The following is a 72089-nucleotide window of genomic DNA, read 5'->3' as shown; positions in this document are numbered from 1 at the left end:
ATTAACAGGTTAAGGTGGAAAATCAATAAAAGGAATGGATATTTTACATTACAAACTGCTCTGCAGAGCTAATCAAAACATTTACAAGTTGTTCTCAGTACAAAGTGGTCACTACTGTTTCAAATTTACAATCCCGCCGACCTAAGCGATAAAAATAGGGTAAGCCCCCTAGTTCCTCTGAGAACGCCTTGGCCGTGGTGGTCAAGCGGCCGCATATGTACACATCACCACCTAAGCTCTCCACTCAAGGCTGGGTGAGTTTTTCTTTCCCTTTACCTGCACCACATAGCACCCATGAGCCAAGGCCCAGCAAGAAAACACATTATAGCATGATATAATATCAACAATGATCATAATAATCATTCAGGACTATCAGTCCAAAACAGATAGGTGATAGTCGCAAAAGTCACAAAAGTGGGTACACTCTTTAGCCATGTGACGATAGGGTCACTCGGGCTTAAATGAAAAGTGAACCTTTCATAAGCTTGACCAGGATAGGTGTATGGTGAATAGTCACCAACATAACCTTCCTCATGACCATAGAGTCATAACCCTGGAACATCGTTCCCTAGCCATGTGACAACAGTCACCGGGGCCTTATGCCCTGGCTTTGAATAACTAGTCTTAGACTAGCCAAGCGCTTATAAGTTCATCGACCTTAGGGTAGGTCTAGCATTAATGCCATAGAGACATTCAATGTTGATATCGATTAGATCTAATCTTCATTCGGCCTTGCGATCAGGACGCTATTGCCGTTTCTGACTCTTAGGTCAGTGTCCCTGACTAGTCAGTACATAAACAAGTATTCAACATTCGCTAGCATTTAATAGGCAATCCATGTCCACATTTATCAATCAACATGCCTCAATAATAATCATGCATGTCATATATACACAGGGTGCAATTTTCTTACCTCAAATTCGAGCTAGAAAGATTAAAAGAACGACCCTTGAGAACGATCAACCTTTAGTCCTTTAGCAGTCACCAAATCATAACCAAACACGGGACATCATTAATAATAATGATCAACATAGGTTCCCAAACCAATATCTAGCCTCCGAAAGATCAATCCAAACTAATCCAAGTAGTAGGAATACTCCCGAGGCCTATAACTAAGTTCCCGGGGTCAAAACATGCAAATGGGGTGAAAACAGGGCAAGGACTGCAGCCCTGGCACCTTGGGCCGCGGCCCCCAGAATTTCTTGAAGCAAGGGCCGCGGCGCCCAGCAGGTACAGAGAGCCCACCTGCTTCTTCAAAGCAGGGCCACAACACCCCAAGAACAGGGTCGCGGCCCCCAACTCTGGGCCATTCCCAAACGTGTTTTTAACACTCCAAAGCCTCCAAAATCATACCCAAACATTCCCCAACCATCAAAACAAAGTTCCCAAGCTTCTCAAAGCTCCAAAACCCTCAAAACCCAAGGTTCAAACCAACCAAAAACTCAACAATTTACAAAATCTAATTCAAAGCTTAGAAACTCGAAAAACTCAAAACTTAAACTTCGATTACCTTTGATTGGGTTGTTTTCCGTCAAATCCTTCGATTAAGAAGCTTCTAATCTTTCCAAGGATCGCTATGCCTCGATCCTCGCTTGATTCCGACTCCTAGAACTCGAGATTTCTTCGAAATGGCTCAAACGGTAAAACGAACTAACGAAAGGAAGAACGAGAGGTTTTCTAATGTACGTTCTATCTGATAACCTACTTCAAGCTTAAGTAACCTCAAATAAAACCTAGTGCTTGGGGTCCCGAAAATACCCCCGGGGTCATTATAGTCAAAACCTCTGAAATTTCCTCCTGATCTTAAATATTCCAAACTTATCATCAAATAAACATTCCTATTACCCCAAAATTGACCTCGTTATGACAAAACCGCTAATCCATTATATATGACCATCTCATGCCGAATAGCTCGAATATATCTCCATAATAATGGAATCTCATTCACAAATCACAATATGCACCCAAATTCACATATTCACCCTCAATGGGCCAAATTATCAAAACAGCATAATATTCAAATGTGGACCCACATGCATGCATATAACATCATGTCATAATATAATTCACATATACATGCATATTATCAATTAATGGCATAATTAAACAAGTATGGCCCTCCCGGACCACTAATCGGAGAATTCGGGGCATTACACCCAAGCTATTAAAATACCATTAACCATTAATTAAAAGTCCCCAACTAAATTTATAATATTCCCGAAATACCTCTAGGCTCCTTCCGAGCAGGGTATTAAATCCCATTGTGACTTTAAGCGGAATAGCTCTCTAGGACCGTCTCAGAACGTGCATCACAAATATATCACCATTATGTCGAAAATATCACATATATTACATTTATGCCCTCAACGGGCTAAAATTACAAATTTGCCCCTAACTACCAAATTGGGCCCACATGTATATTTATTTCACCTAACCATGCATTTCTAATCACATAATCATATAATGCACATATATTATCATAATAAACCATTTATTTCCCTCCAGGCACGCTGATCAAGACCCAAAGTCTTATTAGCAAATTTGGGTCGCTACACGGGTGGATCTGCGCGAGGGGCTGAATGCTCGGAAAGAGCGGGCCCATAAGGAAAAGATCCGCCCCTGAGGTGGCGACCTTAGGAACAACATCAATGATAGGAGGAATGAGAGTTCCCCTGGAGGGTGGCGTGGCCAAGCAGCTGGCTGCCTTGAAAAAATTCACGGACCGCTTGGTCCGCAAATAGGAAAGAGCGGACACTGACTCAGATGAGGAGGACAAAGAGCCCTATGCGAGGCACATCCTAGACGCTATGCTCCCCAAGGGGTTCAAGATGCCGAGCCTCACTGCCTATACCGGGAACACCGACCCCATGGATCATCTATCCCGGTACAATCGACTTATGACCGTGGCCCACGTTAGTGATGACGAAAAGTGCCTCTGTTTTTCGATCACTCTAAACGGTCCCGCCGAGGAATGGTGGAAGAGACTCAAGCTAGGATCCATCCAATCCTAGTCAGGGCTACAGTCGGCGTTTCGCAAGCGGTTCGTGGTCGCCATGAGAATGGACATGCAAATCAATGCCCTCGCCAACCTTAAATAGCTCCCCGCGGAGACACTGAGGGCCTACATCCAACGTTTCACCGAAGAGGCCTCCAAGACCAAGGTGGACGATTGGCAACGCCTGGTGGCATTGCAATCCAGGATTCGGGCCAGGTCCCCCCTCTGGGATGACATGCAACGTAGCAAGGCGGCTACCTTAGAGGAATTCATAAGGAGGGCCAAGGGTTCATGAACTGGGAGGAGGCTCAGATCCAGGCGTTCAGGTGGCCACCGGCGCCTCAGCCTAATGCCCAGGAGTTCCCGGGGTACGGGGTACGGGGTACAGTTCCCGGCAAAGGCCTACGTCACTCCCTCGATTTCCCCAGGTTCGACATCCACACCTGGGGTTACCTACACCACGCCTACAGTGTACGGTCCTGCCTCTTCCGGATACGCCCCGGTCTAGTCCGCCCCTTTTTCCGGGTATGGAGCCACGCCAGTCAGGTACAGCGCCGCCCCCGTCAGGGCCTAGCAGTTCCAGGCAGGGGGAACTGAGGCAAGTGCAACCCCCTCCCGGGGTAAGAGGTCCGGCAAGGGCCAAAATCGGTCTGAGCCGATTAAGAAAGGCAAGAGGGGCTACAAGCCCCAATATTCGGAATACACCAATTTGGTGGACACCAGGGAGAACATCTTCCTGCCCACAGAAAGGGCGGTTCACTACCAGAAGCCTGCCCCCATGTTCAAAGGAGGGAGGAATCCGAGAGATACCAACAAACGGTGCGCCTACCATAAGGATGCGGGCCACATGACTAAAGAGTGTCGGCAGCTCAAGGATGAGATCGAGAATCTGATCAAGCTGGGGCATCTCCACCAGTGGGTCAGGATGCCCGTGGGAGTCCCGGACCTGTCAGCAGTTCCCGGACAACCCGCGGTCCCAGGTGCGCCCGGAGCATATCCGCCTTAGGGAGGATATGCATAGGGCCCGACGGCACAGACCTCTCAGGGGGTCCCCGTTGCGCAATCACCTGGACCTGGAATGCCTTATCCATCCACGACGGTACCCCCCCGCGTAGACGGCCATGTGGCCACCATTTCGGGCGGGCCTCACTTGGGAGGGTCGTCCAGGAATGATAAAATATTCTACCTTAGCAAGCTCGACCACGATCAGGAGGTGTGCGCTCTGGTCCAGGCCCCGGCTCAGCACCCGAAGTTGATGAACCTCCCTATCACCTTCACGGAGGACGACGCCCGTAACATCCATTTCCCGCACCATGACCCTCTGGTCATAGACGCCCAGATCGCCAATAAGCTGGTGTCCCGGGTGCTGGTGGACGATGGAAGCTCCGTCAACATCTTGTTCAAGCCCGCCTTTGCCGCGATTGGCTTGACCGAAGCAGACCTGACATCATGCCCAACCCAGATCTACGGCTTCAACGGGGATGCGATACTCCCCATGGGAAAAATCCAGTTTCCGGTAACATTGGGGAGCGAGTTGCAGTGCTCGTTCAAATTTTGCACGTTCGTAGTAGTGGATTGCCCCACTGCTTACAATGTCATTTTCGACCGGCCCGCACTAGTCGAGTTTGGAGCCATCACATCCATCCGTCATCTTTGCATGAAATTCCCTTGCAACAACGGAGGAGTGGGAACAGTCTGGGGAGATTAGAAGAGCGCCCAAAAATGTTACCTCATGTCCACCCGACCAATCTACATGATCCGGGAGGAACCCTTCGAGGAAGTCATCGGCCCGGTTCCTCCTCTCCCAGCTGGAAGAGTGGTTTGGGAGGAGGACGAGTTGGACCCGAGGATAGGAGACGACCGTGTCCTGGAGCCCATGGACGAGATTGAGGAGGTGTGCATCAGTGACACTAATCCGACCAGGATAATCCATGTCGGGAAAAACCTGCCGGCAGAGGTCCGAGCCGCCATAATTGCCCAAGTAAAGGAGAACCAGGATATTCTAGCCTGGTCTCATTTAGATATGATGGGGATCGACTGTAACATCATCTTCCATGCATTGAATATCGACCTAGACGCTACCCTAGTCCGGCAGAAACGAAGGCATTTGGGAACCGAGAGGGTCGAGGCCCTCAAGCTAGAAGTACAGAAGATGTCGTCGATCAACTTCATCCGCGAAGCTCTATACCTCGTGTGGCTGGTGTAATGACCCCAAATTCGCTAATGAGGCTTAAGGGCCTTGATTAGTGTGTCGGGAGGGCATTATTGGGTTAAATGTGATTTGAATGATTTTATTGATTTCAATGCATAATTGTATGATTAGAATGCTTGTATGATTATATTTGTATTAATGTGAATGTATATATGGTATTTGTGAGAACCACATTATTATGTGGGTAGGCTTGCAGAGCGCGACTCGAGGCGATCCTAAGGCTAGATAGCGGGGAAAAGTCACAACGGGGCTTAACAGTTGACTTTGGATAAGTCAAGGGTATTTTAGGTATCGGGTAGTTATTTAGACTATCGGGTTATGAAAATAAATATATGGAGATATATTTGAGGTTAGGAAGTCTAGGCGGGAATATTGGGGAATTTTACCGTTTTGCCCTCGGGGACGTTTCCGGCACCCCGAGCCTCGGGATTGACTCAATGGGATAAGATTAGACTGAAGCTTTAGGAAAACAGTAGACAGAAAATTAAATCGACCTTTACTTTCAGCCCTCCCTCTCTATTCTCTCTCAAGGAAAACACAAGGGAAAAAAACACTGAAATCGTAGGGGAATTCAGCTGGGAACTCAGAGGAATTCAGGAGTGATTTAGAGGCTTAGCTCAAGAATCAATCGGAAACATAATCAAGACTAAGGTAAGCATTGAATTTCCTTTTCTGTGGTTAGAAATTCTGAGTTTTGGCTGGGTATTGAGGTAAATGTGATTTTGATGTATAAACGCAAAATTAAGGAGGAAAGCTTGGGAATTAGCTTGGATTTGGCTTGGAGAAATGGTTCAGCAGAAGAGGTAAGTCTCAATTCGTGATTTAGAGGTTTCAATTTGAGTTTGAATGGTTGGTTTGAGTGTTTGAAGTGCTTGAGTTTCAGGAATTGGAAATGGGATTCTAGTGGGCCTTTGGGTTGTATCTCTGTTGGGATGTGTTGTTAGAATCATGATAAAAGTGTTGTGATTAAAGGGTTTTGAATTGGGGGGCTTTGGGATGGCTTTGGATGAGATTTTGATGTTGGAAATGGTGGGTTTTTTGGGCACGAAGGGAAGGGTCGCGGCTCTGTTCTAGAGCGCTGCGGCCCTAGGATGAAGATGAGTCAGGAGGGCTCGACCAAGGGTGAGCGCCGCGGCACCCAAGGCAAGGGCCGCGGCGCGTGTCTTCTTTCAGGTTGCCCTTGGTTCTGTTTTGAGGGCAGGGCCGCAGCCCTTGGGTGCACTTGAACATTTGGGGATCTTAGGCATGGGAATGTGGTCTAGAATGCTCGGGATCGATTTCACCACCGTGCTTGGTGGAATTCGGATTCCCAGAAGTTAGTTTTGTATCCGAAAACCTTTATTTGAATATTAATGGAACCCTATTCCTTGGTTGTGACTAGGTGATAAAAGCTTAAGCTCGGGAATGGATCGTGCTTGAGGAGCGTTGCTCGTAATCAGTAACCGCAAAGATTAAAGGTAAGAAAACTACACCTGATTGAATATATGTAATGGGACTAAGGGTTCCCTATCGTGTATTCTTGAAAATATGGTATTATGCCATGCAAGCTATTTAGTGATCCAACGGCCTAAGGGTGCCAAGGGTTACTGTACGCCCTGGTTTTCCCACGGGCTGATTAGCAGGCCGAGCTACGGACTAATCACGATTAGCCCATTAACATCCCCAAGACCGGAGCTCCCGTTTTGAGGTCGTATCTTATTAGCTCGAGCTATCCCTGAGGACTCACCAAGGTTGCCCAGGACTGGGTGAGGGAATCCGAAGGTCGAAGGTCGGGTCAAGGGAGCAGATCGTGGCACGAGCTATGTATGGAGCTCTGACCCTCTGTAAAGTCAACACACGCAAGATAAACGTGCATATATCTGACATCACGTGTCCGATATCTCCCTGACATCTCGGACACGCAGCAGGAACGTGCGTGTTCAGATATCCAAGGCTGGGTTGGGCCGTGCGGCCCATTATCTCCTTACCTATCGATTTGACCATACTTATGTGTCAGGTTTAGGAATTAATCATGAATGTCACAGAGTTGATATGACAAATAATAAGGTCACGGGATGACCTCCTTACCAACTTCCAGGTGCCGTCTCCTATAAATATGGAGAACCTGGGAATTGATAGGGGTTGGGAAAAATAGTATCTGAAGAGATATAGGCTTTGTAACCAAATACCCAGAATATATCAATAATATTGACTAGTGGAGTAGAGGGATTTTAACCTTCGAACCACTTAAAAACGTGTCTGGAGTCACCTAGTTCATTCTCTAAGATTATGTATCTGCGACGGTTCTATATTCAACACTAATCCCCCTCTCTTCTTCTCTTAATTACCTGGTTCCGAAGAACCGCGTCAACAGTTTGGTGCTTTCATTGAGAGCAAGTTCGATTAGTGCTGCTGCAAACATCCAACTATGGTGACCACTCGGTCCAAGCATGGCAACGAAACAGAGCAGCATGATGGGCAGGAGGCTCATCATATTGCCATCCCTGACGAACAAATTCCTGAAGTCCAACAGAGGCCAGGAAAGCAGCCGGCGGGCCAGGACGATACAGGTAGTTCGGCGCCCCGGCCACCTAATCCGAACCCATGTTATTATACTGCGGTGGAGATGGATAATGCTCAACTGAGGAGCCAGTTAGCAGCAGCCGGTCAGCAAATCCAGGATATTCTGGCCCGACTACCCCCTCTCACAACCAACGTTAACGTTGGAGAGAGGCAAGGTGAGGCTCCAAAGTCTCGCCGGGGTAACCGGTCCAGGCATAGCCGTTCGGATAGACTTCCGGCAGCCAACTCCACCCCTTCATCACACCATCGAGAGGCCAACTTCAGGGAAATGCATGGGACCGGACAACAGCAATACAGTCGTTCGGTTAGGACGTCAACTCCTAGCTCTCAACCATCCTCGAGGACGCCCAGAAGAGCTCGAGGAAGTTCCCGGAGGAGATCCGGGGAGGACCCACGACGTCAGCCCGTCCCCGAAGACCATCCTGCGCCTCGTCCAGATCGCCCGGCGCGGGACCAGCAAGTTGGCAGGGCCGAAAGGCCCCCACCAAATTTGATCCGTCCAGACGGAACCAGGATCGCTTCTCCAGTCAGGCATCCTCCATCTCCGATCAGATATCCGTCTCCTCCTCGGCCCGTCCGAGACATCCCAGCTTACGGAAGTAGTAGGAGAAACCCACCATCAGCGGGACCTTCCCGGCGTAGCAGGGCGCCCGAAGAAAGCTCAGGTCCTCACCACCAAAGGCGGACTCCAAGCCTATCCGGCAGGAGTCATTGGACCGACAGTCGCCGGAGTGATCTCTTGGAGGAGACCTACGCCAGCGGCTAAGTTCGGCACAAAGCCACCGGACCGCCCAGGGAGACGACCTTCGAGATCACCTCAACTCTCACAGAGAGGACCGAGCTAGAGATGGTAGCCAGGCTCGCTCGGGGGGGGGGGGGGGGGGTCCGATCCGAGGTACATAACGGAGAGAATGTCCCAAATAACCTATCTCAAGATAGGAGGGGAAATAACCCACCTAATGTGTACGATGGGTCCGGAGCTGTTGAGCAGCCCCGGAATGACCCAGGATCTCAAGACCAAACCCTCGAGCGCCTAACTCAGATGGAGGAACTGATGAGGAAGCTCCTATCAGAAAAAGAAAGAGACGAATATGATTCGGGAGATGAGATGGAACTCTTCGCCCCCAACATAGCAGCGACGGCATACCCATCTGGTTTTCGTATGCCTCACTTGTCAAAGTTCAACGGGGACGGAGATCCGTCGGACCATTTAGGGATGTTCAACACCCTAATGATGGCCCATAACATTGGCCCGGAGCTGCGTTGCTTGATCTTCCCTTCCACACTGACCGGACCTGCCAGGCAGTGGTTCAAGCAGAGTAAAAGACAATCAATCAGCTCCTGGAAGACCTTCTCAGCTGACTTCAAAAGGGCGTTCTACGCCTCTCAGGCCGCCCGTGTTCAGGCCGACTCCCTAGCCAACGTAAGGCAGCAGCCCGGTGAGACGCTGAAAGCCTACTTGAGCAGATTCGCAAATGTCGCTGCTCGAGCCAGGGACGCAGATGATAGCTCCAAGCTCATGGCCATGAGAACCGGAATCCTGGTCGGGGGAGACCTGTGGAAAGACATTCAGAGGAAGGGAGTCAGCTCAGTTAACGAATTCCTTAACAGAGCCCAAGAGTGGATAAACTTGGAAGAAGCTGAAGCTTCAGCTGTGGGGACCAGCCAGGTTCCCGAGAAGCCCGCTGGAACGGGGACGGAGATCGTGATGGCGACCCCCGACGTCGCGCAGAACAACCAGCCCGGTGGTGGCAAAAGAAAGGGGAATGGTGAAAACAGTCAGCACGGTCAAAAGAAGAATAAGTCCGTGGATAAGTTCAAGCCCGTGTTCACAACATATACCGAGCTCACCCAGTCCAGGGAAAGTATCTTCCTGGCCAACTCTACTCGGGTCCCCTGGAAGAGGCCAGAACCATTGAAACACCACAAGGGAAAGAGAGACACTTCCAAATTGTGTCGTTTTCATAATGACGTCGGCCACAATACCGACGATTGCAGGCATCTAAAAGATGAGATCGAGACTCTCATCCGAGCAGGTCCCTTGGCGCAATACTCACGAAACAGGGTCCCAGCGAGTCGACCCGCTCCAGAAGTCTCAACCAGTCAGCCCGGGCCTCGTGCGGATCAGGACGTCCCTCCTCCTGTGGTCGAAGGAGAGATATCCACCATCTCTGGAGGACCGCATATGGCTGGAACGAGCAGAGGCACCCAGAAGAGATATGTGAATGAATTAAAGGCCCACAACGGAGCGGGGTTCGTCCCGGAGCAGCGTCAGTCGAAACAGCAGCGGTTAGAAAAGCAACCGATCACTTTTACGGAGGAAGACGCAGGCCATGTCCAATTCCCTCATAATGATCCCTTGGTCGTAGCAGTCCAGCTCGCCAACCGGAGAGTAAGGAGAGTTTTGGTGGACAACGGAAGCTCGGTAAATCTCTTATTCCGATCCACCTTAGAAAATATGGGATTGACTGTCACCGAGCTAAAGGCGACCTCCATGATGCTGTATGGCTTTTCGGGAGAAGGGTCGGCAGCGATAGGGACGATCGAGCTGGTGATCACCCTAGGAGAAGAATCTCGAACAGTCTCCAAGCTACTTGAGTTCGTGGTCATAGACTGCTCCGCTGCCTACAACGCCATTTTAGGCCGGCCTACCCTCATAGCTTTCGAGGCTATCACTTCCATTCGACACCTCGCCATGAAGTTCCCTACTTCGACCGGAATCTGTACTATCAAGGGCGATCAGCTCGCTGCCAGGGAATGCTACAGCATTTCCATGAAGGGAAAATCTAAAGCCGGGCAGCTGGCAATGGCCATTCAGGGCGAAGAGGAATCTCAGGGACCCTTGGTGGATCCTGAGATTGAAAAACCTCAGAGCGCCGAAGAGGAAAAGGTCACCTTGAGTGAGGACATTGACCCCCGAGTAGGCAAAGACAGATCCGGGCTCCAGGCCATTGAGGAGCTCGAGGAGGTGAACCTCGATCCGCAAATTCCGTCACAGATGGTCAAGCTCGGGAAAAACCTCTGTAGCAAGAGGAAGACGGAGCTGGTTACGTTTCTCCGGGCTAATTTAGATGTATTTGCCTGGTCCCACGAGAATATGGTAGGAATTAGCCCGAGTGTCATCATGCACATGCTCCATCTGGATAAAAGCGTTCCTGCCAAGTCTCAAAAGCAAAGGCGTTTAGGGACAACCCGAGCTGAAGCCCTAGAAGAAGAGGTAGCCCGACTCAAAAAATGTGGCTTTATCCGGGAAGCCAAATTTCCAATTCGGGTCGCCAATCCCATGCTAGTTCCGAAGCCCAACGGGAAATGGCGGACTTGCATTGATTTCTCCGATCTGAATAAGGCCTGCCCCAAGGATTGTTTTCCATTGCCAAGGATCGACCAGTTGGTTGACGCCACGGCGGGGCACGAGCTCATGTCCTTTATGGACGCGTACTCAGGCTACAACCAGATTGCGATGAATCCGGCGGATCAGGAACACACTAGCTTCATGACCCCGACTAATGTCTATTGCTACAAGGTCATGCCGTTCGGTCTAAAGAACGCCGAAGCTACTTACCAAAGGCTAGTGAACCGAATGTTCGCAGACCAGATCGGAAAGAACATGGAAGTATATGTTGATGACATGCTCGTCAAGTCAAAGACTGCCGACAACCATGTTTCTGACCTGGAAGAATGTTTTAAAATACTACAGAAATATGACATGAGGCTCAATCCCCAGAAGTGCACTTTTGGTGTCGCATCAGGGAAATTCCTGGGGTTCATAGTTAATACCCGAGGAATCGAGGCAAACCCCGACAAGATTAGGTCATTGCTCGAGCTTCCTTCCCCCAGGTCGCGGAAAGATGTCCAAGGCCTCACAGGAAGGGTAGCAGCACTCAACCGGTTCATTTCAAAGTCAACCGATAAATGTTTGCCCTTCTACAACCTGCTCCGGGGAAACAAGAAGTTTGAATGGACAGTAGAATGCGAAAGCGCATTCCTCGACCTGAAGGCACATCTGGGCGAACCACCTGTGCTATCCAAGCCCAAGGCAGGAGAGTCTCTCTTCCTCTACCTGGCCGTCACTAAGGACGCGGCCAGCGCCGTACTAGTACGAGAGGAAGACCAAGTTCAGAAGCCAGTTTATTACATCAGCAAGAGACTCCTCGGAGCAGAATCACGATACCCACTGATGGAAAAATTGGCGTTCTGCCTAATCACGGCCTCGAGAAAGCTCAGACCGTACTTCCAGTCCCACTCGGTACACGTCATGAACGATCAGCCTCTAAGGCAGGTTTTGCAAAAACCTGAAGCATCGGGACGTTTGTTAAAGTGGGCGGTCGAACTCAGTCAGTTCGAGATTTTCTATACTCCACGAACTTCCATAAAAAGTCAGGCCTTGGCCGACTTCGTGGCAGAGTGCACAGGATTCCAGGAGGATCCATCAGAAGGCTCATCTAAGCTCACCTCGCCTGAATCGTTGTGGAAGATCTTTGTGGATGGTTCATCCAACGAGAACGGTTCCGGGGCCGGAATCATTCTGATCTCCCCCGAGGGACATAGGTTCCACTCGGCGCTAAGGTTCGGGTTCAAGGCCTCCAACAATGAGGCGGAATACGAATCTTTGTTAGCCGGGTTGAGGATAGCCAATGAGATAAAGGCGAGCTCCGTCCGGTGCTTTAGTGACTCCCAGCTCGTGGTAAACCAGGTTCTGGGCGAATATCAGGCGCGGGGACCCAAGATGGCTGCCTATTTGGCAAAGGTAAAAGCCGAGCTGTCCGCATTTGAGCGAGGATCGATCGAACAGATACCTCGAGAACAGAACGCCAATGCGGATGCCCTTGCCAAACTTGCCACCTCGGGAGAGACGGAGACCCTTGGGTTGGTGCCAATAGAATTCTTGGAAAAACCAAGTATAGAAGGAGATCGGGCAGAGGTCGAGATGATTAATGCTAGACCGACCTGGATGACCTCCATTCTTGAATATATCGTCGAGGGCAAGCTGCCTGAAGGACGTAACGACGCGCGGCGAATCCTATATCAAGTCCCTAGATATACAATAGTTGATGGGTTATTGTACCGACGTGGGCACTCCCTACCTCTCCTCCGATGCGTTCTTCCAGGTGAGGCGAAGGCCATCTTGCAGGAAATTCATGAAGGATTCTGCGGAGACCACACTGGGGGGCAAAGCCTGGCCTTAAAGGTTCTCAGGCAAGGTTATTACTGGCCAACTCTGTCCAAAGACGCGATCTCATACGTGAAGAAATGCGACAAATGCCAGTGATTCGCTGCAGTTGCCCGAGCTCCTCCAGTCGAGCTGAGAATGATCTCGGCCCCTTGGCCGTTTGCTGTTTGGGGAATAGACCTAGTGGGCACCTTGCCCACTGGAAAGGGCGGGGTCCGTTACACCGTGGTAGCCATAGACTACTTCACTAAGTGGGACGAGGCAGAGCCGTTGGCAACAATAACATCGAAGAAGGTACTCGACTTCGTGGTTAAAAGTATCATCTGTCGGTTCGGTATGCCGAAGAAAATCGTCTCCGACAACGGCACTCAGTTCGATAGCGACCTGTTCACCGAGTTTTGTGAAAGGCACGGGATTGTAAAAAGCTTCTCCTCCGTGGCCTATCCTCAGGCGAACGGCCAGGTCGAGGCTGTCAACAAGACTCTAAAGGCGAGTCTCAAGAAGAGATTAGATGAGGCAAAGGGGGTCTGGCCAGAACAGCTCCCCCAGGTCCTATGGGCATACCAGACCTCGCATCGGACTCCTACGGGTCATACTCCTTTCTCCCTAACCTTTGGGAGTGAAGTAGTCCTCCCCGTGGAAGTTGAGGTTCTGTCACATAGAGTACAGTCTTACGACCAAGATCGGAACCATGAGCTCCTGTGCCATTCCCTCGATCTAATTGATGAAAGGCGAGAGGATTCGCAACTCCAGGTCGCCCATTATCAACAAAAGATCACTCGCTACTTCAACTCTAAAGTCAAAAGGCGCACCTTTAACGTTGGCGACTTGGTCCTAAGGAGAGTTTTCCTGGCCGGGAAAGATCCCAAGGATGGAGTCTTGGGACCGAACTGGGAAGGACCATACCAGGTCATCGAAATCATCAAGGAAGGAACTTATAAGTTAGCCCGACTTGATGGAGGAACCATACCACGGACCTGGAACACCATCCACTTAAAGAAATATTATCAATGATCCACTTGTAAGGCCTGGAAGGCCACTTTCTATATATTAATAAAAATCAGCTTTTTACGCACATTTGCAATTGTACTCTTAAAGTAACCCCGAAAGACCCTTTCCCAGTTACTTGGGGGGCATATGGTACCTGGATATAACCAGGTCTCCTTAATGACTTAGATGTTGATTTTTATCTATGGATCGTGTTTCTTCTTAAAGAGCTCGAGACACGGATAAAGGTTAACGCCAACTAAGTCCTATCCTGGTTTTAACTAGGTCGTAAAAACTTGGAAGTTAACTTAAATTTATTGATCGTGTTTCTTCTTAAAGAACTCGAGATATGGATAAAAGTTAACACGAACTAAGTTTTCAAAATAAGTTCCTGGTTTTAACTAGGTCGTAAAAACTTGGAAGTTAACTTAAATTTATTGATCGTGTTTCTTCTTAAAGAACTCGAGATATGGATAAAAGTTAACACGAACTAAGTTTTCAAAATAAGTTCCTGGTTTTAACTAGGTCATAAAACTTGGAAGTTAATTTAAATCTATTTATTGTTGTTCTTCTTAAAGAGTTCAAGATATGGATAAAAATTAACCGAGCTAAGTTTATCAAAAAAGAGATATATATATATGAGTTAAAAGCGCAAGGCAAATTGTCTCGAGGTAAAGACACCTCATGCAAAAGTTACAAAAAATACTTCAAAATATATAAAGAAAAAAGAGAAGAGCGCCCTAAGCTCCGTCAGTCGGCCCTTTGGAGGTCGCCGTTTCATCTTGCGAGGAATGAAAGATAAATTGACTCAGAGAAAAAATTAGGCAAAGTGTAATGGTAAAAGCTTTAAAAGAATAGGGCAGCTTACCGTTAGGGTCATGCTCATGGAAGAGTCCATGACGTCAACCGGGCTCATCGTCTCAATAGTCCGGAGTTCCTTCTCGGTGAACTTGTAGATATGGTTAACGGCGTAGCTCGCCGATTCGTACACCGTTCCCCGAAAGACCTCCGGGATCTTCTCTAGGTCCTGGGGATTGACCGGGATGCGTACATCGGAGGCCACCACAGGCGGAGTCCCGAGCTCCATCCCTGCGTCCTGGGTGACGGTTGGAGTTCGCTGAGGTGGCGGAGGCATTTGGCCTGCTCCGGCAGCAAGAAGAATCGCTCCCACGTTCTGGGCTGGCGGGGCTTTCTCCTTCTCCTTTGCAGGAGATTTAGTGTGGAGACCCCGGCAGAGCTCTTGGAACCCCGGAGCCTTTTCGCTCTTGGCCCGGCTGGGGGGTTCCCCCCGAAGACTATGCCCCGCAAGCTATCCTCGGGCTGAGACATCTCTTCTGTCAAACAAAAAAATATAATACATGGTTATTACAAGTTAGCAATCATACAAAGATAAAGACAAAATGTTAAAGCTAAAAAAGCACATGAATACTGAGGGAGCCCTACCCCCCGAGCTGGAAGAACCTAAGACGATTATTTCACGAACTGGCGCAGGTTCTAGGTCCGATTCTGACTCAGGGCTAGACTCTTCTACATACTGCCTAAGCCCTGGAGCATAGTTACCTCTCTGGAGTGATGGCCATGTGCGTAGGTTGGTCCCATACTCCTCGAATAAGATCGACCTAAAAGCTAGGGTGTTATCTACTACTACGGTACCCTTAGGCCGGCTCTCTTGGTGATCCAACACGAGCCGGTCAACACAATGGAGCAGGAGTGTGTTCAGGTCCGGATCCCTTCGATGACGATGGACGATCTGCCTAGGATTGAACCTAACCAGCGGGGGGTCTGCAGTGGCCCTATCTAGACTCTTAAACAAGTAAGGGTTACCTTGGCCAGAAGGACCCGAGGCTGCTCCGGATCGGACCCTCTCCTCGCCCATCCTCTGGGCGACCTCCAAGGTCCTCTTCCTGTTCCTCACGAGCGGAACTTCGGCCGCCTCGTCCTCCTCGTCTTCCTCTACCGCGACCTCCTCCACGATGATAGGTCTGTTGTCGCGGGTTGGGGATGGCCCCCGGGGCCTCTTCAGGTTCAAGGTCTGGTTTGGGAAGATCAATTTGCATAACACCATCGTCTTATCTGTCACGAGCACGCGATAGTCCTTCTCACTGGGGGGCAAGCCCGCCAGTGTTTCATATTGGCCCCCGAGGGTCACAGACTTTTCGGTCCTCGCGTAGATGGCTGCAGGATTGGCTGGAATCAGAATGGAATATGGGAGGAGCTAAAATAAAATAACGCTTAAAAGGCGAGCTAAGATCAGGGACTACTTACGAGGACGATTGAAATAGTGGTGGTCGCAGTTCCGGAACCCAGTTGACATGAAGAACTGGTCCTTGAAGTCATTTGGGTGGCTGGGCAGCTCGATCACCGCCGCCGTATTGGGAAAACAGGTTAAATAGTAAAACCCGTCACCTCGCCCCCGCTGATCCGGGCTGGCTTTAAGGCAAAATAAATATAAAATATCGGCAGGAGTAGGGACCTCCCACTCTTGCTTCTTCAATAAATACCTCAACCCTGCCAGCAGACGGTAGGAGTTGGGGGGGAGCTGAAAAGGGGCCAACCCTACGTAGTTCAGGAAATCAGCGAAGTACTGATCCAGGGGAAGGAAGGCCCCTGCCTTGAAGTGTTCACCGCTCCAGGCCGCGAACGATTCATCGAGCGGCGTGCAGCTCCGCTCGCCATCCGCAGCAGGTCGGGCAATAACGAAGGCTTTCCCCAGTGGAATGTTGTGAGTGAGGAAGAGTTTGTTGATCTTTGCCTGGTCGGTAACCTTTGAGACAATTCTCTCCGCCTCAAAGAATGCGTCGGGGGCCACCTCGACCTCCTTCTCCACGGCCGGCCCAAAGCGGGGAATCGGGGAGCTAGGCATCACCGCCTTTCCTTTTTCCTGCTGGGAGGCCAAGCTTCCAACGTTCTTCTGAGGGAGGTTCTTTTTTGGAGCCATCTGGTCGCCTAGCGAACAAAAGAAAACACTTTAGAAAAGGCGACCCCAGCAGAAGGAAGAAGCAATTATTATTTACACGAGCTGAGGTAAGCCCATCTCGTGGAGAGTGGAACCACGCGGTTCAAGTGAACACGCGCGTATGCTCCCAACAGATCCCAGATTACTCGGAATTCGCGTGTCAGGGGATTCAGAATAGAATTTTCCTTGGGGGGAAAGTTTCAATAGGCAGAAAATTACAAAACCACTTATGAGGCGTGTTCCCTAAGCTATCCGGTTTTGCACCCAAAATTTCCCAAAACTCCTACCCAGAAATTTGTCCAGAAAAAACACCCTGAAACCCATACTCTAAAGCGATTTCTTACAACAAATGTGCCCTAACCTAAAAAGGGCTGTCACCCTCCATATCCACACAACCCAGAAAACCCTTGCATGCGGCTACAGTAAAAAAAAAAAAATTCCTAAGCTACAGTAGCATGTTTTCAAAATGAACAGGGTCGGGAAACTTACAGTGTATGGCTGGGAGGTAGACGAGGGCGTTGCGTTGGTAAGAGCTTCGTCGGTGTAGTAGCTTCCAAAGCTTCGGAGGAATCCGTGCGCCTAAGCTTCGTGATCGATGAAAATGGCAGCAAAAGGGTTGAGGGTTTCGTTCTTCTGAAATATGGAGAAGGAAGAGAAAAGGAGATTTAAAAATTTTTGAATGAAAGGGCGGCCCATGCGTAGGGTGGCCACCCCCTTTTTATATACGTGAAGGATCACGTGTAGAAGGCTCTTGGGTGGCCCTGGTGAGGGATCCGAGGCCTTCCACTCGAAATACGAAACGACGACTGGGCATAGGCTAGGCCATTAAATGCGGTTCTCGTAAGACGTACCGTCACCACCCACAACGTTTCACGTATCAGACGCCTGCGTAAAGAGTGGAATGCGAAGAGTTTATGGGGAAGTCTAAAAGCCCCTACTGTGGTCTTATATACGACGTCATGTACCACGAGCAGGAGCTTGGGGGGCAGATGTACGCCCTGGTTTTCCCAAGGGCTGATTAGCAGGCCGAGCTACGGACTAATCACGATTAGCCCATTAACATCCCCAAGACTGGAGCTCCCGTTTTGAGGTCGTATCTTATTAGCTCGAGCTATCCCTGAGGACTCACCAAGGTCGCCCAGGACTGGGTGAGGGAATCCGAAGGTCGAAGGTTGGGTCAAGGGAGCAGATCGTGGCACGAGCTATGTATGGAGCTCTGACCCTCTGTAAAGTCAACACACGCAAGATAAACGTGCATATATCTGACATCACGTGTCCGATATCTCCCTGACATCTCGGACACGCAGCAGGAACGTGCGTGTTCAGATATCCAAGGCTGGGTTGGGTCGTGCGGCCCATTATCTCCTTACCTATCGATTTGACCATACTTATGTGTCAGGTTTAGGAATTAATCATGAATGTCACAGAGTTGATATGACAAATAATAAGGTCACGGGATGACCTCCTTACCAACTTCCAGGTGCCGTCTCCTATAAATATGGAGAACCTGGGAATTGATAGGGGTTGGGAAAAATAGTATCTGAAGAGATATAGGCTTTGTAACCAAATACCCAGAATATATCAATAATATTGACTAGTGGAGTAGAGGGATTTTAACCTTCGAACCACTTAAAAACGTGTCTGGAGTCACCTAGTTCATTCTCTAAGATTCTGTATCTGCGACGGTTCTATATTCAGCACTAATCCCCCTCTCTTCTTCTCTTAATTACCTGTTGCCAAAGAACCGCGTCAACAGTTACACTAGCGCACAGGGCGCAGCTTGGCCACTGGTAGCCAAGGACAACTTAATATGCACTGAGCTCGGTTTAAGCGGGCCGGAGTCAGTGGGATAAACAGAGGGTGCGACCTAAGTTGTCGGCCATGATTATTATATGATATGAATGTTATAAGTGTTTGATTGCATCCATGATTCTGAATTTATGCTGAATGATTAATGTGGGTTAATGATGAGAGTTCATGCTTAGTGAGTTTGTTATCTGTTACTACTGTTTGTGTTGCACATGTTTTCTTGCTGGGCCTTGGCTCACGGGTGCTACGTGGTGCAGGTAAAGGCAAGGTCAAGCTTGATCAGCCTTGATTGGAGAGCTCTGCGAGCGGAATGTACATGGCCGGTTGCTCAGCCGCCACAGTTGAGGTTTAGGTAGGGATACGAGACCCAGAAATTGTTCAATTTACTTTAGTATGGCTGACAGTTGTTTGTATTATTTTGGAAGTCTGTAACCCAACTTTTTAACTCTGTTTCTTTTGGGATCCCATGTATATAACTGCTTAATTATATAAAATGAAACTTTTGAGACCAAAACCTTTTTAACCCTAGTTCATACATGTTTAGTGACACGTTTTTAAATTAATGACTTGATTAGCAAGTCATGCACCTTTATAAGTACACAGTGTATCGGTCCTGGCTATCTGGGGCGTTACAACTGGCCAATCCCGTTCTGGTGCCGAAGCCAAACGAGACATGGAGGACATGCATCAATTTCACGGATCTCAACAAGGCTTGCCCTAAGGATTGTTTCTTGCTTCCTCGGATCGATCAGATGGTGGATGCGACATCCGGGTACAAGATCTTAAGCTTCATGGACGCTTACTCCGCTACAATCAGATTTCTATGCATGTAGCAGACCAGGAGCATACCAATTTCCAAACTGACAAGGGGATACACTGCTACATTGTCATGCCCTTCGGGCTCAAAAATTCTGGGGCCACCTATCAGAGGCTCGTCAACCGGATGTTCCGAGCCCAGCTGGGGCGAAACATGGAAGTCTACATTGACGACATGCTGGTCAAATCCAAGACCTCCGGGAAACATTTGGATGACCTGGCCGAGGCCTTTGCAGTCATTCGAAAGTATGGGATGAAGCTGAATACTAAGAAATGCACTTTCGGTGTGGCCTCAGGGAAGTTCTTGGGGTTCATAGTGAGCTTCCAGGGGATAGAAGCCAATCCGGACAAGATCAAGGCACTAATTGATATGCCCTCTCCCCGGAAGCATAAAGACGTGTAAAGTCTGACCGGGCAGATAGCCACCCTAAGCTGTTTCGTCTCTAAGGCCACGGACAAGTGCATCCCGTTCTTCAATGTTCTTCGGGGAAGCCAACGTTTTGAATGGTCGGTTGAGTGCGAAGAGGCTTTTCAAAAGCTGAAAGAGCACCTGGCCCGAGCGTCGATATTGGTGAAACCGGTGGACGAAGAGCCTCTATATCTCTATTTGGCAGTGACCGAGCACGTGATTAGCGCCGCACTGATGCGAGAGGAGGAAAAAGCCCAGCTCCCGGTATACTACGTGAGTAAAATGTTGTTGGGGGCTGAGTCACGGTATCTGCTGATTGAAAAGTTGACATTTTGTCTGCTGATGGCATCCCGGAAACTCCGGCCTTACTTCCAGGCCCACACCACAAAAGTTCTAACCAACCACCACTTGCGATAAGTGTTGTAGAAGCCCGAGTCGTCAAGGAGACTCTTAAAGTGGGCCATGGAGCTAAGTCAGTTCGATATAGCCTACGTTCCTAGAGTCTCAATCAAGGAGCAAGCCCTAGCCGACTTCATCATGGAATGTTCTGGGATCTCCCCGGGGGACGATCCTGCGGACCCCACAGCGCCCGTATGGAAGGTGTTCGTGGACGGGGCCTCGAATGAGAATGGATCAGGGGCCGGGATCATCCTAGTGTCGCTGCAAGGACACCAGTTGCAAAACTCCCTGCGTTTCCATTTCAAGGCATCGAACAACGAGGCCGAGCACGAGGCCATGCTAGCCGAGTTGCTGGCCCGGGAGGTAGGGGCCATGAACCTGGAGATCTACAGCGATTCCCAGCTGGTTGTCAGGCAAGTCTCGGGAGAATATCAAACCAAAGGTGAGAGAATGGTGGCTTATGTCACTCAGATGAGAGAAATGCTGCAAGCGTTCAAGAGGCACTCCATCCGCCAGATCCCTAGAGTGCAAAATGTATTCGCAGACACACTAGCAAAATTAGCCACCGATGCCGAAGCGGAGCTGTCCGGACTGGTCCCCATTAACCATCTCCTCATGCCAAGCATTCGAGTCTCCGTGATCAACACCATTGACAACTCCACGTCCTGGATGGGACCCCTTGTCCACTATCTGACAATCAGTGAGGTACTAGCGGACAGGGCCGCAGTCAGGAAGCTTCAGTACCGAGTCCACAGATATGTCATGATGGACGGAAAACTCTACCGCAGGGGGTTGTCCATGCCATACCTCAGGTGCATGTCTGGGACCGAACTGAGCGCAATCATGCATGAAGTGCACGAAGGCTTCTGCGGAGACCACACAGCCGGACTCAGTCTATCCAAAAAGATCCTGCGCCAAGGATATTTCTGGCCAGCCATGAAGAAAGACCGTATTGACTACGTCCGCAAGTGCGAGCAGTGCCAAAGATACGCGAAGGTCCCGCGAGCCCCTCCAACAGAAATAACCCTGATGACCAGCCCCTGGCCTTTTGCGGTGGGGGGAATCGATCTGGTAGGATCACTCCAGGTTGGGAAGGGAGGGGTGAAATACGCCATCGTGGCCGTCGACTATTATACCAAGTGGGTTGAGGCGGAGCCCATGAATACAATCACCTCGAAGAAGGCCCTGGATTTCATCATCAACAATATTGTGTGTCGGTACGGACTCCCCTATAAGATTGTATCCGATAACGGGAAGCAGTTCGACAGCATCCACTTCACAGATTTCTGTGCAAGACATGGTATCGTCAAGAGCTTCTCCGCGGTCGCCAGGCCCCAAGCAAACGGGCAGGCAGAGGCCGTCAACAAAATCTTGAAAGGGACGTTAAAGAAAAAACTCCAAGCCTGCAAAAGCAAGTGGCCCAAAGAGTTGCCCCGCATGTTGTGGGCTTACCAGACCACTGAAAGGACATCTACCAGGCACACTCCTTACTCCATGGTGTACGGATGCGAAGCCGTCATCCCTGTCGAGACGACTGTCCCGTCTCACCGAAGAGACACGTACGATCCCGCCCAGAACCACGCCTTACTCCAGGAGTCCTTAGATCTCATCGAGGAGATCCGGAAGGAGTCACAAGTGCAGCTGAAGATGTACCAAGGCAAGATCGCCCGGCATTTCAACTCTAAAGTAAAAATCCGAAGGTTCGAAACCGGTGATCTGGTCCTGAGAAGAGTCTTCCTCGCTACCCAAGACCCTGGAGTAGGGGTTCTGGGCACGAATTGGGAAGGACCATATGAAGTCCAGCACGAAGTGTGCCCCAGGACGTACCGTTTAAAGCGGCTCGATGGCACGGAAGTCCCAAGAGCCTAGAACGCGGAACATCTCCGTAAATACTATCAGTAGTCAGGAGAACATGTTCCATTTTTATATTTTCGTTGTAAATAATGTATGCCTCAAGGCGATCCCTTGAATAATAAAAAGGGCGTGTACAAAGAGCCATAAAAAAAATGTTATCAGACAATGAAAATTCTACTCAAGTGACCACAGACAAGTCTCTGCTCACTTGGGGGGTGTCCCCCGTATGAACAAATACCAGGTGGGGCGCAAGGCTCAGGCCTAGTCCCGACCCAGACCGGCAAGGTCTGGGGAGTACAAACCCCGAAGGACCAAGCCTCAGGCTGGTCCCGCCCCGGACGAACGATGTTCGGCGGTACAAATAAAAGGACCAAGCCTCAGGCTGGTCCTGCCCCGGACGAACGATGTCTGGGGGTACAAATAAAAGGACCGAGCCTCAGGCTGGTCTCGGCCCGGACGAACGATGTCCGGGGGTACAAATAAAAGGACCAAGCCTCAGGCTGGTCCCGCCCCGGACGAACGATGTCCGAGGGTATAATAAAAAGGACCAAGCCTCAGGTTAGTCCTGCCCCGGACGAACGATGTCCGGGGGTACAATTAAAAGGACCGAGCCTCAGGTTGGTCCCACCCCGGACGAACGATGTCCGGGGGTACAAATAAAAGGACCAAGCCTCAGGCTGGTCCCGCCCCGGACGAACGATGTCCGAGGGTATAATAAAAAGGACCAAGCCTCAGGTTATTCCTGCCCCGGACGAACGATGTCCGGGGGTACAAATAAAAGGACCGAGCCTCAGGCTGGTCCCACCCCGGACGAACGATGTCCGGGGGTACAAATAAAAGGACCAAGCCTCAGGCTGGTCCCGCCCCGGACGAACAATGTCCGGGGGTATAATAAAAAGGACCAAGCCTCAGGCTGGTCCCGCCCCGGACGAACGCTGTCCGGAGGATAGAAATATCTGGTATGCCCCTATCTATGTAGGCAAAAGGCAGAGGAACTTACTATGAGTTGTTGGTCGCGCAAAATGGTGGTTGTCCGGCGATAAGGACGGCAGAATCTCAGTCTTGAAATGATGAAGACGGTTTAGCAACTCGTCGAGAGGACAGGCTAACGACGTAGGCTTGGGCAAGGGTGCAGATGCCGGAACCGTTGGAAAAAGGCGACGGCGCAGAATGAGCAGACAGTGGAAGATCTCGTCGGCAAGATCGGACATAAACAATTCCTTCGGGTTCTTAGACTGGCTAGAGAGTGTAAAGGTTTCAAATGAATGCCTGAGGGGTATTTATAAAGACCCAAATGCTGATCTCTGATCCAGTGGATAGGATCGATCCCCCATCGGACGGTCCAAGATTGTGCAGAGGCATTAATGAATCCACTCGAGTGCTGGATCCGCTCCCTTTCGATCCAACGTCCCAGAAAAGGAGACACTTCAAATTCGCCCCATCCTACGGTCCACCTCAGCGCAGAAGCATTAATGGAAAGCCCCCATGCAGATGGGACGCTTCGAAATCTGAGCCGACGCAATAGCCTAGGCTTAGCGACCCTTAAGGTGGTTGATGAATTTTCAAGGTCAAGTGCCACCGGTGCAGCGGTTACAAGACGACACGTGTACCCCTCGTCGCGAACCGGGGCATCGATAAACGAACCTGGACCTTGGTAAACGATCCGGGCTCCGCAGTCGCCCGACACGCGAGGCCCCTTGCCCCGGACCAACTATTCTAAGAAGGAATCGGGGAGATAGCCGTAAGTATCCGGGACCAAGGCAAGCCTCCACCGCGCAGGCCCAGATGAAGGCTTGGGGGGTAAATATTATCGCCGTTTCCTGCGTGGGCCCGGGACCGCGATCCAAGCCCACTAGCTGACCAATTGAGGTTGGGCCAGCCCGGGCCCAGGCAAGGAGTATGATGGATATCGACAACCCAATTCTGGGTTAGGCCCGGAAGGTGTCCGAGGGAGTATTGTCTGGGACGGTCATCCGGGAGACGATACAACTGGCCAGGGGTAACAGTCGGGATCGGTGCGAACGGTCCCGAAGCCTGGTAAACGATCCGGGCTCCTGGTGGATGATCCGGGCTCGCGGTAAACGGAGAGGGACTGTAACGACCCAAAATTACTAATAATGCTTAAGGGCCTTGATTAGTGTGCCGGGAGGGCATAATTGGAGGTTAAGAGAATTAATGGTAAGAAAGCGTGAATAGGGGTATTGAATAAGTATGCGGGCCCTGTTTGGCTGGTAAGGCATAATGGTAATCTTGGCCCGTTAGGGCATAAATGTGAATGTGTGTGATAATTGTTGAGACCACATTATTATGTGGATAGATGGATAAATATATGTGCGTGTACAGGTGTGTGCGTTTGTAATTAGCGGCACAAGGCGATCCTAGGGAGCAGGTAGCGGGGATAGTCACAACGGGGCTTAATAGTTGACTTTGGATAAGTCAAGGATATTATAGGTATCGGGTAATTATTTAGACTATCGGGTTATGAAAATAAATATATGGAGATATATTTGAGGTTAGGAAGTCTAGGTGGGAATGTTGGGGAATTTTACCATTTTACCCTCGGGGACGTTTCCAGCACCCCGAGGCTCGGGATTGACTTAACGGGATAAAGGATAGACTTAGTTAAAACAGAAGCTAGTGGAAAGAAATATTAGACCGACTCTTATTCTCTCTCCCTCTTCTCTCTCAAGAAAACTAAGAAAAACACAAGGAAAACAGAGGAAATTTGGACGATTTAGGCTGGGATTTCAGAGGATTTCAGTGGGGATTTAAAAGCTTAGCTCAAGGATTATCCAAGGAACATTTAATCAAAGCCAAGGTGAGAATCAAACTGTGTTTTTGAGGTTAGAAACTCTGAGTTTTCTGAGTAGTAAGATAATTGTAATTTTGATGTTTAAGGTGGAATTGAAGCTAGAAACTTGGGAACTAGCTGGGATTCTGCTTAGAAAAGGGGTTCAGCTGAAAAGGTAAACTTTACTTTATGATTTAGAAGTTTAAATTTGAGTTTTGAATGGTTGGTTATGGTGTTTGATGTTCTTGAGTTTCAGAGATTGAAACATGGATTGCAATGAGTTTTAGATTGGGTTTCCTATTGAATTATGATGTTAAAGTTATCTTAAAAGTGTTGGGAATGATTGATATGGAAATAGGGAGCTTTGGGATGGTTTTGGTTAAGGTTTGGAGGTTGAAAATTGTGGAAATTCTGGGTTCGACGGGAAGGGCCGCGGCTCTGTTCTAGAGCGCCGCGGCCCTAGCTTGTAAGGGAGCCAAGAAGGCTCGGCCAAAGGCAAGCGTCGCGACGCCCAAAGCAAGGGCCGCGGCGGGTGTCCCCTTCAGGTGCGGTGTTGGCTCTGTTTTGGAGAAGGGTCGCGGCTAAGCTTCAAGGGCCGCAGCCCTTGGTTGCACACATGAGTTTTTGAGGGTTTTAAGCACGGGAAGGTAGTCTAGTGTGCTCGGGATTGGTTTCACCACCGTGCTTGGTGGAATTCGGTTGCCCGGGAGTTAGTTTTATAACCAGAAACCTATATCCGAGTATTAATGGAATTCATTATCTTGGTTGTGACTAGGTGATAAGCTAGGGCTCGGGAATGGATCGTGCTCGGGGGTCGTCCTCTCTAATTAAAGCATTTGGACTTAAGGTAAGAAAAATGCACCTGTGTATGTGGATAGGACGGGACTAAGTGTTCCCTATATCTGAATGTATTGTTATGTGATTGTGATACACCATGTGAATATGTTGGGACTAAGCGTTCCCTATAATGGTATGAATGTCATAAGGTGGTATTATGCCACAAGGACATGTGGTAACGGCCTAAGGGTGCCGAAATCCACACTTGCGCACAGGGCGCGGCTCGGACACTGGTATCCGAGGACAGCTTATTATGCATTGAGCTCGTTTTAAGCGGGCCGGAGTCAGTGGGTTAAACAGAGGGTGCGGCCTAAGTCGTCGGCCCTGGATATTATGTGGTATGAGTGTATTATGTGATTGATTGTGTCTTGAATCTGAATGTATGTGTTGAATATCTGTTGTAGAATATTGTCTATGACTTAATGAGTATCTGGAGCTGGATTATTGGTTATTGACCAGTGTGTTGTCTTGAATGGACTTAATGGCTTGAAAGAACTGAGTAATGCTTTGTGGTTATTGGATTATACTCTGTGAACTGTTTAGCTGTTAATACTGTTATGATATGATATTATGTTTTCTTGCTGGGCTTCGGCTCACGGGTGCTACATGGTGCAGGTAAGGCAAGTTGTCCATGGGTTAGAGAGCTCTGGGGGCAAGGTGTACATTGTCAGTTGCTCGGCCGCCACGGTCAAGGATTTGTACAGGAACGGGAACCTAAAACGTATATTTTTCAATTAGAGTGGCTTGGTCATTTATTTGTAATTAAGAGTTTTGTATTTACGTTATTTAAACCCTAATTTGGGATCCCATGTAACAAACATCCGTTTTAGTAAAGCTTAACCGTTTATAAATCAAATTCCTTTTTAACCTAATCTTTTGTGTCATTAAATACACAGTTCCAACTAAATGACTTGATTAGCAAGTCTTGCACTATTTCAAACACACAGTGTAACGGTCTTGGTTATCCAGGGCGTTACAGGGACATAGGTAAACGAACCCGGGTCGGGTCCCCAAGGTTGGCAGGGAAAAGCATCTGTGACCCTGACTCCGCCCCATGAAGCGTGGGAATTGTCCCCACGTTTCACCTGCAGAAAAGGCCACCTCGGGATTGTACGCCGCTAGTTCAGACCTGTGCCACCACTGCTCTGACCGATCTTGTCCCCTGAATCTGTCTCGTAACTCGAGATGCCCAGACCAAAAGCTCCAATTTGTCGGATGATAGAGACGGTTTGGCCTGGCCCAATGGGCTCAAGGTAGCATTTTTCTTTTATGTTTTAATTCTTCTATATTGGGCTTCTGGTAGAGAAGCTTGCTGTATTTATACCTTTATTGGGCCTAGGTCAGCCTGGCTCATGCCTAGTGCACCTGTGTAACGCCCTACTACCTTAGAGCCGTTACCAAGTGAGTTTTAAGACAAAACAGTGCAATGAACTCGCTAACCGAGGTTTTTAAATCAAAAGTGTGACTAATAAAAAGTTAAGGCTGTAATCTTTGGAAATGCGTCGTTTCATTAAAACTTCTAGTATTAAACATTTGGGATCCCAAAATAAGGTTTGAAAACTATTTACATCATAAAATAAGTTTACAGTTGACTAGTTATAAAAATCATAGGTTATTACAGCCATTTCTCGTATAAACCCCCAACCAAAGCAGTCGGACAGGCCAAACATGTACGCGTCGCTTCACGCTCTCCATACTCATGGTTGGTTGACTCAGCCTTTGCCCTTACCTGCAACACAGAGCACCCGTGAGCCGAAGCCCAGCAAGAAAACTCATGCAGAACATAACATATGCAATTTATACAGTTTATCATATCAGATAATCCACAGATAAACAAGTCAACCATTAGACTAAGCAAACACGGCCATGCCGCCCCAGAAGCCTTACCAAAGCCTGGGGTCTCGGTCCTTACCGTAAGGATCTCACATGTATCCTCTGGGTCCTACCCTGACTATAAGCATCCCATGTGCTAAGTGTTACTTCCGGCCCCGCTGCCGTTCTCGGCCTTGCCGCCCTCGGCCATAGCCGTTCATTTCACTATAATCACACATATAGTATATCTCAAAATAACATTCAAACAAATATCAATTCATTTAAATCTGCACCCTAACATGTAATGCAATATAGGGTCGTGCCCTGCAATCATCTCATCATGCAACATGCAATATAGGGCCGTGCCCCGCAATCACACTATGGGCCCATGCCCCATCCTACGGGTGTTATAGTTTTCTTACATTTCAATTCAATAGCTTATATCACCTGACTCCTTGAGCACGATCCCACTCGAGCCTTAGCGCACACCTAGGCACAAACATAGGTCAAAGTCAACACCGAACCCCAAGTCCGAATACCTAGCCTCGGGACCAATCCCGAGCCCCCGGGAAGTCCTAAATCCCCAAAACAAAGTGGCGGAATCGAGCCCCGAACCCTAGGTCAAAATCCCTCATCAAAAACCCAAAAATCCACTTCTGTGAACAGTGCAGCGCTACAGCGCTCTAAAGAGGGCACTGTAGCGCTACAAGAAGAACACACCCCCCAGAACAGGGGCTAGCGCTACAGCGCCCACTGACTAGCGCTGTAGCGCTAGTTGCAGCCCAGCAGAACCCAAAAATCGCTTCTTGCGATTTCCTTCAACCATTTCAACCCCAAACTTGTCCAAACCTTTTCCAAACCCAAAATCAAGCTTATAAACACTCTCCATCCATCCCAATCATCCCCAAATCTCAAAACCCAAGCACAAACATCCCAAATCTCAAAATTCACCATGAACAACCCTAAACCCAGAAATTCAGTCAACAACAAAGTTAAAGGCTTAGAATTCTTACCATTGATGCAAATTTCGACCTTGATTCAACCCTAGACCTCCTTAGCTTGTTCATCCTCAAAGCTTGCCCAGAAATTCCCTAAAATTCCCATCAACTCAGCTCAAAACACAGCTCAAACCATCAAAACCCTTAAAACTGAAATCTCTAAAACTTACCTCAAAAGTTGATGTGTTCTTGCTAATCCTTGCCAAATCTTCAAGTGTAACCTTAAGATCCTTGATGCTCAGCCTATCCTAGCTCCCCACTGAGCTTTGCTGAAAGAAAAATGGAGAGAAAAGGTGCAAGAATGCACAAACCGCCCCCTTAGGAAAAACCCTTGTTTTCTCTCTTTTCTTTCTTTCTTTCCACACCCAACACACTTTCTCTATAAATCCCACTAAGTGTAAAGCCTCATAAATCAATCTCTAAAAAGCCAAATGACCAAAATGCCCTCCCTATTAACTCTAAGCCCCTATTGTCCAAGTAGGGCCATTTTAGTCATTTTACCCAATTCCCGCTAATCCTCAAGTGTCTCTAATATTTTCCCGTTGCTCCCCAATACCTGAAAAGTCACCAAATAAGTATTCCCCATCATCAAAATTAATCTCAATCTATTCTCTAAATTCCTGCTTATACCCCAGGCTCGCCCCGAGCCGGGTATAAATTCCCGTCATGATTTTCCGCTAGCCTGCTCACTGGGATCGCCTCGAGTCACAATTCACAGATACATTCACATCACAATGTGGTCTCAACAATCATCACATATCAATGCAGTTATGCCCAACATGGCCAAAATTACAGTTATGCCCTTCTAACACGATCCGGGCCTACATGCATACTAATATACATAGTCATGCATCTCAGATAAACAAATAGTCATATAACATGCTTTAAATCATAATCATGCATTTAACTCATCAAAGTCACACATAAATCACATCATGCCCTCTTGGCACGCTAATCAAGGCCCTTAAGCCTTATTAGCGGATTTGGGTCGTTACAACCTGTGAACCTATAAATACATGTAACAGAGCACTGGGGAAGGGACGTTTTTGGGTGCATGTATACAGTTACTCTGCTAAAACTAAGAAAAAACTCCATTGTTATAGAATCTCTAAGCTCTAATACAACAGTCTCGTGGACTAAGGCTCATTAACGCCCCAACCACGTAAAAATCTTGCTTACAACTTCTAAACCCTTTCTCTTTAATCTCTCTTATCTTATTTATTATGGTTTCCAAAAAACTCGGTAAACATTTGTGTGGGAACAATAGGTATGATATTTTCTCCAAGAAAAAGACTAATATTCAATTTTAAGAAATTCCTGCTTGAGTTTTCAGTTATGTTGATGAATATAAAATAGCTCAGCAGGTCTTTAAATCTTCTGAAATGAAGATTCACGTACCAGAGTTTCTTGGGTTCCACCACCTGAAGGAGAATTGAAGATGAATGTGAATGCTGCAATCTCTTTCTCTCATAAGTGTTCAAGCATATGAATTGTTGTTCGTGATCATAGTAGGGAGGTGGTCTGGAATTTGTTCACCTTTAGGAGGAGCTCATCCTTCTCCCTTAATGGAGGCAAAGGCTTTGCAGATGGCACTTCTTTGAGGACAGTTAGTGTTGAATCTATTGTAAAATGGTAATTGATAAAATTGTTCAAGAGACTAATAATCTTTCCCTCTTAGCTGATGATGTTAGGAGTGTTAGTAGTTTGATTTCTTCTTTCCCTAACCTTGTTATTAAGTATATTAGTCAAATTCATTGGCACACCTTAGGCAACAAGGCTTTAGAGCTTAAAAATGAAAGCGTGGAATTAATAATTAAAAGAAATTAATACCAGTCTTCAAAAATAAAAAATTGATTGGAATTTTGATAATATGAGATATTCTGTTGAGTAATAATTAAGTAAATATATCATTTTATTTACAATTATAGTGCAACCCCCATGCAGTGAGTTAAGTTAGTACAACAGGACCCAGCCCACAGCCCCCAGCATCTCATGGTCCAACAAAATCTAAAGATCACAAGAGATTTAAACAGAAGAAAACTATATAAGAGTCAACTTCAACGATCAATTCCCAGTTTGCAATTTGACATGTCATAAATGGGATAAGATTTTGCTTTGTTGTGTGGTCCAATTCTATTTATTACTACTGCTACTACAACTGAGAATCGTCCCTTCACTTCTCCTTTCAGAAGATGGAATCTTTTCATTATGTTTTGCTTTTTTGCTCATACTCAAACACTTTGAGCCTCAAAAAGTGACGCATTTTAGTCTCCTATATTACACTTAATTTTCCATCAGCTGACACACAAATTCTACTCTTAATATAAAATGGTTTATACTTCTTTTATCCTTGAATTTTGTTACATTACTAGTTTAGTTTAGTTTCTATGTTTTAACAAATTACTTTTTAGTAGACCATGTTTTGTAAAATTGTTCAAATAAATCATTAAAACATAATTTTGATCGAAGTATTTTAAACTAAAATAACAAATAATTCACAAAATTAACAATTTAAGACAAAAGCACAACCATTCTATCTAACAACTGTGTTTTTATATTCAATTTTTTGTTCATCAAAATTAGATTTAGGGATTTATTTAAACCATTTAACAAAACACAAGGTTCAAAAAATAATTTGTCAAACACAGAATACAAACAGACAATGAGACAAAACGCAAGTCCAAAACGGTATAAACCCTAAAAAAAAACTACTTTAAATAACATTTTTAAGGCTAAGCTTCAAAGATATGACACAGAGAAGTTGATCAGACTGTTGATAGGACCCCTTAAAAGTTCAAAATTAAAAGCACTCAAATATTTGCTACATGCTGAAAATGTTGGAAAAAAAGTGCATGTGAGAGAGAAAGAGCAAAAGAACAAAGCTTAAAGACCAGTACTAGTTGAACCCCTTTTCTTTTTAACAAGGATATTGTGGTGAATTCTTCACTTTATAAAAGATGAACCCCCATTGCAAAGAGTGAAAAAAAATATATTAATTTACAAAATTACAAGTTGGGATTTCTGCCCTGAGCCGTTGTTGCTATATTTTGGTAGAGCTAACAATCAGTTTCAACAGTTTCAACCAAACCGAAAACAAAACTAGAATTTTTTACTCCTTTGGAAAAACAACTAGTGGATCCCAGAAAATCATAAACAATCACATCTGTTTGGGGGGTTGAAAAGAAGAGAAATGTCTCGATTCAACTGGGAAGCTGAAAAATGCAATTCCATGGTTCTCATACAACCTCAACTGTTACTCCATTTTTTGACTTTTTTTACCTTTTGAAGAAGATACAAAGCCAGAAAAGAAAGAAAATGTTACTACATGCTTGACCTTATTAGGAAAGAATATGTATTACTTGTGAATAAAGTACCTGATTGAATGGCAAGCTTTAAGATCAGGAAGGGCTCTTTTTCCAGTAACAGTAGGAGCTGAGATTATAATATTGGTGTCCTTAATCGGCACAGAGGAACACTGTATCAGAGACTACTTTACTACCATTTTTTTTTCATACTATCTTGGTGATTCTGAAGATATAACCCCAACTTGTACAAGTGGCCGCCCAGGAAGTTTCGTGTGTTCCAGACTTCCTTGAAGAAGGGCTGCCCTTTCAGGGTTTAAAAGTAAAAGCTGCTGCATGTCCTTTGGAAGCACATTGAACAATGCTCGTAAATCCCCCTTTAGTTTCTGGTAAGTGGTTGTGGAGTCTCCACTTGCCTTTCCAAATTGCTGCAGCTAAAGATCACATGTAATGTTAGAAAGTAGATATGCTGCAACTATATCCATATCTTCTTACATTAAAGCTCATTAATATAAATTCAATGACTCATTATGCCTACAATACCAAGTTTGCACCTAAACCATGTCATAGAATCCGTATAGTACTATTATGTAATAGGAAACCTCAAAATATGCAACCCTTACAAGCAGGAGGATAGCCAGGGCACAAATGCTCAGTAAATGCTTGTATCAATTGGATGCATTTGATATCGAACACGGCATCACAAACTGCTAACACTTTAAGGGTGAAAATTTGGAATTCTGACTAGAAAGAACTGCATGTTCTTACTTTAATGGCTTTAACACCACCACTATTTGTGTGTTGTCCTAAAATGATACCAATTTTGGTGTTGCTACTAGAACTGACTATTTTTTATACAAACATTCTGATGGAACTATCTTGTATATTTAACTTTTTGTTTTATTTATAAAAGAACCAGGAATTGTATCCCTTTATTGCTCTGTCCAAAGAACCAAGAATTCTACAGTGAAAAGAACAATGTAGCAAAGGAGAAGAAATCCACCAAAAGGAAAATTACAGAGAGAATCTCAATCCCTTAATAAAGCATAAAACAAAGGTCCCAAAATCCTTGGTGTCATCTACCCGGGAGTCCAACAAAAAATGAACTCAATCCTGTATAGTATCTACATCATCCCCCAAATCCTCCAAAGTCCTATTATTTCATTCTAGTCGTAAATCCTCATAAGTTATTTTTATTCATTCTAACCATAAATCCTTAATATTATATATTAATTCACTGTGTAAACAACTTGCACGAAATTCAACAGCTTTCCAAAAGATCTTGAATCAGACATGTACATACATCAAAGAGTGATTTTCTGCACACTATTAACATGTTCATTTGCTTGGTTGGGGAAAGGAATGTAAAAGAATCAATTTTCATCCCATTCCTTTGTTTGGTTTAAATTTAGGACATTAGAATGCCATTCCAGTTCTCAACTTCACTGGCAATCTGAATGGAATAGCTATTCCTTCAAACAAAGGGAGGAAAGATCATTCCTCCAATGAACAAAATTATTATTTTTTATAATTTTTTATTCATATTAAATCTTATTCCATTCCAGTGTTTTCATTATTCTCAACCAAACGACACCTAATTGTAAATAAAATCATACATTATTACTTTCAATAAATTTTGCAAATATCTAATTAAAACATGTAGAGTAATATTTTGCATATCTGATTGATTTTCATATATAACTTCTTATGATGAAGATTGAAACATGTAGAGTACTATTTTTCAGTATAAAACAACAGAATGAATTTAGCAATCCCAAAAATAATTAGAGTTTGCCCAAGGGCACTGGTGTAGCGGAAAGAAAGAAGTTGATAAAGTCTAATAGGTGTCTCAAGTTCAAACCCTAGAAGCTTGTTAGTCCTCCTATACATTTCACATATAGCAGAAGAGCTAAGAGAGCGAGTAAGGGCAGGGGTGTCTTTTGTTGAGAAAGGGGTAGTTTGGTAATTGCTGAGGTAGTTAGGATCCTTTAGTATTGGGATCAGGGGGAATGTCAAGGGTATGTTGAAGCTGATTGCTTTGGCATCTCTGGAGGGTACAGGACTCTCGAATTTCCTGGTGTACTGATCTCCCAATTCCATTACAGGATATTCAATACAAGTGCAACTTTTCATCATCTTTTGGTTATTGGTTTTGTTATTTGCTATTGTATACTGTTTCATTGAAGTTTGCTGGGAAGTGGGCACATCAATTGGTATCAGAGCTGTCCTTGCTGGCGGATGCTCCGAAGTGCATGGAGTCGAGAGTTGAGTCCGTAGAGGGTGCGATGAGTGTCGTACAGGGTGAGCTCTCAAAGTTGCGGGCAAAGCAAGACCGGCAATTTGAAGACCTTAATGCCAAGTTGGATCTGATGTTGAAGTCCCTCTCGACTGTGCCACGGTCGCCAACTGGAAAGGGCGTTGCCAGGTCAACGGACACGCCGTCTCCTAGTCCACCGCTCGCGAGTGGCTCCTCCATTCAGGAAGTTGAGGGGTTCTGCCACCAGGATTTCCAGCAGCGAAAGATTGACTTACCGGTGTTCACAGGCGACGATCCTGACAACTGGACTTATCGGGCCAAGAAGTCCGGAGCAATTAGAAGTGGCGATGCTATGTTTGGAGGGGGATGCATTACGATGGTTCCGGTGGGAACATCGTCGGCGACCCATTCAGCATTGGTTGGAGTTGAAGTCTCTGCTGCTACGTCGCTTCTGTCCCTCCCATGAAGGATCCATTTATGAGCGCTTCTTAGGCGTGAAGCAAACCACGACCGTTGCTGAGTATCAGCACCAGTTTGAGCTTCATCCTCTTTGGGTCCAGTAGCTGAACCCTTATTGGAGTCCACTTTTCTCAAGGGCTTGAAGCCCGAAATTTTGGGCCCATTACGTATGTTAGAGCCTGCGGGCTTGGAGAAGGCCAAGGACTTGGTCCAAACCATTGAAGCTAATCAAACCATGCTTAGAGCCCATCGGGTGGTAGGCGGCCCTTTCAATCCACTCGCCTCTCGTTCCAGTGGTTCTAGTGGTCTCTCATCGTCATCAACGGCGCCTCCCAAGGGCACGACGTTAGCACTAACCCCAGCCCTGTCGAACAAACAAGGAGGGTTTCAGCGCCTTACAGAGGCAAAAAGTTAGGAGAAAAAGGCCCGAGGGGTCTGTTTTAAGTGTGATGGGAAGTGGCATGTGGGTCATCAATGTAAGTTTTCCGAATTGCAAGTCATCTTGCTACAAGAGGCGGATTTTGGTGCTGTCGAGGGCACCGTGGAGGAGGAGATCGAGACCTGCCCGAAGGAAGAGGTGGCTGAGGCACAAATTGTTGAAGTTTCTTTGAATTCTGTCGTGGGCTTAACCTCTCCCAAATCCATGAAGCTGTTGGGCACCATTAATGGACAGGACGTGGTGGTCCTCAGTCATAGCAGGGCCACCCACAACTTTATCGCCACTAATCTAGCAACCAAATTGGACCTTCCAGTCTCAACCACGGATGCGTATGGGGTCCATATGGGGACGAGACAGGCAGTTACGGTGAGGGTGTGTGTTGGGATGTGCATTCGGGCTTGCAGGCGTTGGAAATTACAGCTGATTTCCTTCCTCTTCCCCTGGGCAGTACTGATGTCATTCTTCGGGTTCAATGGTTGGAGACTTTGGGTGGAACCTATCATAATTGGAAGGACCATGTGATGAAGTAGAAGGTGGGTGAGCAGTTGGTTACGTTGAAGGCGATGATGCGAACTTTACAGCTCGAGAAACAAGGCATCTGGGTATAATTGGGAAATATGGCAGCTGAGGTGTCTCAATCCTCGATACCCAAGGAGATTGCTGAGTTACTACAGCAGTACCACGGGGTGTTTGAGATGCCTAATTCCTTGCCACCGCCGCATAGTCATGACCATGCCATCACCCTCAAAGAAGGTACTGCCCCAATTAGTGTTCGATCCTATCGCTATCCTCAAATTCAGAAAACTGAGATTGAGAAGCTTGTGGGAGAAATGTTGGCAGCAGGGATTATTCAACAGAGTATCAGCCCGTTCTCTAGCCCAGCGTTATTGGTGAAGAAGAAAGATGGGAGTTGGCGTTTCTGTGTTGATTACCGCGCCCTAAATCGCGAGACAATTCCCAACAAGTTTCCCATTCCTGTTATCGATGAGTTGATCGTCGAGTTACATGGGGGCAAGATATTCTCCAAACTGGACTTGAAATTGGGATACCACCAAATTTGGGTGCACCCATCCGATGTGCAGAAGACGGCATTCCGGACTCATGAGGGTCACTATGAGCTCCAGTGATGCCATTTGCCCTCACTAATGCACCGGCCACGTTTCAGTCTCTCATGAACGATGTGTTCAAGCCTTACCTCCGCCGCTTTGTGTTGGTTTTCTTCGATGACATCTTGGTGTATAGCCCAAATTTGGGTTCTCATGTGAGGCATCTAACTCATGTGCTACAAACCTTGGCTTCCAAACACTTGTATGCCAACATGAAGAAATGCCAGTTTGCTCAGGATCGCGTGGAGTACCTCGATCATATCCTTTCTGGGGATGGGGTGGCAGTGGATCCTTCAAAGATTACAGCTATGGAAGCATGGCCCATTCCAAGGAATCTCAAGGAACTTAGGGGGTTCCTCGGCCTCACCGGTTACTATCGCAAGTTTGTGGCCGGTTATGGAGCAATTGCTAGGCCACTCACTAACCAATTGAAGGACCAGTTTGGTTGGAACACGACAGCAACTGCAGCTTTCACGGCTTTGAAGAGGGCAATGACTTCGATTCTCGTGCTCGCCCTACCGAATTTTGAGATATTGTTTGTAGTTGAGACCAATGCCTCAGGCAAGGGGATTGGCGCCGTGTTGATGCAGGAGGGATGCCCAATTGCTTATTTCAGCCAGGTGTTAAAGTCTTGTGCTCAACTCAAGTCCATTTATGAGAAGGAGTTGATGACCATTGGGTTGGCAGTGCTGAAATGGCGCCCTTATTTGTTAGCTAGGCATTTTTTAGTTCGGACGGACCAGCAAAGCCTTAAGTTCCTCTTGGAACAACGAGTGGTCACTCCGGAGACTCAAAAATGGGTGGTGAAGTTGTTGGGTTTTGACTTTGAGATTCACTACCAGCCTAGGGAGGGAAATAAAGCAGCGAATGCCCTTTCTCGTCAACCAGCAGTAGAGTGCTTGACATTATCATCCGTTCAGTGGCTCGATTGGGAGGTATTACACAAGGAAGTCTTGCAAGATGCTTTTCTAGTTCAGGTGCATGAGGATTTGACGCAAGGGCGGGTAGTTCCAGGTTTTTCAGTGGAGCATGACAGATTCGGTTGGTGCTTTCTGCCACATCTTCTTTGATTCCTCTCTTCTTGCGGAGTACCATGCTTCTAGTATTGGGGGTCATTCATGCGAGACTAAAACTTATAAACGACTTGCAGGAGATGAGTTTTGGAAGGGTATGAAGAAGATGGTCGTCGAATATGTGCAGCGATGTGAGGTTTGTCAATGAAACAAAGCCTTAGCTATGTCGCCAGCTGGTTTGCTTAAGCCATTGGCGTTGCCCAATCAAGTATAGGAGGATCTTACTATGGATTTTATAGAGGGATTACCGAGGTCGGAAAGGGTGGATACGATTTTTGTGGTTGTGGATCAATCAAGTAATATAGTCACTTCATGCCACTCCGACATCCTTTTACTGCAAAGATTGTTGCTGAATTTTTTTTTAAGAACGTGGTGAAATTGCATGGCATACCGAGGACCATTGTGTCTGACAGGGACAAGGTTTTTCTCTGCCATTTCTAGGCTGAATTGTTTCGGCTACAAGGCACGGAGTTGTGCCATAGCACCGCCTACCACCCTGGACGGATGGCCAATCGGAGATCGTTAATCGCTGCCTAGAGACTTATTTGCGTTGTTTTGCCTCCGATAAGCCCAAGGCGTGGGCCAAGTGGCTCCCATGGGCTGAATACTGGTATAATACCAATTTCCACTCTTCCTTGGGGTGCACTCCTTTCCGAGTTCTTTATGGGTGTGATCCTCCACCATTGGTCAGATGTACAGCGAATACTTCCTCCGTAGTGGCAGTGGATCAATGGTTGTTGGATAGTGATGCTTTTCTTGAGGATCTTAAAATGCATTTGCTTCGGCCCAACAGAAAAGGAAGAAGGCAGCTGATTCTAAACGTCAACCGGTGGAATTCCAAGTCGATGACTTGGCTTTTGTGAAGTTACGACCATACCGGCAGAAGACCTTGGCAAGGCGAAAGAATGAGAAGTTGGCAGCCCGCTTCTATGGTCCTTTCAAGAGCCTTCGGCGCATTGGCCTTGTTGCTTATCACTAGGATTTACCAGCGGACTCTTGTGTTCATCCAGTCTTCCATGTGTCCCTTCTTCGTGCAGCTCAGGGGGTCGCTAACTCATCTCCCATTTTACCACCGTAGTTGTCTGCTAACTTAGAATTGCTCGTGGAACCAGCAGCCATGTTAGATGTGTGTCTCGCGAGTCAGAACCAAGGGAGGAAGTGCTCATTCAGTGGAAGGACCTGCCTCTATTTGAAGCAACATGGGAAAGCTTTGATGCCATTCGAAACCAGTTTCTAGATTTTCACCTTGAGGACAAGGTGAATACATATCGCATATAGCAGAAGAGCTAAGAGAGTGAGTAAGGGTAGGAGTGTCTTTTGTTGAGTAAGGGGTAGTTTGGTAATTGCTGAGGTAGTTAGGATCCTTTTGTATTGGGATCAGGGGGACTGTCAGGGGTATGTTGGAGCTGATTGCTTTTGCATCTCTGGAGAGTACAGGACTCGAATTTCCTGGTGTACTGATCTCCCAATTCCATTACAGTATATTCAATACAAGTGCAACTTTTCATCATCTTTTGGATATTTGAAGTTTGCAGGGAAGTGGGCACATCAAAGCTGCACAAATCTCTATCCTTCCAAGACTTAGCATTGGGGCACGTGGGATATCCCCCATGGAATTAGTCGGGGAGGGCCCCGGGTTAGTAATTATAGTTTTATAGTCTCTAGTGATACAACTTAACTCCGAAATAAAACCTAAGATGCAAAGGAAAGCGTCCTTTATAAAAGAATGGCCAACATTTTAAGCCAATTTACTGATTCAATAATACAACATCAAGGTTTCAATTTATATCACAGTATACATTCTATAAATGAAGAAGTTTTGTGTCTATCAATGTAGAAAAGCACAGAATACAAATCTTCAAGAAGGAAAATGATATGATAAGCATATAATCCTACTTGGAAAAAGAGGAACTCTATAAGCATATTCAAAACCTTGTGTGTTTTTCACCAAATTGAAAAAATAACAAGGATTTACTACAATTATTGAGGGTACTAGGATACACTATGAGGTTGTTTTTGTTTCATGTTTTAGAACCAATAGCCTTTATGCTACTGCCTAGGCTGTACTGCAGATGATACTGATAGACCTCTAACATACGTGTACGCTAGAAGAAGAGGAGGAGCACAGAAACATGCCAGTTCAGCAGGGGAAGAGTCGGTGGAAAACGCCAAATCAGCACGAAAAGAAGGAAGTTAGTTAGAAGGGGGATTATTGGGTATATGGGGGTATACGGGATGAGCTAGACCAGACTATTAATAGTCAATATTTTTACGTAATTAGTGCGGAATTTTCTGGTGAAAGCTTTGTTTGTTTGGAGAGAACCAAGCTCTCGGATTCTTGGTATTTTCAATGATAATGCTGGCTCAATTTCCCCATTAATTGTTTCTTTAGTTCTGTATTGCTATCATAGTGGTATCAGAGCACAGATCCACAATGGGACCGAAACCTAATGTTCAATTGGAATTGGTAGAAGAGAAATTGGAGGAGGTACAGTCAGAGCTGCATAGGGAAGTTTCGGAGATGCGAGCTCAATTCCAGCAATTCCCGCAGGAATTAGATACCTTACGTACGGACACGCAACGAATTCCAGGCCTAGAGAAGAAGGTGGAGTTACTGCTTACCCATATCACCCACTTACTGCAAGGATCGGGTCGGGCAGCAACAGTCGCACCCAGTGAGGACGACGATCGGCACCGTAGAGCAGTTGACGGAGATAGTTCTTCTTCACATATACTTCGCGATGACCAGACCACGGCACCACAGCATCCTCCGTCAGCGACCGGCCCTCCATTTATTCCGGCGGACTCCATTGGTGGTCGCGATTTCAGACCGCCTAGAATGGAGCTTCCTCTATTCTCCGGGGACAACCCCGATGGGTGGGTATTTCGAGCCGAGCGGTATTTTATGCTGAATAGGTTGTCCGAATCTCATATGCTTGAAGCAACAATTATCGGACTGGAGGGAGACGCCCTCACTTGGTTTCAGTGGGAACACCAACGGCATCTCATAACGTCATGGGCGACTTTAAAGCGTCTACTGCTACTTCGATTCAGAGAGGTACCAGTGGGATCCGCGACCGAGGAACTTTTGTCCATTCGACAGGAGACAACAGTGAAGGCTTATCGGCTCCGGTGGGAGGCTCTGGCTTCTAGGGTGGTCGGTGTTCCAGAGCACGTGCTGGAAGGATGCTTCATCAAAGGACTGAAGGAGGAGGTCAAAGGCCCTTTGCACATGTTGCAACCAGTGGGCTTGGCCCATATTATGGAGACGGCCCAGCGAATTGAGGAGGGGCAGCAGCTACTCGGGTTGGGCCTCCAACAGAAGAACAATTACACTAGGGCTTCTCCCAGCCCAATTGCTGTCCCACGGTTCTCTCCCTTGCCGCCGACTGCAAGAAGTTCTACCCAGTTTTTTACTGGTAATTCTGGGCAGCAAACGAGATCCTTGAGTAGTGTTGGGGGAAAGCAGTATAATCCTCCATTGCAGAAGAAGTTAACTGAAGCAGAATACCAAGATAAACGTAGTAGAGGTCTAATGTTTTAAATGTGATAAGAAGTTCCATAGAGGGCATGTTTGTGACCAGAAGACATTGCAAGTTTTATTAGTAGCGGATGAGATGGACGAAAATGAGTCTCACGAATCACCCCCATTAAGTCCGGAAGCAAGCGTGGATGCCGGTTCGGAAGACCAATTAGCGATGTTATCACTGAATTCGTTGGTGGGCATTTCCTCAGCCCATACAATGAAACTATCGGGCAAAATAGCTGCACAACCTGTTACAGTTCTCATAGATAGTGGAGCAACACACAATTTTATTTCGAAGGAGTTGGTGTCAGCCTCTAATATTCCTATTACAGCTACCACAGCCTATGGAGTTTTGCTCGGTACTGGGGGCAGAGTTAGAACGGAGGGAGTATGTGCTAAGGTGGAATTAGAATTGGGTGCCTTATGGGTGATAACGGATTTTCTACCGCTGGAGCTAGGTGGGGCAGATGCTATCTTGGGTATTCAGTGGCTGGGCTCATTGGGAAATATGGAAGTGAATTGGAAAACAATGGTGATGAAATTTGAAGTAGGAGGGACGTGGATCACACTTCAAGGAGATCCCAGTCTTTGTAAATCGCAGATTTCTCTCAAGGCATTGATTCACTCAGTTCAGCAGAAGGGGCACGGTTACTGGGTCCAATTTAACTCGTTGTCCATGGAACAAACACAGGATTCGGGAGATATTCCAGAGGCAGTGGCAGAATTATTACAGCGCCATGAGAGTGTTTTTTGTCTACCCGAGGGCTTACCACCTTCACGCTCACACGAGCATCACATTACACTGAAGGAAGGCGTGGGTCCCATCTCAGTCCGCCCCAATCGTTATGCACAGATTCAAAAGGATGAGATCGAGCGGCTCTTGACAGAAATGCTACAAGCGGGGATCATTCAACCGAGCACAAGCCCTTTTTCTAGCCCGGTATTGCTCGTAAAGAAGAAAGATGGCAGCTGGAGGTTTTGCGTGGATTACCGGGCACTAAATAGAGAAACGGTGGCAGATAAATTTCTGATTCCGGTTATTGATGAACTACTTGACGAGCTTTATGGAGCAACAGTGTTTTCCAAGTTAGACCTCAAATCAGGGTACCACCAAATAAGGGTAGCAGCCACGGATGTTGAGAAAACTGCATTTCGCACACATGAGGGGCACTACGAATTTTTAGTAATGCCATTTGGTCTCACAAACGCTTCAGCAACATTTCAAGCTTTGATGAATGACGTATTTCGTGAATTTTTGAGAAAATTTGTGCTCGTCTTTTTTTATGATATTTTGGTGTATAGCGCCTCCATGGAACTACATCTACAACATCTAGAGATCGTGTTTAGTTGTCTCAGCAACCACAGATTATTTGCCAACAAGAAGAAGTGTCTATTTGCTAGATCGCAACTCGAATATTTGGGGCACATCGTTTCAGCGGAAGGAGTATCCGCCGACCCTCTAAAGCTGGCAGCTATGTCTCAATGGCCCACGCCGAAGACACTTAAAGATCTACGCGGTTTCTTGGGGTTAACGGGATATTACAGAAAGTTCGTCAAAGGGTATGGCCAAATAGCACGACCATTGACAGATCAACTCAAAAAGGACGCGTTTGGATGGAGTACTGAAGCCCAGGAAGCTTTTGACCGTTTGAAAGAAGCAATGTGTAGCATTCCCGTCTTGGCCCTCCCTAATTTTTCAGAACCATTTGTGGTGGAAACTGACGCTTCCGGCATGGGTATTGGGGCTGTTTTGATGCAACAACAGCGCCCTATTGCTTATTTCAGTAAAGCTTTGTCTCCACAAGCTCGTTGTAAGTCTGTTTATGAAAGGGAACTAATGGCTATTGTTCTTGCAATACAGAAATGGAGGCCGTATTTGTTGGGAAGACAGTTCATTGTGCGCACCGACCAACGAAGCTTGAGGTATCTATTAGAGCAGCGAATGGTCGCCACCGAACATCAGAAATGGTTAACCAAGCTGCTGGGTTACGACTTCCGCATACAGTATCGGCCTGGGCTGGAGAACAAAGCTGCCGACGCCTTGTCTAGAATGCCAGCAGAGGTAGAGTGCCACGCAATATCAGCCCCTAATTTGATTTCTGTTTCCGATTTGCAGAACCATGTGACCACGGACCCGCTGCTATCCAAAATAATTCAGCAACTGCAGGAAGGAAAATCGTGTGCTGGGTACTCTTATAACCAGGGGTGTCTCAAGTTTAAAGGCAGGCTGGTTCTTCCCTCTTCATCGCCGTTTATCTCGCTGCTTTTACATGAATACCACGACAGCAACATTGGGGGTCACGCAGGGGTTTTTCGCACATTCCAAAGGGTGGCTGCTGATTTTTATTGGCACGGAATGAGGACGGATATACAAAAATATGTAGCAGAATGTTCTATATGCCAGCAAAACAAATACTTAGCTCAATCTCCAACCGGATTACTCCAGCCCCTTCCCATTCCAGAACAAGTGTGGGACGATATTTCAATGGATTTTATAGAGGGCCTGCCCCAATCTAATGGATTTGACTCCATCTTCGTGGTGGTCGATCGCCTCTCCAAGTATGCCCATTTTATACCCCTACGCCACCCTTATATAGCGGTGACCGTGGCTTCTGTATTTGTTAGAGAGGTCGTCAAACTTCATGGCATCCCTAAATCTATTGTCTCGGATCGCGACAAAATTTTCTTAAGTCTTTTTTGGAAAGAGTTGTTTAAGTTGCAGCGGACGACTTTGAAGCGCAATTCATCTTATCACCCCCAAACAGATGGCCAATCGGAGGTAGTTAATCGATGCTTGGAAACATACCTTCGTTGTTTTGTGAGTTCGAAAGCCACGCAGTGGGTTAAATGGTTGGCATGGGCTGAGTATTGGTATAATACTTCATACCATTCTGCCGCAGGAATGACACCTTTTAAGGCCTTATATCACAGGGATCCGCCGCCTTTAATACGCTTGGAGGGAAATCAAACTATTGTCTCTGCTGTCGAACAGAATTTACAGGCCAGAGATGAGGTTTTGGAGCTGCTGAAGCTTAACCTTCAACGTGCCCAGCAAAAGATGAAGCACCAAGCCGACAAGAAAAGGAGGGACATTCAGTTTCAGCTCGGAGATCGAGTTTATGTGAAGCTGAAACCTTATCGACAGCGCACTTTGGCCAAACGACAGAATCAGAAGTTAGGTCCTTTGTTTTTTGGTCCCTTTACAGTTCTGTCCAAAATAGGGGGAGCGGCCTACAAACTTCAACTTCCAGCAGAGGCAAAAATACACCCCGTTTTTCATGTCTCAGTACTCCGTCCTGCATTAGGGCCTCAACAGACAGCCACCACGCTCCCTAAAAATCTCACATCTGAGTTGGAATGGTTGCTGGAACCAGAAGCAGTCCTAGACGTACGCCCAGGCAATCACAGAGAACAACCACAGGTACTTATTAAGTGGATGCACTTACCTGATTGTGAATCCACTTGGGAAAACTTTGCCACCATTCAGCAGCAATTCCCTAGTTTCCACCTTGAGGACAAGGTGCGTTTTTGGGCCGGGGGTAATGATAGACCTCTAACATACGTGTACGCTAGAAGAAGAGGAGGAGCACAGAAACATGCCAGTTCAGTAGGGGAAGATTCGGTGGAAAACGCCAGATCAGCAAGAAAAGAAGGAAGTTAGTTAGAAGGGGCATTATTGGGTGTATGGGGGTATACGGGATGAGCTAGACCAGACTATTAATAGTCAATATTTTTATGTAATTAGTGCGGAATTTTCTGGTGAAAGCTTTGTTTGTTTGGAGAGAACCAAGCTCTCGGATTCTTGGTATTTTCAATGATAATGCTAGCTCAATTTCCCCATTAATTGTTTCTTTAGTTCTGTATTGCTACCAGATACACTATCATCTATTATTAATATAATATTGTTTCAGGTAAAAAAAAAGATTGACACACCATGAAGTTAATCTATTCTGAAATTTTCCTAAAAGATCGGGGAAGGAATTGTTGAAAAAATTAGAAAATTGAATTGTAGATATAGTGCGACATCTTGTTGGTATTCCCTGCTAATGAGTTAAAGAGTTCTTTATTTTTATTTAATTGTGTAACCTAGTGCAATTTCAATACAAAAGTATTCATTTCTCTTCAATCTATAGATTATTCTTCAGTGACTCGTGAATAAAACAGTAGGTGAAAAGCAGATTAAATATTAACAATCATCAATATAGCTTCAGATAAACGACCAAATCAATCATCACTCCAGTACTCTGTCTAGGTAGAAACCTATTTATCATGCCTCTTGGCTCTTCCATAAAAAGTAGATAGAAGTAGGAGATCAATGAAAGCAGATTCTCACATATAAGATATCCTATCCCCTAAAGTTTCACAAAATAATAATAGCGACAATTTCAAAACCCTAAGATATAGCACACTAGATCTAAACTCTTTTCTTTTGGATAAAGAATTGGGAGAGAACCAGGAGGCACATAACAAGTGCAAGCCACTTTTAGCAAGAATAACTTACCTTTATGTCTCCAATAATATGTCTTTCAATTGCATTGAAGGAATCAACTATTTCTAATTCCGACATATTTGATATAAATTGTTGTATGTCAGCATTCATTCTTGCATGCCTCCACAATCTATGTTGTTCTTGTTCAGCAACAGCACGCTTTCTTTGAAACCATGGCATAAAGTTCGGTCCTTTCAGAAATCGTCTATGTAGAAATGTAAAACATTAAAATGCCACACAGCCTACTAAAGACATAAACATAGTTGTGATAAATGTGTAAAAAAGAATGACTTGCGTTACCTATACAAATCCAGCCAATTATATCTCATCCTCTTTGACAAAAACTTCCCTGGTCCTCTTGCTGATAAGGTTGCTAGAAATTCATCAGCCTTAAATGGAGGGCGAGGAGGAGGGTCTAAAAATGGACAAGACCCTTCTGATGGTGTGAGGGCCCTAAAATAAGGGCCAAAAGGTGCCAAGAAATTAGTAGTGAGCTCCAAGAAATGCCGTCGCAGAATCTCATTATTCACCACTGACATTGATTCTTCAACCCTTGGTGACATGCCTGCATCTAAAAGCCTATTTAGTATAGAAGTGTCTGGCTTGGTTGTTGCAGCATAAGTGCTCCATATGGCTTCCTTATGTTCTGTCATGAGACAAAGAGGACCCTCTCGCCTCAACTTCACAGCATTTAACAAATTTGACGGAGATAATTTTTTCAAGGAGAGCTGTTGAAGACCAAATCCTTCAGATTTACCAGGAATTCTGCCAGTAGAGGACCTATTATTTGAAGCGGGAAGACGGTTTGAATTAGGACCAGGACTTCCAACAGAAACAATATGAGGGATGTTGTGCAGTGACTTCAGGAAAAAGAGATTAGTCACACCCAAAATCATAGGAGGAAACACATCTCCTTCTTGAAGAGAATTTAGTTGAGCAAATTCTGGGTTATGGATGGTGAAATAAGGCCTAAAATCAACACTATAAAGTAGGGGCGCAACCAAACTCACAAGACTGGCCACAGCTTCACAGCATTGTGGAGGAGTTGGAGCAATGATAAGAATAGGCTCACCAACAAGTAACAACTCCCATAAAACCCATAGCTGCAAAAGAAGACCACGGAAGGTACCAAAAATATCTGAATCATGAAATAGGCCCTGAGGAACTGACTGATTATTAGGAAGAAATGGAGCCAAAGAAGTAGGAGATTCTTCCAAAAACACTCCACTTTCCAAGGGCAAGCTGTGAGCAGGAGGCAAGTTAACTTTAAGCATGGCATTCCCAATAGGAAGCTCCATAAGCTTCCCAGGTACAGGTGCAGGCCACATTGACACATAAGCAGCAATATGTTCAAGAGCTTTCTTTCCAATGTCAAAGTATAAAGGACCCATGATCTGCAACAAGGGTTTAAACACAGTAGAATATGGATTGCAAGACAAAATTACCACCGACTTCTGCTCTCCACCTCTCTTCAACCTCTCATCATGTCTCTCTCGATTGAAAACATAGCCGTACATGTATTTTGAACCACCAGAAATATTGTTACTTTTCAACCTTCTAAGAGTTCTTTTTTCTGTGTTTTTGGGAGATGACTCCTTATCAGTTGCGGTTGTTTCTGTGGAAGACACTGACACATTACCAGTTTGAGAATTCTCCGGCCTTTGAAACCGGAAAAAGAACATGCAATCATGAATGCTTGAGCGATTCTGATGCTGGGTAACAGAATCTGGGAATGAACTGAATGCAATTTCAAGCTCCTCCTCCTGGGTAAGACAACCAGGTGGGTAACACTCTTCAATGAGCTGACCCTGTTCAAGATCAAACCTAATGATGCAAAAGGCCACAACCCATTGCCTCAAGGATTCTGGATCAAGCTTTGGACTAAGTTCTGACTTCACTGAAAATGAGGGAGACCGACTCATTTCCAATAATTTCAAATCACAATTTCACTGGCTAAATTCCATTTTCATGCTCTTTCACTACCATTTGTACTACCAAATTACTGAATCCATCCCTTACAAAAGCTGAACCAAACTTTCCCTTTGAGATTTCTCCACTTAAAAACTAATGAAGAAGACAATTTAAATCCTAATAGAAACATTCAGAATGATGCATTAATTCGCAGCTGAAAAGTAAAAATAAAGAAAATGCTGCAGGTTTACTCTAATTCTACTCATGTAAACTAAGCTTAGAATATAGAAAATGTGGGAAAATAGAAACTTGAACCAAGTTTTTATTTCTCTAATTATCAATTGGGTCAAAACAAAAAATTCAAAACCAAGCACATCTAAAAACTGAGTTGATTTTAAAAACTCCATTCTATTTTATTTTATTTTTTGCCATTATCTCAACAGCAAACAGAAAATGAAAATACCCAGATACACTAAACAGCAATAACAACTCAAATTGAGAAAGATCTATAAATGGGTTGGTCGCATTTTACCTGAATTCGAAATCCCGGTTCTTGAACAGAACTAATCTGGATCAGCAAGTTACGAACATCTAATGGCCCAAAATCAAATGGGTCAATATTAAAATTGAATAGATATAAAAAATAAAAAATAAACCAAGGACAGAACTAATCCTAGGAAAAAGCTTGGACAATGTTCCAAGTCTCCGAGAAAGTGCAGGAACTGGAGGAAAATACGTGTGTGTGCTTGAGGAGAGTCATATACCGAATTCCAAATTTCAAATATTGAAATTTTCGAGAGATTGCCAACAGTAACTTGGGTCTTTTTCAACCGGCTCTACTTTAATAATAGGTGTTGGTCTCCACTTAAATTATAAAATAATCATAATCACTGAAGATTTTAATTTTTAATCAGCTTCGGTTATATTATCTGCCAAAATGTAAATACTTTTTTTTCCTCCAGGTAGTGTTTTGGACACATACGTAAGTTGGAACATCATTATTATTTTACACTTATAATGTAGTTGTAATGTCGTTACCAAATACTTTCATAATTTTTACCAAGACGCTGAACTCATAAGTTTTTTATCTTAAATTATTTAAAATTTTCTAAAAAATTTACTAAAAATTCCTTATAATTATATATAGTTTCATATAAAAAAAATAGAATTACAACTTATTTATATACCAAAAATACTAAAAATATATAACATTAGAAAAAATAGAAATTCCTACCGTAAAAATTTCGTATATATAAGTGTTGTCCGTATTTTCACATCTGACAAGTGGCAACCCCCAGTGACTGGTTCGAACGTTCATAGACATCATCGGGGCATGTTACTGCTCGAGGCCTCTAGTCGGAGCAAGGGTCCTAGGTGAGACGTTGCCTTTGACAATGGGTCGTGGGTGCCTTAGTAGATTACTCTCCAAGGTTTGTCCTCGGAGCTGGAGTTTCCCTAACTCGGGCAATTAAGGCGAGGGCTCTCGTCCCCCAGTCGATTCCCAGATCCGAGGTTTTGGTTCTCGGACCTAAGATAAGGCGCAACGTGTCAGTAAAGGCGGGTTTGCAGAGCCAGAGGATCGTCTAACAACCATTATGGGCGATCCGTCAACAGTGTTGCCGAGTGTACGACTCGACAATTTGCACTCCCACTACGTCGTCTGACACGGAGGTACTTACAGCATGCCCTGATAGTACCTAGGGCATGTTCCCTATAAAATCAGTGCTTTTCTACAGTAAGCTCCGCAAATCTCGTTTGAGTCGTGGTCTCTATTCAATGCAGCCCAATGCATTGGATTGGTATTATTCCCCCAATAATAGGAAGAATGTGTATTAATTAATGATGATTAGTATTAATGACCCCAACCTCTATAAATAGGGTTGGGAGTCTCATTGTAAAGGGTTCGGTTTTTTAGAGAGAAAACATATTGTACTCAGAGCAATCTAAACACTGCCTGAGACTACACCATTGGAGCTTGCCATAACAAGCTTCTGATCCTCTTAATACCAGAGACTCGTAGACTAGAGTTCTTTTATAATATAAACTACGTAAAAATCATTGTGTTCTTATTGCTTATTTTTTTAATTTCTCTTCTTAAAGTTGATAGCGAAAAAGACAGTCAATAATAAGTATATATATTTCATAACTTTAGGATCTTTTGATTTTGTATTAAATTATTTTTAAAATTTTAAATTTATTATTGATCTTTTATGTATTCTGATGAGAAATTTGAAAACTAATTAGAACTCATCTAATTAAATAAAAAAATTCAGAGAATAAAATAATAGATAAAAAAATATATAGTATTAAATAAAGGGATTTTACCAATCTAGTCCCTTATTGTTTGATTTATGTTATACCCAATTTTCGAGTTAAGTAAATATTAGCTCTATAAATTTTGATGGCCTCTTGTATGAAATGCAAAGACAGTTTGAATTCATTTTTGCAAATACTTAGCATGAAATGAATCATGCTTATGGAAGCTACGAGTTGAGTATAGGGTGCATGGTTCACCTCGAGTCATATCGTTAGAAGTCAAGAACTCAAAGAAAATATCATTATCCAGCTCATGTATCATCTTGCTCAAGGTTAACACCCGAGGGGATGCTTATACTCTATAATGGATAAGAAGCTCGTCCTCAACATTTCAGCTCAAGTAAGTGAGCTAGGTATACTCGTGTCTCAAACGTGTGAATGCCAAATCCCACAAATTAAGAGATTATTTCCCATTTTACCTGCTTTGATCAAATCAAAGGGAAATAAGGGATATTTTGTAAGGGAAATTTGCTATTATATGCTAAAAAATTAAACCCAAAAAATAAACATAGGAAAGTTATCCTATTTTTTCAATTTCTTCCCCAAATTACCCCTCACTTTTCAACTTCCCTCATTTTCTCTAACTCCCTTCTCTCTCCTCCTTCTATAACTCCCTTCTCTCTCTCTCTCTCTTGCTCTCTCTCTCTCAGACCAAAAAAAACCACCACGGCTTGCAGTCAGCCGGACCTCCACCCACCACGACCTCAGCCGGACCTCCCACACACTCAACCGACCTTCACATTCATTTTTCTCACCCCAAAAGCAATGGGTAAGTGTTTTTTATGCAAAATATTGTTGGTTTTTGTTATATTTAGTGTAAGTTGTATGGATTTGTACATTGTTGGTTGTATTTTGTCCATTTTGTGTTCTGAAATGAAAGTAGACTATGCTCCGTTTTCTGCGTTTTTTTCTGGGTTTTTTCGTTTTTTTGCGATTTTTGAACGATAAATTGCGATTTTGTGCGATTTCTACCAAAGTCAGAGGTTAGGGATGAAACTATGCGACATTTGAACGATGTCATTGCGATTTTGTGCGATGTTATATGTGTGGCAAAACTAAGTATTTTTGGGCGATTTTAGGGCGATTTGTGGGTGACTTTATCTGCGTGCGATACTTGTGCGATTCCTGTGCGATATCATTGCGATTTTGTCTGTATTAATTTTGTCCAAAATTTCTTGCGATAGTTGTGCGACTTTGTGCGATGTTTTTGCGATATTGAACGATATGTGTGTGATTTTAAATTTGTACGACTTTATTTGTACTTTTTTCTGATTTAAAATTTTTTTGTTTGTGACAAATTCAATTGTATTTGTGCCTGTATTGTATGATGGTGTTTGGGCTGTCGAGGGTTTCAACTGGGTATTCAATTCCCCAACAAGTAAGACGTTGATGTTTGACATTGTCACTACTCTGGAAAAGTTGCGTGAAGTTTTGTATGAAGAGTTGGATGTGGATCCTTTGGTGTATGAACTGAAATTAGAAGTTTGTTACATGTACATGAAAGGCACCAAGTGCCTTTCAAATCAGAAAAAAGTACAAATAAAGTCGTACAAATTTAAAATCGCACACATATCGTTCAATATCGTACAAATTAGAAGTCTGTTACATGTATTCAATTCTGCTGTCGAGGGGCCACCGCTCATCTTTAGGCCTGTGATCAAACTGAACTCAGACCTCCCAAATCTGGCTTCCGTTTTACCCACGTAAAACCACACTTCATCGTTTTTAACTTCACTGACCTTCTTTTTCCTCAATAACAGTTGATGCACAATCACCCCGGAGAATTGAAGAATACTGGCATTCCAAAAAGATCCGAAGGGACTTTCCTTCACCTTATCAGTCAACTTAAAGGCTTCGAACTTATCCTTTATAGCACTGAAGTACTCGTTCTCTCTGTAGGTGATATGCCCTGGAAAATGCTCGGACAATGGGAGAACGAGCTCTGGAGCCATCTGCATTTTTAAAAATAGGAATTATTATTAATCGCACAAATGTCGCAAAAGAACTCGCAAAACTACAATTATGAATCGCACAAACATCGCAATGAATCGTAGAAAAAATGTATAAGGTTTTTAAATTAAAATCGCAAAACCTATCCAATATAATCGCACAAACATCGCACAAACATCGCTAAAACTATGAGTACCTTGACTGTCGCTCAAATAGCTCAATATCGCTCAATATTGCTCAATATCGCTCAATATTGCAAAACAACACAAATGCCATAAACTATCATTATTTCCCTAAATAATCGCACAATATCGCCCAAATGTAACAGACTTCATGTACGTGTAACAGACTTCTAATTTCAGTTCATACACCAAAGGATCCACATCCAACTCTTCATACAAAACTTCACGCAACTTTTCCAGAGTAGTGTCAATGTCAAACATCAACGTCTTACTTGTTGGGGAATTGAATACCCAGTTGAAACCCTTGACAGCCCAAACACCATCATACAATACAGGCACAAATACAGTTGAATCTGTCACAAACAAAAAAAATTTAAATCAGAAAAAGGTACAAATAAAGTCGTACAAATTTAAAATCGCACACATATCGTTCAACATCGCAAAAACATCGCACAAAGTCGCACAACTATCGCAAGAAATTTTGGACAAAATTAATACAAACAAAATCGCAATGATATCGCACAGGCATCGCACAAGTATCGCACACAAATAAAGTCGCACACAAATAAAGTCGCCCACAAATCTCTCAAAAATCGCCCAAAAATACTTAGTTTTTGCCACACATAACATCGCATAAAATCGCAATGGCATCGTTCAAATGTCGCATAGTTTCATCCCTAACCTCTGACTTTGGTAGAAATCGCACAAAATCGCAATTTATCGTTCAAAAATCGCAAAAAAACGAAAAACCCAGAAAAAAAACGCAGAAAACGGAGCATAGTCTACTTTCATTTCAAAACGCAAAATAGACAAAATACAACCAACAATGTGCAGATCCATACAACTTACACTAAATATAACAAAAGCCAACAATATTTTGCATAAAAAACACTTACCCATTGCTTTTGGGTGAGAAAAATGAATGTGGAGGTCGGTTGAGTGTGTGGGAGGTCCGGCTGAGCTCTGGCTGAGGTCGTGGTGGGTGGAGGTCCGGCTGACTGCAAGCCGTGGTGGTTTTTTTTTTGTCTGAGAGAGAGAGAGAGAAGGGAGTTAGAGAAGGAGGAGAGAGAAGGGAGTTAGAGAAAATGGGGGGAAGTTGAAAAGTGAGGGGTAATTTGGGGATGAAATTGAAAAAGTAGGATAACTTTCCTATATTTATTTTTTGGGTTTAATTTTTTAACTTATTTAATTTTTTAGTATATAATAGCAAATTTCCCTTTTGTAATTAAATATGTTATATTGATTGATATTCATATTTATTAGGCAATATTCGATAATGGGTAATTATCCCTATTTTTTGGGAAACCTTATATGAGAATCCCCTTTATAAATAAGATGGATTGATCATAGTTGTGGGGAGGCCAATTCTAGTATACCAAATTCTATGTAATTGTTCTTGAAGCATTAAATGCAGAAACCCTAATAATAATGTCGTGTAGACTAGGTGGATTTAACCACTGAATCACGTAAAATCATATGTGTTCATCTCGTATATTGTGTTCTTATTGTGCAAAATACATAATTCTCTCCTATTTTAAGTTGACGAATTTCTATGTCAAAAGTTTGGTGCCTTTATTGAGAGCATTAGGATAAATCCCTTTTTCTTTCTTAAAAACACTTTTCTAAGATATGGTGATGAACACTCAAAGAGCTAATCGTGAAGAATGGTCTACCCTCATTGCTGTTGTGGAGGAGTATCAGCCTGCAATGCCTACTGGAGAAGAAACCTCACGATGCGCTAAAAATCATCCTCAAAATAATGCTGGAAATAACAAGTGAGAAGATGTAGGGAGCTCATCTTCCCCCCACTAGACTTGATGCTTGGGGTCTTCCTTCCTCCTACTATGTGAATCTTATCGAACAAGAAAACTTGCAGCTTAAGGATCAGCTCACAGATGCTAACGGGAAAATTAATGAGATAATGGCCAAATCTCCACCTATGGATGGGGAAAACACCAAACAAGGACTTACCGCTTCCTAACAAACTCGACCTCAGGGAAGGCCTCGCGGAAGCAGAAATCATTTTGTCCGAACTACATCACCCAGTACTCAGGATGTTGGAAACGTTTATAGACAATCATGAGGAAATAACCCACCTCAAGTGTAGGTGAATGTACCTCCCCCAAATGTCAGAGACATCCTTGTGGATACTACAAGCAGCGGACTACATAGGGAGCCGAATGAGAGGATAGGTGAATACCCTTTCCTATTCTCCATCTGCCTTCTCCGATAAGGCATCCCTCGCCTCCATAGGTTGAAGTCCCTCAATAGATGTTGGTATTAATTTGAATAAAATCAAGAACGCAGCGGAAGGTGGGGGGGGGGGGGGGTTTAAAAATCATTAATATCAGTCAGGATCAATACATATATTTATACATTAAATCAACACATACAAGGAAAATGAGATTACCTCTTGAAGCCTATCAAGATTCATTGGGTCTTTTAGTATAATAATCGATCTTCTTATCCAATGAAGACTCACACCTTAGCCTTCCAAATCGTTCCTCTAACACACAAGGATGTGTGTGTTAGAATATTTTATATGGACTAACATAATTAAGTGTTGCTCACACAGTGTCGGTATTAGCATGTAATGATAACTATATAATCGGTAATGCATGATATTACCATCGGGCCATAATGGGATGGACATAACGTACTAACATGCTCGGGGCCCATGGACACGCTCTAAAACATCTTTGGTCAGCCCATTGGGCCAAGACAACTAATTCTCTCACATTGGGCATGTAAGCCCAATTGGCCCATAATTCCTTATATAAAGGGTTGTGCTCTTGATTGATGATTAAAGTAGAATGAGTGTGGCTATGGTGTAGGGAGAATGATAGAGTAGTGTTCATTACTCCCAAGCTCTCCTTTTCTCTATATGTGTAGATCAAAGAAGTGTAATCAACATGATTATTAGAGATCAAGGCTATAATTGGAGGTACGTATATTATTATATTAATGTCCTAAATAAAATGTTTGATCATGGAAATTCATGAGCATGATTTGATATTGATTATTGTTTATTTAGTGCTCATTGTGTATTAATTATGACAATTGGTATCAAAGCCAGGTCATTTGATTTTACGGCTTATTAGAATAATTTTTTTTTTTTTCAAATCTGATTTACAAAAAAAAAAAAAAATCGAAATTATATATTATTGGTAGATAAAATCAGATTGGAGGATGAGTATTGAGTTTATCAATATTTTAGATTGTATTTTCCGTTTCTTTTACGTTGAAAACACCCAAAACCCAAGCTTTTTCAAAGCTTGTTAATGGCCGAAAATGGCTATTAGATCTACGGGTTTCGGATGTTTATAAGTTTGAATGGGTACTGGAAATAGAAAGAGCATGAAAAATGGAGAAAAACCTCTCAAACGACATCAAAATCGGAGCTCTGGTGGCTAAAATCCAACGGGGTCAGAATTTGGGTTCGAAACGGGTCGAACAGACCTGCTGGAGGTTGAAGACAACCTCAAAACGACGTGTCGTCATTTTTCTGATTTAGTGTGTGGGCACGGATGATTCACAGGTTGATTATTTAGGCTCTCTAGATATTCTCAACACATGAGATCTAAAGAGTTTGGAGAAGAGAGAAGACTTGTAGAAAGTTCAAGAATTTTCAGGCGTAAAAAACTCTATCAATACTTTTCTGAGAGAGTCTGATAACAACAATTAACAACTTCCTTAAAGAATCGCTTCTTTTTAGGTTTATAAAGATAAAATAAAATAATTTATTTTTCTTTAATTTTATTAATTCAAACTAATCAATTATATTATTTTTAATTATTTATTTAAATCAAATTTTAAAAAATAATTAAATAAAGAAATAAATTCAAAATTCAAAATTCAATTCCCGAGGATAGTGGCACACAAAGTGGCGCCACTCACTGTGCCAGACAGTGAATGGCGTGACAGTGAGTGGCGTGAGCCACGATTATAGCCTTACTAATTTTTCTCATTTGTTTGTTTAATTAATTTTAAGACAATATATTTATTCCGAAAAATAAATATCAGTTAATTCAAAATTAACATTATCTTAAAAACTATCTGTTTGAATAATTATCTTATACTAAAATAATAATTAACTCTCTTAAATATTAATCCAAACACTGATTAATATTTATTTTAACTAATATAAAGTTTTTCAAATAAAAACTAATTAGTTAATTTGAACATAATTATCACTTTGCCCTGGAAAAATAATTCATTTGCAATTTAGTCATTTTCTCCATTAGTCTTGCATGAGACATCTTTACCCATGACAGTGTAAGACAGAGGCAACTCGGACCTATAATACGAAGCTCCAATAAACTAGATTATTAATTAAAGTCTTGAATTCAATAATCTTATTTAATAATTCTATTATTACTCCACTATAAATATGAAATTGCACTCTAAGTAATTATAGAATTATATTTATAGAGTTTTCTCTTGTAGTCCATTGATGTAATCAATAAATGTACTTTTGTCCTCCATTTATTGGTTCGCTAATTAAAGTTGGTCAAGAATTATCATTTTACCCTTCTAATTACTTCTTGTTCCTTAAGTACCATTAATTCACCAGTGAATAATTAATCTATAATCATATTATAGATTTGAGCTCAATAAGTATTCATTCCCAGAATTAACCCTTAAGGGAACCAATATTTGATTCATTAGGAAAACATGGATTCCTTTATTGTAAAATCATGTTTCCAATCATTCATGATATTGAATCTCCAAAACAAAAGTCACTAGCCTCATTGTATTAAGAGACATTAACGAATGAATCAAAAGTTCCAATAAACATAAACAGGAGCTCATGATAACTCAGGATTTAGACTGATATACAAATGATCATTTATTAAGATATGAATTAAATATTTATGGCAAACGGTAAGTTTATAAAGATAATTAATTCACATCAATCCTGTCATATATAATCACTATTGTATAAAGTAAATTTACCAAGATGTCTATCCACATCAGTAATTCGAATCTAGATTACTTGCATCCCATATGCTCAGTAAATCGTACTAGCAACCATTCATTAAAGATTTCGAATTTTAATACGTTGCTGACTATTTTATTTATTATATACGAACTTAATTCTCTCGTACGCATGCAAGATCATATTCTCGTAAATGAATATGAAATTTTCTAATATTTATATAAAATATTCTAACATAAATTATAACATTCAAATATAGTAAAAATGTATTTTTATTTAAATCAATAAAAATGTCATTTCACATGCTTTTAGGGCATCAACCCTAACAATAGATACCTCATAAGAATTCTATTTGCAAGGAAAGGGGAGGTGGATATGCTCAAGATTGCAGGAGGACAGGTGTGGAAGTCCCACCAAGACTACTTGCAGAACACACGTCACGAGGCTCGATACAAACCCCAGTAGGAAGTAAGTCAGGCATCATGATCACGGACCATTGGGATCAGAGCCCATGTGAACAATCCTCCACCTCGACAACTGCACCAGGGAGCTGTTAGTTTCGTAGAGAATAGCTACTTGACTGAGAGTCAGGATATGAGCAAGTCGATGAGTGTTTATAACACTGCCATTGCTCCAAGAAATACGCGCAAATGTACACAGTCACAAACAAATAATATAATGATAAGTAAAGAGTATTGTCTCCACATGGATTGAATTAGCAATAATTCGTGTAAAATCCACACTTAACAACTTCGGCAAAACAATTGATAATAATTTAAATAAACCTAAAAAAATAAGCAAGAAAATAAATAAGCCAAAGAATAAAAAGAACAAGATAATGATGATGAGTAAGAACAATTAAATCCTCCTAATATGCAAAATTGGTGACAATGTTGGAGGGATTTTATAGCAAACTGGGCTTTACTAACTAAGAATTCCAAACAAGTTCGTAGGCTTCCGTCAAAGTCACTATGATTTTAATTCTTTAGTTAAACTAAACCTATGTCTATGTCAATCTAACTTCAAGAATATATTTCTAAGCACCAATTCCATTAAGTTATGCAAGGTAACTATATATATGTCCAAACCATTACAATCACAATATGAAGAGAGCAATCTTGCACTATTCAAGTTTTTTTAGATGGCCACTGAATAGGGTTTCACTTTAGTCTATCATCATCGTAGAGTTTTCATTCACCTAATCGCTTAAAACTCTAAGTTTTTGTGATAATTTGCAATTAAGGGTAATGTTAAAGTGTTTTTACTTATGTTGAAGAATATAACCTATGTCAAATGAATCACATGCTTGTTGGAATTGTTGCTTAGATTAACTAATCTCCATAGAAATTAATGATTTTTCTAGATTAAATCTAAGGTGTCCATTATGTTGTTTAGTAAAACGAATTTATTAAGAGCGCTTCGCTTTAATAAAGTACATAAGGGAGATTTGGAATAATGATGGCTTATGTGTTATCTGCGGGATTAATAGTATAATTTGGAATAAGGAATAATAGTGATCATTGTTAATCTTGAATGATTGTTGAAGGTGGAGAATTGACTCATAATTGCTTCTTAAAATCGTTGTTATCAGTATAATTATTTCGTTTATTGTTTTATGTTATTTTTAATCTTTAAACTTTAAAATCCTTTTTCATTACTACTTTTAACTTTGAATAATAATTTGAATATTAGTCCTCGTGGGTTTGACCTTGTTGACGCGGTTCTTCGGCAACAGGTAATTAAGAGAAGAAGAGAAAGAGATTAGTACTTAAAAGTAGAACCGCCGCAGATATGAAATCTTTGTGAAAAGAACTAGGTGACCTTAAACACGTTTTTAAGTGGTTCGAAGGTTAAAATCCTTCTACTCCACTAGTCAATATTATTGATCTTTTCTGGGTAATTGGTTTACAAAATATATAGTTCTTACAAGACTATTTTTTCCAACCCCTATAAATTCCCAGGGTCTCCATATTTATAGGAGAAGGCACCTGGAAATTGGTAGGGAGGTCATCCCGTGACCTTTCCATTTGTCATATCAAGTCTGTGATATTCATGATTAATTCCTAAACCTGACACACAAGTGTGGTCTAATCAGTATGGAAGGAAACAATGGGCCGCACGGCCCAACCCGTCCGTGGGTGTCTGAATACGCACGTTCCTGCTGCGTGTCCGAGAAGTCAGGGGGATATCGGACACGTGATGGCAGGATTATGCACGTTTATCTTGCGTGTTGACTTCCCATAGGGTCAGAGCTTCCTGAGAAGCTCGCTGCCGGAACAATCCATAACCCGAGCTGATCCGTCAGTGGTCGCCGGATGTTGTTCCCAGCTCCTGGAACAACAAGAGGGAGCAGGAAACTCCATCCCCTCAAGCTAGAAAGGGCCCATCCTGAAGATAAAGCCTCTGGCCTGTGGGAGCCTCGGGCTAAATCATGTTTAGTCCGAGGATCGTCCTGCTAAACAGCCCGTGGGAAAGCCAGGGCGTACATCTGCCCCCCAAGCTCCTGCTCGTGGTCCATGACGTCAGATATGGGAGACCACAGTAGGAGCTTTTAGACTTCTCCCACAACCCTTCGCATTCCATGCTTTTCGCATGCGTCTGATAAGTGGAACGCCGTGGGTGGCGACGGTACACTCTACGAGAACCGCATTAAATGGCCTAGCCTACTGTCCAGCCGTCGTTTCACATTTCGAGTGGAGGGTCTCCCAGGAGCCTTTTACACGTGATCCCCCCTTGTATAAAAAGGGGGTGGTCATCCCACGCACGGGCCACCTTACCATTCAGAACCTCTCAAATTTCCTTCTTTTCTCTCTGACCTTCCGAAGAACAAAACCCTCATTTCCACTGCTTTCATCTTCTCCGTTCACGAAGCTTAAGCGTGCGAGTTCCTTCAAGGCCTTGGAGACTACTGTGCCAACGAAGCTCCTACCAGCACAGCAACCTCGCTCACCATCCAACCATATACTGTAAGTCTTCTGTCCCTGTTTATTTTTGAAAGCATGCCACTGTAGCCTAGGTAAAAAATTTTACTGTAGCCACATGCAGAGGTTTTCTGGGTCGCGCGGATATGGAGGGTGATGGCCCTTCTTAGATTAGGGCACGCCTGCCATGGGACATCGCCTTAGAATATGGGTTCCATGATTCTCTCTTAGGAACAATTTCTGGGTAGGATCCTTAAGAATTTTGGGTGCAAAAACCGGGTAGCTTAGGGAATACGCCTTAAAAGCGGTTTTGCCACGCCTTGCCTGTTGAAACTTTCCCCCCAAGGCAATTTTTTTTACTCTGAGCCTTCTGACACACGAATTCCGAGTAATCTGGGATCTGTTGAGGGCATAGGCGCGTGTTCCTTGGAACGCGTGGCACCACTCTCCACGGGCTGGGCTTACCCCAGCTCGTGTACTTAATACTTGCTTCACTCTCCTGCTTGGGTCGCCTTTTCTAAAGTGTTTTCTTTTGTTCGATAGGCGACCAGATGGCTCCAAAGAGAAATCCGCCACAGAAGAATGTGGGAAGTTTGGCCTCCCAGAAGGATAAAGGAAAGGCGGTGGTGACCAGCTCGCCAATTCCTCACTTTGGGCCGGCGGTGGAGAAGCAGGCCGAGGTGGCTCCTGACGCGTTTTTCGAGGCGGAGAGAATCGTCTCGAAGATAACCAGCCAGGCCAAGATCACCAAAATCTTCCTTAACCACAACATTCCTCTGGGGAAGACCTCCGTGATCGCCCGACCTGCTGCGGATGGGGAGAGGAGCTGCACGCCGCTCGACGAGTCGTTCGCGGCCTGGAGCGGGGAACACTTCAAGGCAGGGGCCTTCCTTCCCCTGGATCAGTATTTTGCTGATTTTCTGAACTATGTGGGGTTGGCCCCATTTCAGCTCCCCCCCAATTCCTACCGTCTGCTGGCGGGACTGAGGTATTTGTTCCAAAAGCATGAGTGGGAGGTCCTCACTCCTGCTGATATCCTATATTTCTTCTGCCTCAAAGCCAGCCCGGACCAGCGGGGGCGAGGCGACGGGTTCTATTACTTAACCAGCTTCCCTAACACAGCAGCAGTGATCGAGCTGCCGAGCCATCCAAACGACTTCAAAGACCAGTTTTTTATGTCTACTGGGTTCCGAAACTGCGATCATCATTATTTCAACCGCCCTCGTAAGTAATCCTCCATTTAGCTCGCCTTTTAACGGTTATCTTATTTTAGCTCGTCCCTTATTCCAATTCTGATTTCAACCAACCTTGCAGCCATCTACTCGAGGACCGAAAAGTCCGTGACCCTCGGGGGTCAATACGATACACTGGCGAACCTGCCCCCCAGTGAGAAAGACTACCGCGTGCTCGTGACGGACGAGGCGATGGTATTCTGCAAGCTGATTTTCCCAAATCAGACTTTGAATTTGAAAAGGCCCCGGGGTCTTCCCCCAGCCCGCGACAACAGGCCGATCGTCGCGGAGGAGGTCGCAGATGACGAAGGCGAGGAAGTTCCTCTGGTGAGGAACAGGAAGAGGAGCTTGGAGGTCGCCCAGGGGATGAGCGAGGAGAGGGCCCAATCCAGAGCAGCCGCGGGTCCTTCCGGTCAAGGTAACTCTTACTTATTTAAGAACGTAGATAGGGCCACTGCAGACCCCCGGCTGGTTAGGTTCAACCCTAGGCAGCTCGTCCATCGTCACCCAAGGAATCCGAACCTGGACACGCTTCTGCTCCACTGCGTTGACCAGCTCGTGCTGGACAACCAAGAGAGTCGGCCCAAGGGTACCGTAGTAGTAGATAATACCCTAGCCTTTAGGTCGGCCATTTTTGAGGAGTACGGGACCAATTTACGCACGTGGCCTGCGCTCCAGAGGGGCGTCTACGCTCCGGGGATTAGGCAGTACGTAGAAGAGTCCAGCCCCGATTCAGAACCGGACCTAGAACCTTCGCCAGTTCGTGAGATAATCGTCCTAGGCTCTTCCAGCTCGGGGGGTAGGGCTCCCTTAGTATTTGCTTTCTTATTGCCTTTATTTCTGTATGATTGCTAATAACCGTGTTTTTTGCTCTTTGGCAGAAGAGATGTCTCAGCCCGGGAATAGTCTGCGGGGCGTTGTGTTCGGTGGGAATCCCCCAGCGGGGCCGAGGTTAAAGAGGCTTCGCGAGTCCAAGAGCTCGACCGGGGTCTCCACCAAATCCCCAGCTACGGAGAAGGAGAGAGACCCGCCATCCCAAGTCGCGGGGGCGAACCTCCCTGTCGCCAGGACAGGACTCATGCATCCGCCACCCCAACGATCTCCACTGGCCGCCCAGGACGGGGTAATAGAGGTCGGGAATCTGGCCGCGGCAGCCCCGGACGTGCGTATCCCGGTCGACCCCCGGGCTCTGGAGAAGATGCCCGAAGCATTCCGGGGTACGGTGTACGAGTCGGCCAGCTACGCTGTCAGCCACTATTACAATATCAGGGAGAAGGAGCTCCGGGCCATCGAAACGACGAGCCCGGTCCGAGTTATAGAATCTGCTATGGACATGACTTTAACGGTAAAGTGCCCCCTTCTTCTAAGGCTTTGACACTCATACGCCGCCTTTCTCCTTCCAGTTTGCTAATTTATCATTCTTTTCTTGCAGGGCATGGCTGCCGCCTATAGAGGCATCGTTAGGACCAAGGCCCAGCTCGAGGGTTTGGAAGCAGACCGCCAGACTGCCCTCCAGGAATCTCAGGAGGCGAGAGACGCCCTGGCGGCCTCCAAAGCCGAGCTAGAGAAGGTCCGCTCGGAGAACCAAGAGCTTAAACGCTCCCTGGCCGCATCCGAGCTAGAGAAGCTTCGCTCCGAGAACCTAGAGCTTAAAAACTCCCTGGCCGCATCGCGGGCAGACCTTGAGGTGGCGAAGGCCGAAGTCCAGACCTCCCAGGCCGCCCTGAAAGATGAGCGGGTCGTGTCGGAGCATTCCTTACAGGACCTATTCTATCACTGCTGGTCCCACAATCCGGACGCGGACTTCTCCTTCATGCCGCCGGACCTCTGGGCATTCCTGTTGCCGCGGCTTCAAGCCCGCCTGAATAAGGAGGCTCCTCCATCGGAGACTGGAGAGGCCTCTGCCGCGGCGGAGCAGGGTGAGACCGCGACCTCCAAAGGGCCAGCTGATGGGGCTTAGGACGCTTCTCGTTTACGTATTTTGAACACTCTTCTTTATTGTAATTCTCTTTTTTATGTGAGGCGTTTCCGCCTCGAGACAATTTGCTCAACCAGTTTTACATATATATTTTTATGCATTTGGTCACAATTTATCTCTTTATTTTTATGAACGTAGTTCGAGTTAACTTTATCCGTATCCCGGGCTCTTTAAATAAGATCCGCGTTCAACAAATTTTAGTTCACTCCTAAGTTTTCTGACCTGGTTAAGACCAGGAACTTATTTTGAAAAAACTTAGTTCGTGTCAACTTTTATTCGTATCCCGGGCTCTCTAAAGAAGATCCGCGTTCAACAAATTTTAGCTAACTTCTAAGTTTTATGACCTGGTTAAGACCAGGAACTTATTTTGAAAAAACTTAGATCGCGTTAACTTTTATCTGTATCTCGGGCTCTTTAAAGAAGAACCACGGTCAACAAATTTTAGCTAACTTCTAAGTTTTATGACCTGGTTAAGACCAGGAACTTATTTTGAAAAAACTTAGATCGCGTTAACTTTTATCCGTATCCCGGGCTCTTTAAAGAAGAACCACGGTCAACAAATTTTAGCTAACTTCTAAGTTTTATGACCTGGTTAAGACCAGGAACTTATTTTGAAAAGACTTAGATCGCGTTAACTTTTATCCGTATCCCGGGCTCTTTAAAGAAGAACCACGGTCAACAAATTTTAGCTAACTTCTAAGTTTTATGACCTGGTTAAGACCAGGAACTTATTTTGAAAAAACTTAGATCGCGTTAACTTTTATCCGTATCCCGGGCTCTTTAAAGAAGAACCACGGTCAACATATTTTAGCTAACTTCTAAGTTTTATGACCTGGTTAAGACCAGGAACTTATTTTGAAAAGACTTAGATCGCGTTAACTTTTATCCGTATCCCGGGCTCTTTAAAGAAGAACCACGGTCAACAAATTTTTGTTAACTTCTAAGTTTTATGACCTGGTTAAGACCAGGATAGGACTTAGTTTGTGATGACTCTTATCCGTAGATAAAAATTAACACCTAAGTCGTTAAGGAGACCTGGATATATCCAGGTACCATATGCCCCCCAAGTAACTGGGAAAGGGCCTTTCGTTGTTACTTTAAAATTACACTTGCAAATAACGAGAAACATTTGATTTTTATTTATACATGGAAGGTGACCTTCTGGGTCTTACAAATGTTCATTGATAATATTTCTTTAGGTGGATTGCATTCCAAGTCCGCGGGACCGCCCCTCCACCAAGTCGAGCTAATTTATAAGTTCCTTCTTTGATGACTTCGATGACCTGGTATGGTCCTTCCCAGCTTGGTCCCAAAACCCCATCTTTGGGATCTTTCCCGGCCAGGAAAACTCTCCTCAAGACCAAATCGCCGACGCTAAAGGCACGTCTTTTGACCTTAGTGTTGAAGTAGCGAGTGATTTTCTGTTGATAATGGGCGAGCTGGAGTTGTGAATCCTCTCGCCTCTCATCCATCAAGTCTAAGGAGTGGCATAGGAGCTCGTGGTTCTTGTCTTGTTCGTAGGACCGGACCCTGTGCGACAGGACCTTCACCTCCACGGGGAGGACCGTTTCACTTCCAAAGGTTAGGGAGAAAGGAGTGTGACCCGTGGGAGTCCGATGTGAGGTCCTATAGGCCCACAGAACTTGGGGGAGCTGTTCTGGCCAGATCCCCTTTGCCTCATCTAACCTCTTCTTGAGGCTTGCCTTCAGAGTTTTATTGACAGCTTCGACCTGGCCGTTCGCCTGGGGATAGGCCACGGATGAGAAACTTTTCACAATTCCGTGCTTTTCGCAAAATTCGGTGAACAGGTCGCTGTCAAATTGAGTGCCATTGTCGGAAACGATCTTTTTGGGTAGGCCGAATCGACAAACGATGCTTTTAACCACGAAGTCTAGCACCTTTTTCGATGTTATTGTCGCCAACGGCTCTGCTTCGGCCCACTTTGTGAAGTAGTCAATGGCTACCACGGCGTAACGGACCCCGCCCTTTCCGGTGGGCAGGGCGCCTATTAGATCTATGCCCCAAATGGCGAAGGGCCAGGGAGACGATATCATTTTTAGCTCGGTCGGGGGTGCTCGTGCAACCGCGGCGAACCGCTGACATTTGTCGCACTTTTTTACATATGAGATCGAGTCTTTGGACAGAGTCGGCCAGTAAAAACCCTGCCGAAGGATCTTCAAGGCCAGGCTTTGCCCCCCAGTGTGATCTCCGCAGAATCCGTCATGAACTTCCTGCAGGATGGCCTTCGCTTCACTTGGAAGAACACACCGGAGGAGAGGTAATGAGTGCCCACGTCGGTACAACACCCCCTCGACTAGCGTATATCTCGGAGCTTGATAAAGGACTCGCCGTACGTCGTTGCGCCCTTCGGGTAACTTGCCCTCAACGAGGTACTCAACAATGGGAGTCATCCAGGTCGGCCTTATGTCAATCATCTCAATATCTGCTCGACCTCCGTCTATGCTTGGTTTGCCCAAGAACTCAATTGGCACCAACCCCAGGGTTTCTGCCTCCCCCGAGGTGGCGAGCTTGGCGAGAGCGTCTGCATTGGCGTTCTGCTCCCGAGGTATCTGCTCGATCGACCCTTGCCCAAACGTAGACAATTCGGATTTTACCTTAGCCAAATAAGAGGCCATCTTGGGACCCCGCGCCTGATACTCGCCTAAGACCTGATTCACCACGAGCTGGGAGTCGCTGAAGCATTGGACAGAGCTTGCCTTTAGCTCGCTAGCTATCCTAAGTCCGGCTAACAAGGCCTCGTACTCTGCCTCGTTGTTGGACGCCTTGAACCCGAACCTCAGCGCCGAATGGAATCTATGTCCTTCTGGGGATATCAGAATGATTTCGGCCCCGGAGCCGTTCTCGTTAGACGAGCCATCAACGAAGATCCTCCACGATGAACCTGAGGAGGTGAGCTGCTGTGAATCTTCCGATGGGATCTCACGGAATCCCGCGCATTCTGCCACGAAGTCGGCCAAGGCTTGACTTTTTATGGTAGTTCGGGGAGTATAGAAAATCTCGAACTGACTGAGTTCGACCGCCCACTTTAGCAAGCGTCCCGAGGCTTCAGGCTTTTGCAAAACCTGCCTTAGAGGCTGATCGGTCATGACGTGTACAGAGTGGGACTGGAAGTATGGCCTGAGTTTTCGCGAGGCCGTGATTAGGCAGAACGCCAGCTTTTCCATCAACGGGTACCTTGACTCAGCTCCAAGGAGTCTCTTGCTGATGTAATAAACCGGTTTCTGAGCCTGGTCCTCTTCTCGCACCAGAACGGCACTAGCTGCGTCCTCAGTCACGGCCATGTAGAGGAAAAGAGGTTCTCCTACCCTGGGCTTTGATAGCACAGGTGGCTCAGCTAGGTGCGTTTTTAGGTCGAGGAATGTGCCCTCGCATTCTACTGTCCATTCGAACTTCTTGTTTCCGCGGAGCAGGTTGTAGAAGGGCAGGCACTTGTCGGTCGATTTGGAAATGAACCGGTTCAGTGCTGCCACCCTTCCTGTGAGGCCTTGGACATCTTTCCGCGACCTGGGGGATGGAAGCTCGAGCAGTGACCTGATCTTGTCGGGATTTGCCTCGATTCCTCGGGTATTGACTATGAAACCCAAGAACTTCCCCGATGCGACACCGAAAGTGCATTTCTGAGGATTGAGCCTCATGCCATATTCTCGCAGTATGTTAAAACATTCTTCCAGGTCGGCGACGTGGTTGGTGGCGGTCTTTGACTTGACAAGCATATCATCGACGTACACTTCCATGTTTTTCCCGATCTGATCCGCGAACATTCTATTTACCAGCCTTTGGTAGGTTGCCCCGGCATTCTTAAGACCGAACGGCATGACCTTATAACAATAGACATTAGTCGGGGTCATAAAGCTGGTATGATCCTGGTCTGCTGGATTCATCGCGATCTGATTGTAGCCCGAGTACGCGTCCATGAAGGACATGAGCTCGTGCCCCGCCGTGGCATCCACCAGTTGATCGATCCTCGGCAACGGAAAGCAATCCTTGGGGCAGGCTTTATTCAGGTCGGAAAAATCGATACAGGTCCGCCACTTGCCATTGGGCTTTGGAACTAACACGGGATTGGCAACCCAAATGGGAAATCTGGCTTCGCGGATAAAGCCACATTTTTTGAGCCGGGCCACTTCTTCTTCAAGGGCCTCAGCTCGGGTTGTCCCTAAACGCCTCTGCTTTTGAGACTTTGCAGGGACGCTTTTGTCTAGGTGGAGCGTGTGCATGATTACGCTCGGACTGATCCCTATCATGTCCTCGTGCGACCATGCGAATACGTCTAGGTTCTTTTTCAGAAACGCAGTCAGATTCGCCTTTCTCTTATCGCAGAGGTTCTTTCCGAGCTTCACCGTCCGTGAAGGATTTTGTTCATCGATGCCTACCTCCTCGAGATCTTCAATAGCTTGGAGCTCGGACCTGTCCTCGCCTACTCGGGGGTCAATGTCCTCGCTTAAGGCGAGCTTTTCATCTTCGGAAACCCGAGGTTTTTCAATCTCAGGGGCCGCCTTGGGTCCCTGCGATCCCTCTTCATTCTGAATGGCCATCGCCACCTGCCCGGGTTTAGATTTTCCCTTCATGGAAATGCTGTAGCATTCCCTGGCAGCGAGCTGATCGCCCTTGATAGTGCAGACCCCTGTCGAAGTAGGGAACTTCATGGCGAGGTGCCGGACGGATGTGATAGCTTCGAAAGCAACGAGCGTTGGTCGGCCCAAAATTGCATTGTAGGCAGCGGAGCAGTCAATGACTACGAATTCGAGCAGTTTGGACACTGTTCGGGACTCGTCGCCTAGGGTGATCACCAGCTCGATCGTTCCTATCGCTGCTGACCCTTCGCCTGAAAAACCATATAGCATCATCGAGGTTGCCTTTAGCTCGGAGACGGTCAGACCCATTTTTTCTAAGGTTGAACGGAATAGGAGATTCACCGAGCTCCCATTGTCCACTAACACCCTCCTTACTCTCCGGTTGGCGAGCTGGACTGCTACGACCAAGGGATCGTTATGAGGGAATTGGACATGGCCCGCGTCCTCCTCCGTGAAAGTGACTGGTTGTTTCTCTAATCTTTGTTGTTTTGATTGACGCTGTTCCGGGACGAACTCCCCTCCATTGTGGGCCTTCAATTCATTTATGTACCTCTTCTGGGCGCCTCTGCTCGTGCCAGCCATGTGTGGCCCTCCAGAGATGGTGGAAATCTCTCCCTCGACCACGGGGGGAGGGACGTCCTGATCTACTCGAGGTCCAGGTTGACTGGCTGGGATCTCCGGAGCGGGTCGACCTGTCGGGACCCTGTTCCGCGAGTATTGCGCCAACGGACCTGCTCGGATGAGAGTCTCGATTTCATCTTTGAGGTGCCTGCAGTCGTCGGTATTGTGCCCGACGTCGTTATGAAAACGGCAGAATTTGGAAGCGTCTCTCTTTCCCTTAGGGTGCTTTATTGGCTCCGGTCTTTTCCAGGGGACTCGCGTAGCGTTGGCCAGGAAAATATTCTCTCTGGTTTGGGTGAGCTCGGTATATGTTGTGAACACGGGCTTGAATTTATCCACGGACTTATTCTTCTTTTGACCGTGCTGGACGTTTTCACCATTCCCTTTTCTTTTGCCGCCACCGGGCTGGTTACTTTGCGTGACGTCGGGAGTCGCTACTACGATCTCTGTTCCCGCCCCAGCGGGCTTCTCGAGGGCCTGGCTGGTCCCCGCGGCTGAAGCTTCAGCTTCCTCCAAGTTTATCCATTCTTGGGCTCTATTAAGGAATTCACTAACTGAGCTGACCCCCCTCCTTTGAATATCCTTCCACAGATCTCCGCCTACTAGGATCCCGGTCCTCATAGCCATGAGTTTGGAGCTGTCGTCGGCGTCTCTGGCTCGAGCAGCGACATTTGCAAATCTGCTCAAGTAGGCTTTTAGCGTTTCTCCAGGTTGCTGTCTCACGTTAGCTAGGGAGTCGGCCTGGACCCTGGCGGCCTGAGAGGCGCGGAATGCCCTCTTGAAGTCAGCCGAAAAGGTCTTCCAGGAGCTGATTGACTGCCTTTTACTTTGTTTGAACCACTGCCTGGCAGGTCCAGTTAGGGTGGAAGGAAAGATCAACCAACGAAGCTCTGGCCCGATGTTATGAGCCATCATTAGGGTGTTGAACATCCCTAAGTGGTCAGATGGGTCTCCATCCCCGTTGAACTTTGACAAGTGAGGCATACGAAAGCCAGAAGGGTATGCCGTTGCTGCTATGTTGGGGGCGAAGAGCTCCATCTCATCCCCTGAATCATATTCGTCTTTTTCTTTCTCCGACAGGAGCTTCTTCATCAGCTCCTCCATTTGAGTTAAGCGCTCTAGGGTTTTGTCCTGAGATCCTGGGTTATTCCGGGGCTGTTCAACAGCTCCGGACCCGTTGCACATATTAGGCGGGTTATTGCCCCTCCTATCTGGAGATAGGTCATTTGGGGCATTCCCGCCATTACGTACTTCGGATCGGACCCCAATTGAGCGGGCTCGGCTACCATCCCTAACTGGACCCTCTCTGTGAGAGTTGAGGCGATCTCGAAGGTCGCCTCCATGGGAATTATGGTGACTTTGTGCTGAACTTAGTCGCTGTCGCAGGTCCCCTCCCGAAAGATCACTCCGTGCACTACCGGTCCAGTGACTCCTGCTGGACAGGCTCGATGTGCGTCTTTGGCGACTCCGACCTGCTCCTCCTCCCGGCGCCCTGCTGCGGCGGGAAGGCCCGGCCGATGGCGGGTCTCTCCTACTATTTCCGTAGGTCGGGATGTCTCGGACGGTCTGAGGAGACGGATATCTGATGGGAGAAGGAGGATGCCTGACCGGAGAGGCGATCCTAGTGCCGTCTGGACGGACTAAATTTGGTGGGGGCCTCTCGGCCCTGCCAGCTTGATGGTTTCGTGCTGGGCGATCTGGACGAGGAACTGGACGTTCTTCGGGGATGGGCTGACGTCTCCGGATCTCCTCGGCCCTCCTTTGGGAATTTCCCCTATCTCTTCTGGGCGTCCTCGAGGAAGGCTGAGAGCTAGGGGTTGATGTCCTAACCGAACGGCTGTACTGCTGCGGTTCGGTCTGAGGCGTTTCCCTGAAGTTCGCCTCTTGATGGCGTGATGAAGGGGTGGAGTTGGCTGCAGGGAGTCTACCCGAACGGCTATGCCTGGATCGATTACTCCGGCGAGACTTAGGAGCCTCGCCTTGCCTCTCTCCAACGTTACCGTTGGTTGTGAGAGGGGGTAGTCGACTCAGAATATCCTGGATTTGCTGACCAGCTGCTGCTAGCTGGCTCCTCAGCTGAGCATTCTCCATCTCCACCGCAGTATAATAACATGGATTCGGATTAGGCGGCCGGGGCGCCGAACTACCAGTGTCGTCTTGGCCGGCCGGCTGCTTTCCTGGCCTTTGCTGGACTTCAGGAACTTGCTCCTCGGGGAGGGCAACATGGCGGGCCTCCTGCCCATCATGCTGTTCTGTCTCGTTGCCATGTTTTAATCGAGTGGTCACCATAGTTGTATGTTTGTGGTAGTACTAATTGGACTTGCTCTCAATGAAAGCACCAAACTGTTGACGCGGTTCTTCGGGGACAGGTAATTAAGAGAAGAAGAGAAAGAGATTAGTACTTAAAAGTAGAACCGCCGCAGATATGAAATCTTTGTGAAAAGAACTAGGTGACCTTAAACACGTTTTTAAGTGGTTCGAAGGTTAAAATCCTTCTACTCCACTAGTCAATATTATTGATCTTTTCTGGGTAATTGGTTTACAAAATATATAGTTCTTACAAGACTATTTTTTCCAACCCCTATCAATTCCCAGGGTCTCCATATTTATAGGAGAAGGCACCTGGAAATTGGTAGGGAGGTCATCCCGTGACCTTTCCATTTGTCATATCAAGTCTGTGATATTCATGATTAATTCCTAAACCTGACACACAAGTGTGGTCTAATCAGTATGGAAGGAAACAATGGGCCGCACGGCCCAACCCGTCCGTGGGTGTCTGAATACGCACGTTCCTGCTGCGTGTCCGAGAAGTCAGGGGGATATCGGACACGTGATGGCAGGATTATGCACGTTTATCTTGCGTGTTGACTTCCCATAGGGTCAGAGCTTCCTGAGAAGCTCGCTGCCGGAACAATCCATAACCCGAGCTGATCCGTCAGTGGTCGCCGGATGTTGTTCCCAGCTCCTGGAACAACAAGAGGGAGCAGGAAACTCCATCCCCTCGAGCTAGAAAGGGCCCGTCCTGAAGATAAAGCCTCTGGCCTGTGGGAGCCTCGGGCTAAATCATGTTTAGTCCGAGGATCGTCCTGCTAAACAGCCCGTGGGAAAGCCAGGGCGTACAGACCTGTATTTACTGTTATACAGAAATAGTTAGTAAAATTAAAAAGAAAAATATAAGGTACGGCTAACGACACGCATCATGCAACGTTGGCCTTGGTGACATCCCAATTATTTTGTCGCGACCAACTATGCATCATCGATACCATATTTCCAAGGTTCACAACATACTCATGCGCAACCTGCTGAATGGCCTTGTACTCCCAATATTGTAATGTCGAGGCATAACCATACAAATTGTACTTCGACTCTTTTTGTTGCCCCTTAACTTCCTTCTTCTTATCATACATCTCCTTTTGGTGAGACATGTCCTTCTTAAAAACATTAATATGTTAGGTTTTGTGCCCTAAATGCATGTGAAAGGACATTTTTTTATTTAAATAAAAGTACATTTTTATTATGTTTGAATGTGATAATTATTGTTTGAATAATTTATATAAATATCATAAAATTCCATATTCATTTATGAGAATATGATCTTGTATGCGTATGAGGGAATTAAGATCATATATAATAAATAAAATAGTCAACAACATATTAAAGTATGGAATCTTTAATGAACGGTTGCTAGTACTGTTTACTAAGCATATGAGATATGAGTAATCTATATTCAGATTACTGATGTGGATAGACATATTGATAAATGTGTTGTATATTATAGTGATTATATATGTTATGACCGATGCGAATTAATTATCTTTATAAACTTACCGTTTGCCATAAAGATTTAATTCATACTTTTGACGTGGTTCTTTGGCAACAGATAATTATATGAATAAAGAGATGGATTAGTGCTAAATGATGAACTGTAATATGTAAATAATCTCAAAGGGAGGTTATAACTTGTTTGCTTTTTTAGGTGGTTCGAAGGTTAAAATCCCTCTAGTCCACCAGTCAGTATTATTGATATTTCTCTCGTATTCCTTACAGGGTGTTTCTTTAGAAATTAGAAACCAACCCTTTGCAACACCCAGGGTCTCCATATTTATAGGGAGAGGACACCTGGGTGTTGGCGAAGGGGGTCATCCCGTGACCTTCTTACCCATCATGTCACTTCTGTGACATTCAT

The 72089-nt window shown here is 45.3% G+C and overlaps 1 protein-coding gene and 2 long non-coding RNA genes across 7 annotated transcripts; all 3 read right to left on the bottom strand.

Annotated features, from left to right (window-relative positions):
- Positions 1–27307: 27307 nt before the first annotated feature.
- On the bottom strand, positions 27308–31023 carry LOC133830867 (uncharacterized). The gene is made up of 3 exons (XR_009892259.1): positions 30006–31023; positions 27710–27834; positions 27308–27526 (listed from the first exon to the last, which is right to left on the bottom strand). It is a non-coding gene; the product is annotated as an uncharacterized LOC133830867 (long non-coding RNA).
- Positions 31024–31536: 513 nt separating this feature from the next.
- LOC133830866 (uncharacterized) lies at positions 31537–48079 on the bottom strand. Of its 5 annotated transcripts, none has more exons than XR_009892256.1 (6): positions 47934–48079; positions 47702–47760; positions 45559–47346; positions 45271–45463; positions 31982–32343; positions 31537–31886 (listed from the first exon to the last, which is right to left on the bottom strand). XR_009892256.1 is itself a non-coding variant. In XM_062260955.1 (4 exons), the coding sequence occupies exons 2-4, from the start codon at positions 47178–47180 to the stop codon at positions 32122–32124; spliced, it is 2037 nt and encodes a 678-aa protein (XP_062116939.1). In that variant the 5' UTR covers positions 47181–47346; positions 47702–48039; the 3' UTR covers positions 31979–32121. The 5 variants fall into 5 exon arrangements, 1 of the variants encoding a protein (XP_062116939.1); XR_009892257.1 differs by having other exon boundaries at positions 47906–48019; XR_009892258.1 differs by having other exon boundaries at positions 31982–32337; positions 47702–48042.
- Positions 48080–50935: 2856 nt separating this feature from the next.
- LOC133829208 (uncharacterized) lies at positions 50936–52652 on the bottom strand. The gene is made up of 2 exons (XR_009891619.1): positions 52514–52652; positions 50936–51437 (listed from the first exon to the last, which is right to left on the bottom strand). It is a non-coding gene; the product is annotated as an uncharacterized LOC133829208 (long non-coding RNA).
- Between the last annotated feature and the right edge of the window lie 19437 nt (positions 52653–72089).

The sequence above is a fragment of the Humulus lupulus genome, chromosome 4 (genome assembly GCF_963169125.1).
Source record: "Humulus lupulus chromosome 4, drHumLupu1.1, whole genome shotgun sequence".
Taxonomy (NCBI): Eukaryota; Viridiplantae; Streptophyta; class Magnoliopsida; order Rosales; family Cannabaceae; genus Humulus; species Humulus lupulus.
This window is presented reverse-complemented; position numbering and strand designations above follow the sequence as displayed.

Bases quoted from the DNA above. Each gene is read 5' to 3' on its own strand.
- LOC133830866 (XM_062260955.1), bottom strand. From the start codon at position 47,180: ATGAGTCGGTCTCCCTCATTTTCAGTGAAGTCAGAACTTAGTCCAAAG. The intron at 45,464-45,558 runs GTAACGCAAGTC...ATTTCTACATAG, and splicing joins AATTGGCTGGATTTGTATAG to ACGATTTCTGAAAGGACCGA. The intron at 32,344-45,270 runs GTAAGTTATTCT...TGTGATCTTTAG, and splicing joins ATATTATTGGAGACATAAAG to CTGCAGCAATTTGGAAAGGC.